This window comes from Mustela nigripes, chromosome 9 (assembly GCF_022355385.1).
Source record: "Mustela nigripes isolate SB6536 chromosome 9, MUSNIG.SB6536, whole genome shotgun sequence".
Classification (NCBI taxonomy): domain Eukaryota; kingdom Metazoa; phylum Chordata; class Mammalia; order Carnivora; family Mustelidae; genus Mustela; species Mustela nigripes.
The window spans coordinates 24,066,469-24,138,557 of NC_081565.1; the positions used below are offsets into that span (position 1 = coordinate 24,066,469).

General features: G+C 42.9%; 1 long non-coding RNA gene across 1 annotated transcript; it reads right to left on the minus strand.

Moving 5' to 3' along the window:
- Nucleotides 1-7,113: 7,113 nt before the first annotated feature.
- On the minus strand, nt 7,114-35,870 carry LOC132025058 (uncharacterized). Its single transcript, XR_009406401.1, has 3 exons — nt 35,825-35,870; nt 35,675-35,742; nt 7,114-7,364 (listed from the first exon to the last, which is right to left on the minus strand). It is a non-coding gene; the product is annotated as an uncharacterized LOC132025058 (long non-coding RNA).
- Between the last annotated feature and the right edge of the window lie 36,219 nt (nt 35,871-72,089).

Below are 72,089 nucleotides of genomic sequence, written 5' to 3' on the forward strand. Positions count from 1 at the left end.
TACATGGTAGGTATTCATCCTTCCTGATGACTGAGTAATGTAAGAAACAGTGCAGAGGATCATAGGGGAAGGGAATGGGAAGTCATCAGAGAGGGAGACAAACCATGAATGACTCTTAACTTTAGGAAACAAACTGAGGATTGCTGGAGGGGGTGTAGGTGGGGTGATAGCGTAACTGGGCAACAGGCATTAAAGGAAGTTATATGATGTGAAGAGCACTGGGTGTTATATGCAACTGATGAATTATTGAACTCTCCATCTGAAACTAATGATGTACTATATGTTGGCTAATTGAATTTAACTAAAAACACAAATGAAAATAAAAAAAGAAAGGAAGGAAGAAGGAAAAGAAAAGGAAGAAAAAAAAACTAGTCATGCTCAAACATCTGAAGGAGCATTTGTAGACATTTTCCTTCCTTTCTGTAAGTGTAATCCTGTGAGCATTTAGGGATTTGTTTTCTGTATCTCCTCTTACCACATTTAAGGAATGAGAATCAACCCTAAGTACACGCTGGCAGAGGGAGCAAGATATGCCTGAGATCACATGGTGACTTCTGAAACAAAAGTAGTTCAGGGGCAGCCCTGGGGTAGGAGTGGAAGGAGTTCAAGGTCCAAGGTCCTGGCTCCCACTCTTGACTTGGCCAACAACCAACTCTGTGAGTAGCCCAAAGCTCGCGGCACGGCAGGTATTCACTGATGAGTGAATGAACTTGAAGATGTCACTTAACCTCTGTTGGCCTCAGTTTCTACATCTTAGCCTAAAGGAGTTGGGAGTGGGTGGTCTCTAACTTCATTTCAGTTTTTATTCAGGAACTTTTATGATCCTCCATCACCAATGTCAATCACTGTAGTGAAGCTTCCTGTTTACACTAATTTGGAAAGGAGACTAGAAATAACAGTTATGGAATACCTACTACGTATTAGGTACTTCTACTGCTTTTGGAGGCGCTTAAGTGTAATGAATCATATTGATCCTGTCCTCCTATGCCCATGGTTCTGTTAGACTTTCATTCATCTTTCTAATTTTTCCAGATCGACCTTCAAAGTGAGCACAAGGTTTAAGAACCACTCTTCGGGGTATGACAGAGAGGGAGGGAGCTGCTCTGTGATGGGAGAGGAACATCTCAGACTTTGGTCCAATCGTTATTTACACACAGACACGCATTTCTAAGGTCCTTGAAGCCAATCTAAGTAAACATGCCATTTCCTTGAGGTTGATTGACTGGCTTCTTCATGATCTCATTTATACTTCGTATAAAGAAAAACTTTAGCATGAATCTCTCACAAAATTCAAATAAGTGGAAGGTTTGGATGAATGAACTCTCACTACATATGCCAGGCCTATAAGGTAGAGACTAAGGATATTTGATAGGACAGACATTTTCTTGGGCAAGATCGTCTTTGGAGAGGGGTTGCTCCATGAAACACGACTCTGTCCAACGGCTGCCAGAATGAAATCCAGCGTGCTACGAGGCCACCGTTCTTCCTTTCCGTTGCTTGTGAGGCTGATTACCTTGGCTTGGACTTCTTCCGCAGGGAGACTGGTCAGATTCGATCATGTCAAGTGACATAAAGCACAAAGCTGCTTGCACCCTTTGGGTGCTGGGTTTTATGATCAAGGTCATGGTCCACAATTGCTTTCTGGATCACCCTGTGTATGAGTTTTCTAGGGCTACCATAACTGAATGCCACAGACAGGATGGTTTAAACAACAGAAATTGATTTTCTCACAGTTCTGGAGGCTGGAAGTCTAAGGTCAAAGTCTGGCAAGTTTGGATTCCCCTGGGGCCCCTCTCCTTGGCTTGAGGGTGGCTGCATTCTCTCTGTTCCCTGTATGGCTCCTCTGTGTGTACACATGCCTGGTGTCCTTCCCTCTTCCTATAGAGATGCTGTTCATATTGGATTAAGACCCTACCCTTACAGCCTCATTCAGCTTTAATTATCTCTTTGAAGACCCTACCTCGGGCACCTGGGTGGCTCAGTTGTTAAGTGGCTGCCTTCAGCTTGGGTCATGACTCCAGGGTCCTGCGATCGAGGCCCACATGGGGCTCCCTGCTTGGCAGGAAGCCTGCATCTCTCTCTCCCACTCCCCCTGCTTGTGTTCCCTCTCTCTCTCTGTGTCCCTCTCTAATAAATAAATAAAATCTTTTTAAAAAAATTAAAAACTAAAAAAAAATAAGGACTCTATCTCCAAATATAGTCACATTCTTAGATACTGGGGATTAGGACTTCAACTTATGAATTTGGAGTTGGGAGCACAGTTCAGTCCCTAACACCCTATGAGTATCTGAGCTGATCTAATAACACATCAATTCTCTCATGTCTCCCTCAGCAGAGGAAAGTTTCAGGCAGATTATATGTGGTTTAGACCCCTTAGGTCACTGAGAATAAGAGAGATTCCTGTCTCCTGTGAGAGGAAACACAGGAAAAAAAAAAAAAAAAAGCCATTCCCCTGTCTTTATACCATACCATGTCATATGGGTGATATCCAGAGACCCTCCTGAAACAGTGGCTTAGCTTAGGAAAAGAAAGCAGCCTGGTTACCATGTTTAGAGACAGCTCTGGAATTCTGGAGGGTGCACGACAACCTGTAAGACAGAACTAACATAAAGGGAGATGATCCAGGGTCAACAGGGAGGGGTGTTGGTAATAATTCACACCCATCCTGCTGTATTCACAAGCACATGCCTTTGTCACCAGCTGGAATCTCCTTTCATTACTCTGCGGTGCGTGTGTGTTTAAGCATAAATCCATTATACATGCACCAGAGAGGTGGTCGGAGTCATCCCAGGTCTGCTGCTGTCAGACACAGCCCTGGCAAGGAGACCCACTGGAGGTCGATGGTCTGTACGCAGAAAGCCACAGTGGGGCGGGGGGGGGGTGGTGAGAAAAGGTTTATGAAACCCGTATCCCCAAAGGTGAAGCTTGAGTGACTTTGTTCGGCTGTGATGCCTACCTTTGATCCAAGGCAGGAGATCTGATGGATCCGGGAGCCTCCCTGCCCTGGGTGGAGCAGAAGCTCTGGTTTCATGCAGGCTGGTACCAGAGTGGGCTGCAGAGCTAGAGGACCAGAGGCCTATGTGATGCTGATGGAAAGGTTGCTGGATAGGCATATGGCTGGCCAGTGTGACTAATTGTTAATTGCCTAAAATGTTTTAGGCAATTTATTTGGCTTCCTGTAGGTCTCTATTTACTCCTCCACAAAATAGAATAAAAGATCTCAAGGGTACCTGGTAACTGCAGAATGCCCATTGTTCAGGCAGTAATTCTCATAAAGCACCTGCAAATTGTGGAACAAATGGATTCATCTGCAAGTTGTTCAGGACCCCAGAATCCCATGAACATTACTAGACGGGAGTTTGTGTTTAAAGTACGCTGATGTTGAGAAATCCCTCCCCAAATTAATTCTTTGGTTATGGCATCATATTCAATGGAATGATAGGGAAGTAAAGCATTCCTTTTCTTAAAAAGCTGATTTTTTAATAGGGTAGATTATTGGCACTTAGTTTCTCACTAGAGTGCTTACTCATACAATGACATTTGGAAATTGTTTATGTAGTGGACATTCTCTGGGTCTGGAAAGACTAGTAAGTCAGGAGACAACACACATGTGCATGTAAGCTACTTACTTCCGTACCCTTTGTGCTGGTCTGGAATATATGAAAAGGACAAAACCTCTGTCACCTTTAGGGAAAGATCGGCTCAGCTTCCTTCTTCTTCTTCTTTTTTTTAAAGTAGGCTCTATGCCCAGCATGGAACTCAAACTGGGGCTTGAACTCATGACTGTGAGATCATGACCTGAGCTGAGAAGAGGAGTCAGACTTAACCAGCTGAGCCACCCAGCATCCCGAGCTTCCTTCTTTTTATCATCACTAAAAACTGATGATTTCATTTGGGTACTTAAAACAAAGATCATGAAAACGTTTTTTTTTTTTTTTTAATTCTACCTATAACACTAATAAAAACAAGTTAATAGTACAGTTATTGTTCATGAAAATGTCATATGCTTCTGAATTTGTCACTAACAAAATGACAGTATTAAAAATTACTATGCATTAATTGAATCAAGGTGCTTGCTTTTTTATCAACATAAGTGTTCTAAATATTTCCTCTGTCCAAAAAATCAGTTCGTCGATGGGTGAGAATGCCTTTTAAAATAAATTTCCCTCAAGGGGGTGCAGGGCTGGCTCAGTCAATAGAGTGTGTGCCTCTAGAGTTGTGAGTTCAAGCCCTACTGTGGAGGTAGAGTTTACAAAAAAAAAAAAAAAATTCTCCCAGAGATATCTCTACCATGAGTTTCAAGCCCACATTTTTCAAATAAGTGCTTTTCTATCATGTCAGTGCAGATCAAGCTCACCTCTGCAGTTTCCTCTTGCTCACTGTGTTGGCCACTCAGTCACTCAGGCTCATTTCCCAGATGCCCCTAACACTTCCCTTTCCTTTTGCCAAATTATTTTTTTTTTCAAGATTTATTTATTTATTTTAGAGAGAGAGGGAAATGGAGAGTGCTTGTGAGTTAAGGGAGGGGCAGAAGGAGAGAATCCCCAAGCTGACTGCCCACTGAGCCTGACCTTGGGCTTATTCTCACGGTGCATGAGATGGTGAACTGAGCCAAAACCGAGAGTTGGGTGCGTAACTGACTGAGCCGGCCAGGGGCCCCTCCTTTTTCCAAATCAAATTGGCTCTGCTCAAATGTACCTTCTCTTTGCTGTTTGCACTGTAACTGCCCTGCCCTGGGCTCTCCCTAACATTGTTTAGTTGAATCACCTGTCATTTACAGCTCGAACTTCCTAAAGAATGAGTCTGGTCACTTCACTGTGCTCATCACCTTCAACAACTCTCCAGTCATGTGGAATAAAACCCATAGCCCTCAGTTTGTGAACTAAGGGCCTCTGTGATCTGATTCTCTCTAGATTGCTGATTGTATTCTCCAGGACATTCCCCAGTGTCTTGCAAAACATGGTTCCATTGCCCTAGTCACTCTTCTCCACTTGGTACTGTGCCCATGCTCTCTTCTCTACCTAGAATGGTTTTTTTTGTTTTGTTTTGTTTTGTTTTGTTTACTTTGTCTATTGAGAAACTTCTGGTTCTTCAACTCCTTCTGAGCGTCCAATCTATAAGACAGAGACCACAGTAGTTGAATGTAGGGTATTTAACCTGGGGAACTAGTCGGGAATCGGTTGGAAGAGCTGAAAAGGCCAACAGAGGACAGTGAGGCAATTATGATTTGAACACCCAGAGGAAACCACTAGCACTGCTGTGGCCAGGACTGGAGGGACAGCAGAAGGAGGTGGTAGTCCTGCAGACCCCATCCAGTGGGAGCTAAGGCATGATGGAGATTCAGCCACAGCCAGAGATGCCACCTAAAGCATATATAGAGAGAAAAATACCTGGCTTCCTCCCTTCTCCAACATCCTGCCTGAGTCTCCCATTGACTGAATCTAGCTAGTTGGCAAAGGAGCTTAGGAAATGAGTTTTCAGGGATCAACCCTCCCATGATCAAGTGCAGAGCACAGAGAAGGGTTAGTAATGGGTCTCAGAGCAAAGAGGCAAATAAATACTAGGCGTCCCCTTCATGAAATCATTCCTTTTCTATTGGAATTACACTCAATCCTAATCTTTCTGTGCTGCTTGAACCTCTGATGCTCTCTAATATCTTAAAGATTTATTTATTTATTTGACAGACAGAAATCTCAAGTAGGCAGAGAGGCAGGCAGAGAGAGGAAGGGAAGCAGGCTCCCTGCTGAGCAGAAAGCCTGATGCAGGGCTGGATCCCAGGACCCTGGGATCATGACCTGAGCCGATGGCAGAAGCTTTAACCCCCTGAGCCACCCAGGTGCCCTGACAGTCTCTAATATTAACCTCCCCTATATGAGATTTACTTCTTTTGCGTGTGCTTATCTGTGTCAACAGATCAGAAATGAGTTGAAGGCAGGGAACTGTTCTGCTAATTTTTGCAGCTCCAGAACTCTGTACACTCTTTGGAATTTGGTAGAAACTCAGGACTATTCCAGACTGAATGAGATAGGACACAACAAGAAGGTTAACAGTAAGAAAGATCTGGGGAGAATTGATTAAGGAATATCCCCTGCTCTGAGGAGAGAGAGATGAGATGAAAGAACTCGTAAGAGCAAAAAACAAAACAAAACAAAAAAAAACCAAACAATAACAAAAACAAACCAAACTCGTAAGAGCAGAGTAGAAATGAATAGTAAAGGACAGGCAAGCCCTGGAAATCTCCTGGCTTGTGAGAATGTTCCGTGGTCTAGAATATCAGAGTCTCTTTACATTTCAGTTTTTGCCTGAGTGCAATCCCCTTTGCATAGCATTTGCACTGGAAGATTCTGTTGCAAGGCTGCAAGATGTCACACGTAATTATGCTCTCCAGCATTCTTTGTGACTTGTCTAAGGGAGGAAGTGCTTATTAACTCTTCCTAATTACCAAAGCGTGGTCTGTAGAGGAGAACTGAAGGCAGAGAAGGAAGCATGGGTCATTTCTATGAGCCTTCATAGGGATGATTCAAATTGGGCTTCTGATGCCTTTTGTAAGTTAAGGATAAGCTTCCAAAATCTGTATTGAGAACATTGGTCTAGCTCTCCCTTCCTCGAGTCAGCATTCCCTCTGCTTTACATAGACGTTTCCTGTTCTGTGGAAATGAAAGAATCAGGGAATAATTGATTCGTGTTTCTAAAAAAAGAATCACTTTTTCTGATGATAAAATGAACACATTTACTACATCATATTTGGGGAACACAGAAAAGTACATAGAAGAACATAGAAAAATTCCACCATCAGTGATCATCACTGTAAAGAACTTGGAATATATACTTCCAGTCTAATTTTCTATTCTCTTTCAAAACGGCATCATAGTCTATATGTGATAGGATAAACTGCCTTTTTTAATTTTAAATTATAATATATACATTTTCCAATTTCAATAGATATGAATCAATACTTTTAAAAAAGGCTGCATTGTGTTCTTTAACTTAGTTATTTAATCCCTGGTTACTGGATACTTTGATTGTCAATGTTTTTGATACGGTATGTGACATGTTGTATTAGTTTCTTGTTGCTGCTGTAACAAATCATCACAAAGGAGAACTCAGGACAACACAAATGTATTTTTCTGACGGCTCCAGAAGCCTTAAGCTCAAAATCAGTTTCACTGGGCTAATGTCAAGGTGTCAGTGGGACTGGTTCCTTTTGGAGGATCTAGAGAAGAATCTGCTTGCCTTTTCCAGTTTCGAGAAACTGTGCATGTCCCTTGGCTTGTGGCCTCTTCCTCCATCCTCTGCGGGCATCAGTCCATTCACCATCTTCACACCACATCGCCTTCCCTTCATCCTTGACTCCTCTTGCTTTCCTATGATAAGGGCCGTGGTGATTATAGCAGACCCAGTTGGAGGATTCAGAATAATCTCCCCACCTCCAGATCCTTAACGTCATCACATATGCAAAGTCCTCCCCCGACTTTTTAAAATCTAAGATAACATTCACTGGTTCCAGGGATAAGGCATCTTTGGGGGCCCTCTAAGCAGCAATGGAGGAACTTTGCAGACAGCAGCCAGCTCTGTCACTTTACAGTGAGTCCTTTAGAGGGACAACTGAAATTATTGTAACCTCAGAAATATGTATGAGATCAGATGGAATAGTAGACAGGAAAAACTGAGCACTGGGATGCTGGGGTCACCCTCGATCTAGTACTGGCTTACTGTCTGTATTGGGGATCATCTGGGCTTTTTTTCTGCCATCACATCATCAGTGCCTTCATCTGTAAGGTGAGGGAATTGGAGATGCCTTTCAAACTGCGTTTTCCATGATTCTTTGAATGAAAGCACTGCAAATTATATAAATTAAAAACAACAAAGGTGTGTTAATAAAAAGATTGATGGAAGCGATGTATGTACACTATCCTCGGGCTAGACATACCCTTTTCATAAAGCATGTAAGCATGTTTTAATAATTATAAGTGTTGGAAGAAAGCATCACTTTAGCCTTAATTCATTAACCATTTATTAAACATGCACTGTGTACGAGATGTTTTATATACGTCATCAATAAAAAACCTCAAAAATTAAGGATACTCTGCTTACTTTCCAGACAGTTTAAGTAATCTGTTCAAGGCTCCACAGTCAGTTACAGAATGGTCATATCCTTTCGGATCCCAGCACAGGCTCTTTCTCTTAGATCCTGCTTCTTGTGCAACTGGCACAGTGTATAGAATTAATTGCAACAGTCGCATTAAAACGTTCTAGAATTCTATTTCTAGAATAACTGGTAACATCATTAGGTTTGGGCTTTTTTTTTTCTTAAAGATTTTATTTATCCATTTGACAGACAGAGATCACAAGCAGGCAGAGAGGCACGCAGAGAGAGGAGGAGGAAGCAGGCTCCCCGCTGAGCAGAGAGCCAGATATGGGGCTTGATCCCAGGACCCTGGGACCACGACCCCAGCCGAAAGCAGAGGCTTTAACCCACTGAGCCACTCAAGCACCCCAGGGTTTGAACATTTTTGATTCAGTGAAGTGGTGAGTTCTCTGTGAACCTGCCCAGCACGGGGGAAGAGCACACTCTTTCTCTCAAAAGCCACTTCTCCTGCGTGAGACTGTGCAGAGGGACTGGGGGAAATTTCTTCATCCTCTTTGGCTCCTTTTACTGGTGCTCGTGGTCAGAGTGTGCACGTGCTGCTGTTACGTGGCCAGCCATTCGCCAAGTTCCCTTGCATTATGGAAACCAGATGGAAGCTGGAGTCGAAGTTCTCAGCCACAGAAGTGAGGCTGGGCTGCTCTCTGGATGGAATCTCCAAGAATTTAGGAAGCATAATCCTCTCTCCTCTCCCTCCCCCTGCCCCACTTCTCCTTCCAAAAACCAAGAGTCAATTTCAGAGATATAGCCTTTCTCTGTGTGTTGCCCAGATACTTTTTTTTTCTAATTTATAATTGCAAGTTTGTTTGTAGCAAAAGCTCTGTTTGGTTGTCATAAATTGTAACCAAGAGGAATAATATCCACAAAATAGTCAGTCCTAGCATATGCTTTGAATAGCCTAGATTGATAATGTGAGGTCTTGCGCAACATCGCTAACCTCTACTGGCATTTTTGGAGAATTAAACAAATGCAAGGTACAACAAACAAACAAATAAAAACAAAAACAAAACAAAAGCTGGGACAGTAGGGAGGGGAGATTTCAAAAATGTTGGTCACCGGCAAAACTCAGCAAGATTGATTCTGAGCCTTACTTGGGAGTTTCCAGGGAATCAGCCTTTCAAGAGGAGGAGAGGTCTTAAAGCTTACCCCGTTACTTGCGTTAACTGTATTGGAAGGGCCTAGAAAAGCCCAGTTGTCGTTCTGTTGTGAAATATGGTTGTTGTAAAAATTCCCACTTGCTAGTTATTAATTTTTATAGTAGCAGAAGGAGTAGAGATAATTATAAAAGTAGAGGAATTGGTGGAATGTAAGATATGAAGGGTTGAGAATTTCACAGTTAAATAGGCACACTCTAGTTACATGCTTTCGGGAAAAGTCCAGTGCTGTGGTAAGAATATAGACTATGAGTCAGAAAGACCCTGCACTCTCTTATTGGCTGTGTGGCCTTGGGTAAAGTTTTTAATAACCTCTCTGAGTTTCCATTTTGAGATCAGGAACACAGAATGAGTTTAAAAGGTGAGGTAGCCCAGGGCCAGGAATGCGGTATGTGCTTAGGGAGTGGTAGCTTCTGTGTTTATTCCTCTTTCCCTAAACTCCCCACCTGTGTATGGAGGTCTACCCTTGAGGTAAGCTTGCAGCAGATGACTATAGGGGAATCGATCTGTGGACCTAAATCCTGCTTTCCCCCTAAAGGCCCTGCCTCTTCCAGAAGGTCATGGTCTTCTCTGAAGGAGTCTTAATATGGCGGAAGTTAGATTCAGAAAGGCTTGAGCTCAGTCTCTGAGCTGTCCATCCTGAGCCAAGTCACTTAAAGGAAAGCCAGGCGCACTGTAGATGCTAAATAAATCTTAGCTGAATCAATGAAGGAGAAAATGAATGGCACTTTTCTACCCCCTTTCTACCTGAAATTAATCTATCTTCCTTCCTTCCTTCCTTCTTTCTTTCTTTTCTTTTCCTTCCTTCTTCCTTTCCTTTCTTCTTTCTTTCTTTCTCTCATTGTTCAGGGCTCTATTTGCATTACTTCCACTGGAGAATTCCCCCCAAACAGGGACAGACCCGTCTCACAGCACTGGTCCCAGACTGTCCCTGTCCACCTCACTGACACATACATGAGGTTCTCAATGGCAGGGCTGTGACTTTGTGTTCTCTGACTGTAGCATGGCTTCAGGAAATCAATTGTCAAAGAAATAAATTAAATGAAAACGAAATGGGTAATGACAAAAAAAAGTAAATGAAAAACAATTCCTAAAGAGAGCATACCAACATCTCTCCTTCTCCCCTCCCTTCCGGGCTTCCTTCTGTGGTTCCCGTACTCCAGTCCTTTCAGAGAATTAGCTGTGTGTGCTTACTTCCTGCTCACCGTGCAGTCACAGTCACTTACTGCTAATTCTTGTGCTTGTCTTGTCAGGGTGACCCAGAATATTTCCTGAGTAGAAGCAGAAAGCCATTGCCAAGGTGTGTCTCAGAGCTTTGTAGTTTCCAACGCAGATTGACTGATTAGGCCAACATGATTTGGGCTGAGCATATTCAAGACATTGGCCCATGAAGGAATAGTCCCTCCACGGATTCAGAGCGTGATACACTCCAACCCCGATAGTTCTTTCCTCATAATTTCCCAATTTCTTTTCGAGGAAGTAGCTATCTTTTGGTCAACTCAGGAGCCTGTCCCTTCTCTCTTTCTTCCTCCACACGTTAGATCGGTTATCAGACACCACTATTCCTAGTTTGTTAACCGATAGGGATTTGCAGTCCTGTACTTAGGAACTATTTGATTGAGGGTGAGTCTTTTGTATTCTCTGAGTTTCTTCATGACTAAAATGGGAGAGTGGCCGAGACAGTCTTCTGCCCACAGGTGTTGTCAGAGTAAGACGTGATCAAGGAGGGTAAGGAGCTTGGGCACCTGTAAGACACTGATGCTGCTAGTCGTCACTGCCTCCATGATCTGACCCCCGAGAGGGACCAACCATCCGAATTCGCCCCGGACTACCCTGCTTGAGCACTGCAAGTGCCACATTCTGGGAAAACACTCAGCTCTGCGAAACCCACAACATTCTCCCTCATATCCCTCTTTCTGCCACCTGGTTCAGTTCCTTCCTACTGTGCCTGTGAGTCTTTCTAAGACCTCCCAACCCCACCCACCTGTCACCATGGGCCTGATTTGTCTGCATCGCTGTGTAGATGGAGAGAGTGACTTCTGTGCAGTAATGCCAAGGTCCTGCCGTAAGGGGGAGAAACGGAAGGAGGGGGACAGCACAGGCATGACCAAAGCTGCCACTTGAGCCGGAAGAATGGGGGGTGTTGTCCCCAGCAGCTGATGGGGAGTCCCAGAGGTGTGCAACGAGGCTGCCAAGTTCCTGTCTGGACTTCTGGCATGTGGCTGGCTGAAGCCCTCTGACCTCACACTCACGCTTTGCTTCACGTGATCCCCAACCTTGTGGGACATCATAGGAAATGAAGGCTTTGAGGTCATTCTGGTCTGGATTCCTGGCAGAGAACGTAGTTGGCAGAGCCCATGGAAAGAGAAAACACGCTGCCCCGGCTGGGAAAGTCAGTCTCCCCTCCGCAAAGGACCGTGGCGCCGAAGGCTGATGGGCAACCTCTGTGCAGGGACACTCTGCTAAGTGGGTGGGGTGAGTAAGAAGGCCCCAGTGAGTTGCCTGCTGGATGTGACATGGTGCTGCCAGCCCAGGGCAACGACAGCTTTGCCCCATAAATAGTTGCTACAGGTGTGTGCCTGACATTACCTGTGCCCATGCCCCCAGGCCTGACCTGGCGTAGAGGGCAAAAGCAGAAGGCGGGCCTCTTTCTGCCAGTAGGACCCTGCGGCTGTCCTGGGTGGGAGGCCCAGTGTAGTGGGTGGGGAGCAGATGACTGGGCAGCTGAGAGCCGGTGTTGGGGAGCAGGAGGGAGAACCCAACCGGGCAAGCAGGGAGGCAGTGGGAGAGGAGAGCGTCCATTGATCTGGGGGCTCTCAGTTCCCAGAATGTGCATGATTGTCCTATCAGGCTTCACTTAGGAACTCAAATTCAGGGATAAAATTATTAAAAGATGAATTTTTCATGAAAATGATAACAAAATATCATTTACAATAATCATTTCACAAGATGGTGACCACTGGGGCCTTTCTAAGCAGCAGACCTCCTGTGACTGCAACCTTAAAGCCAGCTGGTTCCAGGTCTAGTTCACCTACCCTGGTGCTTAGAGCAAATCACATCTCCTTTCTGCCCTCAGTCTCCTCACCTGTGCAATGGGCTACCCACACCCACCTCTCATGGCTGCCAGGAGAGGTAAGTGGGATTTTACTATGCTATACAGGGCAGAAGCTCCCCATACACTGGTTTCCTTTCTTTTCTCATTGGCGTACAGTTTAATAAGAATTTCTAGCTGCCTTTGGTCACATTAATCTCACTGAAAGGGCATTTCTTCTTGGGACAAAAACAAGGTCTCACGCAGCTTCAGGATCCTCAGAGCCAAGCACAACAGCACCCAGTAATGACACAGAAATTGGGTTAATGAACAAGCAACTTCTTTTCATGCTTTTTTAATATAAATCTCTTCCTTCTTTGCATCTTTTCCTTTAAAAAAAAATCTTACTTTATTTGTAATTTATTATTTTATCTTGTCCTGTTATCCTTGAGTTGTAAAAGGAAGTTTAGGAAGCCCTAGCTGAGGGTACTCTATATAGAGTATAAGTTAAAACAGTGTTTACATTTGAGAATAGAGGAAGCCTTCCAAAATAAGAAAGCAATAGAAAATTGTAAAGGAAATAACTACTTTATTTGACTTTAAAATATAGGAAACTAGGGGCACCTGGGTGGCTCGGCCTTCGGCTCAGGTCGTGTTCCCAGGGTCCTGGGATCGAGCCTCGCATCGGGCTCTCTGCTCAGTGAGGAGCCTGCTTCCCTTCCTCTCTCTGCCTGCCTCTCTGCCTACTTGTGATCTCTATCTCTCCAATAAATAAATAAAATCTTTAAAAATATATATATAGAAAACTTGACTACATAATTTATTTGTTACATGTAATAATATATGAAAAGAAAGAAAGAAGACCAGACGGAGGTTTACCAAAACTACCACAGTATTCATCTCTAGAAATGGGAATTGGAGTTTATTTGCCTTTTTTAATAATTACTATATTTTCTAAATTTTGTGTAGCTAACATGCATAATAACTTTATAGTACATCATTTCCATTATTTTGCTAATACAGAAAGCATCCTCTCAGGCCTAGGATACATGACATTTCTTCCATATGACAATAACACATTATCTTCCAATCTCTGCTAACTTTATGTATGCCACAACCCTATGAGGTGAATATTCTAATAATCCTCCATTTTCAGGTGAAAATGCTAATGTTAAATGATAGTGAAAACCTGACCAGGGTCACATAGCTAGAGATGACAAACCTGGGATTTCAATTTTTCACCACCTTACCTACTACGTTCTCTTCCAAACTCCTTTAGTGCCTTGTACCTCCTTTAGTATACTCTCCTCCACCGTTCATTTCTCTGGGTTCTTATCTATCCCTCCTTTTATTTTATTTAATTTTTTAAAATATTTCATTTATTTATTTGACAGACAGAGATCACAAGTAGGCAGAGAGGCAGGCGGCGGGTGGGGGTTGGGGAGCAGGCCCCCTGCTGAGCAAAGAGCCAGATCTGAGGCTGGATGCAGGGCTCGATCCCAGGACCCTGGGATCATAACCCGAGCCGAAGGCAGAGGCTTTAACTCACTGAGCCACCCAGATACCCCTCTACTCCTCCTTTTAGAATGAAAGTGTTGTGTGTTTAGACAGCTGTGCTTGGGCTCAGAGGCAGGACTCCATAGGAACCCCATGCTGGTGTAAATGAACGCTTGGAAGTGAACATAGGTAGACTCCCCCAGTATGCCAAGGAAGAGAGTGGCCAACACCAGCCCTGCTCTTCATTGCAGCCTCCTCCTGGGAAGACTTGGATTTTCTACCTGCACGTCTAACTGTGGGTGCCTGCTTCTCAAAGCAAAAAACAGTTGTATATTTAAAAAAAAAAAATTTTTTTTTTTTAATACCAAAGTGGCAGATACTGAACTAGAGGCCATGTGCCCAAAACTCAATGTTGTTCTCTTCTGTTTTGACCCAGTCTGTTCCAGGATGAATTAACAAGTGCTTTTAATTCTTTTAATTTCCAGAAGTACTGTGACAGATCTTAGGTGTTATTGGACCACAACGCAAGAGACTTTTAAAAAATAAATAATAATTTAGGAGTTTGGGTTGATGGCCTTGAAAAGCCCTTATAGCTTTCGGGAGGTGTTTGTGGAGGCAGAACAAGGGCTTGTCTGAATCTAGAAATTACAGGAGTAAGATTCCAGTACATTCTAACGCAGACAATTCTTTTTGTGGCCTTCTGCCTACCGGGAGTAAGCTGTTCTCATTGGATGCACCACAGTCTTGGCATCTCTGGCCTAAAAACTGAACCTAGTACAAAACAGTGTTCCATCAAATATGATTTAGGAATTTTAGTGCATTGCATTTTTTAGGATAAAATGGTTTCTTTCCTCTCTCCCCTCCTTATTTATTTCTCTTTTAAAAGTTTAGAACTGACACCCAGTGATTCTTTGTAGCCTCCCCAAAAATGTGAGAATTCTAGCCGATTACATTAAAGATAGCTATAGACTTTTAAAGCCTTATTGCAGAGAGAAGCAACACCGAGTACGAAAATAATGTTTGTCCCTCTTGAGAGAAAATTCGAGATTGCACGTGTTGAGTTTCAGAATATCTCTCTGCAGTCGCGCGGAATGACAGCCACCTACTGCCTGTGGCATACAGTTGGGCACGCGGCCTCAGCTGATCAGACCTGGGAGGGATGCCTGACCCAGCCAGACTCTCTGCCCTGAAACTGTGACTAAGAGATTCATTTCAGTCTGGGATATCTGTTTGCATTTGGATAATGAAATATTAGGAGCTTGAGTGAAGCAGAGAAAGGCAGTCAGTGGGAAGGGAAGAAGAAAGGAGACACAAGGAGTGAGAGCCTGAGAGAGGTTGTGTCCCAGGTCTTCCCAGCCCATCCCAGGGAGCTGCTTGCTTCCAAAAATGTGACTTTGAATTTAACACAATATTTCCCTCTGCCTACAAATTCTCCGTCTTTTTCATGCTGCTTCAGATTGGTTTCCGTCACTTGCAAACCAAAGAACCTTGTGTATATGTCTGTCACCATTTTTACCACTTCGTCTTAAACTGGTCCCTGGGTCACTTTACCCCCTTAAACTGAGACTTTCCAAATTCACAGACCCGTTTCTTCCTGTCCTCCACACTTAGCATATGTCTGGCTCAGAAAGAAGTTCAGGGACTTCTTCAGTGAATGGATGAAGGAATAAAGATGGTACCCTGTCAGCTTCATTCACTGAGGAGAGCTTCATATTACAACAGTATACATAGTATACGTAGGTGCCAGTAATTTTTAGAAGGTAGATTATGTATATAATACTATATATTATGTAATATATTTATATAATTTATATATTATATAACTTATATAACATATGTGATTTATTATATAGACAACTTTTATCACATATTATGTTACAGTTAATATATTACATATTATATATTATATTTTACATATGCACACACATATATGTATACATCTATATGTGTATGTATGTATGTGTATGTATGTGTATATATATTATATAGCCAACTTTTATTACATATTATGCTATAAATAATATATTACATATTATATATTTTACATATGCACACACACATATATATGTATACATTTATATGATATATTCCCAGGGATCCTAGGAAACCACTGTGGCAAATAAAAAGAAGAAATCATTTTTCAAATGCAAAGTAGATTTTAGAGAGATAAACTCAGTAAATTGAGATGCATATCTAGAGGGACTGATTCTTAAAAGATCATCAAATAGAGAAATCGGCCTGGGGCTAGACGAAAGAGGGATGACCTTAGGCCTACACTGAGAAGCCTTATTTCCCAGAACTAGCTCCAAGAGGACCCCTGCGTCCTCAGCATTTGTTGTGTGACATTGTGAAGTCCTCCAACACCCAAGGGGGTGCTCTCCTCGCAGGGAGAACTCCTTCTGGCTGTTGGTGTGGTTCCCTTGGGAGATGGAGGGTAGTCAGGAGCTGATTACCATGCCCAGGCACACTCCTGTGAGTCTGCCAAACTTAATAGCTAAAGAGGCCTTGACATGTTTCCATTTCTGATTCTGCCCTTATAAAATGTGTTGCTAATTAAAATAACTGCCAGCTCAGACTCCTGCAAGGAAACCCATCCACGTGCTCAGAGTCAAGTTGTTTTCCATGTTTCTAGCTCTGGTTAAATAAATAAAAACTACAAAACCAGCAACAGAACCCAGCTATCTGGGACAGCTTAAGGGGGGCCTGGCCTGTATGTAAGCAATCAGTCAATGCGTTAATTCAAACCCCCCCTCCTCTAGAGAAGAAAAGGGTTAAGTAGCAGATTATGCTCCTTCTACACAGTGCTATAGGCATGTTTGATTTGGCAAGTAGAAAAAGAAGCACAAAAACACATGTCCTGACAAAGTCAAGAATTATCAAATCCAACTCAATACACTTAACCAAATTGAATTTGGATTGTGCGTCTTTCTTCTTCCTTTGAGCCACAGTTTGCACAATCGCTTAAGAATTCATTTCTACTCATTTCACTCCTTGCTGTATCTCCTTCATTGGCTTTCCATTCTATCTTGCCTAAAGTTTAAACTCCTTTATATGACTAGAAGACCTTTTGTGAGTCACACCTCACTTACCTCCCTCACTTCTGGTCTTACTGCTCACTCTTTAGCCACACCAAGCTCCTTGCAGTCCACTGAAAGGGCCACATTCTCTCCTTTCTGTGCCCTTGCGTATGCTGTTCCATGAGCCAAGAATGCACCCCCCCCCCATCCCCGCCAATCCCTATTCCTCTGGCCAACTCCTAAACAGTTCTGTAACCTAGGTCAGGAGTCAGCTTATTTAGGAAGTCTCTTCTATTATCTCCACACCCCCTCCACCAAACCTGGAGAGTTATTGCCTTTGGGTTTTCCTGGTTCTGTCCTTCTCTACGGCACCTTCCACCTTGTAGTTGACATGAATGAAGAAGGAATGCTCTTCTCCATAGCCATATTTAGAGCCCAAATCTCAGGGCACTCAAGACCCTAATGTTGCAGAATCCTGATTGATAAAAGAGGGTTTGCGAAGCTGAAACTGCATGAATGACTAAGGACCAAAACCCACTAACCTGTCTTAGAAATGATGTGTGACTAGAACTAGGAAATGATAAATTCACTCACTCATTCACTCACTCACTGGCCCGCTCATTCATTCTTTCAATTATTTTTTTTATTAAGCACTTACTTTGTGCTAGATCTACCTGGAATGCTGGGTTTATACATGGTTCCTTATAGCTGGAACTTAACAGCTTAGTTAGAGATATAGACAGACATACAATTGCATAAACAGTAATTTAATCACAAACTTGATTAGACCTACCAATTAAAAGCAAGACATTAAGTGAGGACTCTAATAGGGAGATCGAGCCCGATCTGAGAATCCAAGAAAGCACCCTTGAGAAAGTGCTATTCAAGGTGAAAATAGTTAGGAGATCTATGCTATAAAGCAGAGTAGGAGGAAGAGGATTCCAGACGGAAGGAACAGCATATGGAAAGGCTCAGAAGCAGGAGAGTGGGGGACACATTCAAGGAGGAAGGGAAGACAAATTAGAGTTAGAGCTGTGTAACAGAAAGGCACAGAGGAAGAGATGAGCCTGGAGAAGGTGATGGACTGCAGATTATGCAGAGCCTTGTCAAATAAGACAGCAAACTGGGATCTTATCCTAAGTGTAAGCAACTGAGAGTATTTAAGCCTAATTTTAAATCTGACTCGCAGTCTTTAAATTATTTTGGCAGCAGTGTGGAGAATGGATGGGAAAGGTGTAAGAGTGGAAGAGAGTAGACCAGTCGGGAGGCCATTACAGTATTTTCTGGTGAGATGGTGGCTTGCCCCAATACAGCTGGGGTAATGATGCGCAAGAGCACATGGAATCACGTGATCCTGGGGAACTAGCATCAGTGGCCCTCGGGACTGGTCAGCTGTCAGGGCTGAGGCTGAATGCGTTACCAGCACTGGACACAAATAGCCTCATTCAATGGACAAACGGCTGTGAACTGCCTGTTACATGCCAGGTAAGCTCACTGAGTATGGTGCCTTACAACGGGTCTCTGACCGCCTTCTCTCCAACTTCGTAACACGAATCTGTTTGTAAGAAAGCATTAAAAAGTTTGCTTTATTTTTCATGCCTAATTGACTGTAATACAAGCTTAAGAAAGTCTCCCACTAAGCTTTTGTCAGCTCCTATGTTGAGCTGGTCACAACCCATAGCCCTATTCCCACCCACTGCCATTGAAGACAGTTCTCTTTCCATGAGCGTTTCTTATCCTGGAGCTTCTGTGCCCCATCATATACTTCTGGTTGGCCTCTTAGGGTATTCTGAGACTCCGCCCACAAGCCCCTCCCCCTCGTTGAGCTGCAGGGGCAGGCAACCCATTAAATTCCACCTCCTCTCTTACTAACTGCATGATGTTGGGCATGTTACCAAACTCCCTAACTTTAGAGTTCTCATCTCTAAATAGGGTCAATTTAATTGATCTTGGTACCACTAATGTCTTCTATGGTAAATCAGGTAAAATGTGCTTCCTACCGTGATCTAATACGAAGGAAAGCAACTCACCCATGACGTATTCTTGCCACATACTTTTAACTAGAATATAGCTAAACCTGCAGATACAACTTCCGGCTTACTGGAAATACAAAGAATAGACAGCATGAGGAAATAGCACAGTAAGAAAACAAGTCCAGAAGGTGGACATTCCACATAACGACTGGCCTGGCACCTTCAACGGGCTCGGGGAATGGGGAGTGTTCTAGATTTTTAAAAGACTTAAGAGGAGGGACGTTATAACTAAGTGCAATGCATGGTCCTTGATTGGTACTAGCTTGAAGGTAGGACTGGGAAAGTTTGGAAGGCAGTTGGGAAAATTTGCATATGAAAACTGTAGTAGATGACGTTAGGGAGTTACTGTGGTCTTTTTCAGCTGTTAATTTTATTAAGTATTATTATTTGAAGGAAATTGCTCTTACCATTTAGAAATGCACAACAAAGTGTTTAAGACAGAGATATCCTGATATCTGTGTTTTAGTTGGGAAACCATGTGTGTGTATGCACGTATGCATGTGTATACACATATGAACTAAAATGTGGTGATACGTTTTTGCCATTTAAATCAAAGTGATGGGCCACCTGGGTGGCTCAGTAGGTTAAGCATCGTCTGCCTTTTGCTCAGGTCATGGTCCCAGGGTCCTGAGATTGAGCCCTGCTTCAGGCTCCCTGCTCACTGGGGACCCTGCTTCTCCCTCTGCCCCTCCCCCTGTTCATGCTTTCTTTCTGTCTCTGTTAAATAAATAAATAAAATATTTAAAAAAAGATAAAAATAAAATCCAGGTACTATACATAGAGGTGTTTATTATCCTTTTTTCTCTCTACTTTTCTGTATTTAATAATAAAAAGTAAACTAGACAGAAATCTTATGTATATCACAATGCTATGTGGGTGAGGGATAACATGTCACCAAAGACCTAATTTGTATTAAACATCATTAAATAAATGAGTATTCTCTTTCAAAACCATTTTCTTCCAGTCAGTGCATTAGAACCTCACTGGAATCTGGAATCTCCCTGCATTCAGCAGCCGTACATCAGCAGAGCTGGTTCCAGGAATCACCGGAACCCCTTAGAGGGTAATAGGGATGTGAGCTGGCAGACTGGCACCATGCTTGGTGGGATAAACTTTGAAAATTTCTGGCCTCTTCACTACCACCCACAGAAATACTATAATCCTTTTCCCACTTGAAAATCAGAGCTCAAATAACATAGTCATGTTTGCGAGTGCAGATTTGTTAAAAAATGGAAAAGATCTTTGCCAAGCTGGCCACATGGTCCTTACATACAAGGTGGGATCCCGTCCTCAACATCGTTCTAAAACTCACATCTAGAAGAAGTTTTACTGGACTCCCAGTCACAAGCCTGTTTCTCTGACTTCCTCTCTTTCTCCCAGCTCTGCCCTAGACACAAAAGAGGAGTGACATGTGTCCAACACGTCAGGGAGTGGGGAAAGCAGCGTTTGGGAACACAGTCAAGAGGCATCAGCTTGCTGTGGAACGTGGATGCACAGTACACAGACATATCCCACTTCGACTCTGCTGCTCTGACAAGTATAGATGTCACTTCCTTTCACCCTCAAAAGTGTCCTGCTTCAATAATACAGTCTCTTCCTCTCCTGAGTTCTGTGAACCGGCCCTTGATTCATTCCCAGTCCCGGTCCTGCCACCCCTCCCCCACAACCGTCTCCCCACTGCAGGAATCTAACCGCATTGGGCTACTCGAAGGTGTACCCATGAACTATGCTCTCTCTCCCCACTACAGTTGTGCATTTGCTGACCATTTGCAGAGGATGCTCTCAAATCCTTCTCCATCTTTCCCTCCCAGGCTAATTCCTTCCCTTATCAGAGGCTTCAGTTCAAGGTCATCTGCTCCAGGAAACTTCTTGGTGGACTCCATAGAGAGGAATTGCATCTTTCTCCTCTGTGTTTTCCCCAGGGCCAGAACAAAGGTGCAAATGAGGTGCCTTGGGCACAAAATTTAAGCAAGCGTTCATTCTCTGTGGTGGTACAAATGCTGACTCTGCAAATCCCATGACCTTGACAGTGAGCGATTCCTTCAGGGTGGCCTCACCCTGTCCTGGCCCTGCTTTCGACATCTCCTATATCCTGTCATCGTGATCACACTGTAGAATGTATTCATTGCTCTATCTTCCTGGTCGGAATGGGAGTGCCTTTTGCTGAGGGGCGGTGTCTTACTCATTCCTATGATCTCAGTCCCTAGCACTGGACCCCGCACACTGAAAGTGTTTCTTTTCTTTTCTTTTCTTTTAATTTTATTTATTTGACAGAGAGAGATCACAAGTATGCAGAGAGGCAGGCAGAGAGAGAGGAGGAAGCAGAGAGCCCCGCTGAGCAGAAAGCCCGATGCGGGGCTCGATCCCAGAGATCACAACCTGAGCTGAAGGCAGAGGCTTTAACCCATGAGCCACCCAGGTGCCCTTGAAAGTGTTTCTAAATGATGACTGAAATAGAATGATAGATAAGTCAGATGTTGGAAATGCACATAGAATTAGAGATTATCAAACTATGAGCGACCAAGCAGCATCTGCTAGGGAGCTAGAAGAAGATTCAGAGATGGAAATGCAGGATAGAGTATAAAATTTGTCATTTGAAATATTTGTTGCAACCAGATATTGGCAAGCTGCTTAATAATATTATCTGCCTTCTAGGGAAGCCTGAAGCAAGTTTCCTTGGCACAAGGTCTAAAACATGAGCAAAACTTTGAGTAGGGTACAGTTAGATGGTCCACTAAATCCATGTTTCCTCCGTATTGGGAATCTCCCCTAATCCCCTCCGTCCTTGGCACTATTTACATGATGTGTCCCCAGGGTCAGTTCAGAAGAATGGCATGGGTTGGACTTTAGGAAGCCTCTTTCACAAGCCCATCACTGGGCTACGCCCCCCACAAAGACTGTAGCATTTGATCGCCACAGCAATCAGTGAAACAAGAGTTCATGTCCCTGGTCTGTGGGAGGGAAAAGCCAGCCAGAGCTGTTGGGTTAACTTGCCTGAAGCCACACAACAAGAAAATGGATGAAAAAAATACCTCCAATGTTCAGGGCAATTAAAACTTCATCGTGCTTATTGTAGCCCTATTTCCTACCCCACAGAAAAGTGGTCACCGACTAAAAATATAAATAGATTAATGAAGTGCTTATATTTTTTCATGTAAATGTTTGAGCGCCTACCACGTACTTTACTGTGGGTGTGAAGTCCTAGCAAGAAGACTTTGTGAGGTTGGAATGAGGGGAAGAGAGGGAAAACAGATACTGAATGATCCACAGATAGATTTAGAAGAGCAAACATATTCTCCTATAAAATATTCTTCAGGAGAGTAGGTACCAAATTCAAAGTGCCATGATTACAAAATGCCAAACGCTGCAAGACCAAAGAACTCCAGACAACAAACTATCCCCTTGGACTTTCCCAAAGACAAACACCAACTGGGTATCATGCATGTAACTACCCACAACGTAGATCTCTGGGTGTGGGTTAAGGCAGAGAAAGAGATGTTTGTGCAGTAAGTTCTAGGAGAAGTGCCTGGCAATTGTTTTTTAGTGTGTGGGTTTTTTTTGTTTTGTTTTGTTTTGTTTTGTTTTTTTGGTTGGGGAAGGAGCACACTTTGAGGGAAAAGGAGCTAAAGTCTCAACTTCATTTTCATAGTGTAAACAGAGCCTGAGCCTTCATCTAGCAGACCCATTGAGGCATGACTTCAAGCCCCCCATCTGGCCTGTTTGATTTATGTGTTTCCTGGACACACTACTGTTGTGTAGGAGCCTGTGAAAACTTCAAAAAGGTCATTAAGGCTGAAACGTTTCTCAGTTCATTTTCAAATTACTCAGTCATCATTTCTGAACGCCAGTGACAGGAGAGCTCAAGTGATTTCAGTCAAGTTTTCCCAACTGAAGCTCCACTTTCTATGACAGAGTTACAAATACTTTTTTAGTTCCATTTTGCATACATTCTAGAGAACTTCTTGGCAGGATCTGTCAGATGTGTTTTCATATTTTTTGGATTTCATCTTTGTAGCATGGCCTCATGAAAAAAACATCACATTCCAAGTGTGACTGGGAAGCTTCATTCACCACAGAGTTTGCCAATAACATGTGGGGAGTCTACTGTCCCTCCACAATTCATCATGTCCAAACAAAATGTGTTCCCTTCAATTCAATGAGTGGATTCATTTCTATAAGATGCAAGTTGATGCTATTTGCTAGATACCCAAAGGCCAATTTAAGAAACTAAACTATGGTGGAATTAAATATCTAATAGTTTTTTAACTCAATATGTATCATTAGAATCTTAGCAGGAAACTAATGGCACACTCAGAAAGGCTTGGCTGAATATAAATTTTGTGAAGAGAGTATTTACGAGGTATGGGCACCATTAAGGGAATCCACAAGGAAAGGTGAGGCACACAGGAGTTATCAACGTTAGGAAGCTCTTACTGCCCCAGGTAGAAGGGGCAACAGGTAGGACTTGGACTCTGGATCCCTAGAAGGGGGGTGGCCCCACAGGCCCCATGGCTCTAGGAATGCAGCACGGCTCAGTAAAGCAAGACTGGGTGGAAATAGAAGAATGAAGGTCCCTACTGCTCTCTTCTTGGACCCTTCAGTCTCCGGCTAGTGCTGCTCATTTGCCAAACCCAACCAGATGCCACAGGGTAAGGAGATTGGGAATACTCATCCTTGAGGTCAGCCTGCTGGGGATCCATGACGGGCAGAGAAGAGCAGAGACTTGTCTTGGGATAGCCTCTAACAACCCATTTCAGATTTTACTCTGAGAGATGGGGTGGCATAACTTAATGAACAGAGGTTTTGGTGTAAGAAAGATCTAGACTCAAAATTCCACCCACTAATGGTCATATCTTGGGGTCTTTTCTGGAGAAGACCTGTTGGACAGCTCCAGGAGAGTTCTAACTTACTCCCTCTGCATTGCAGTTCTTTCACCCAGCAAAATGGAAATAATAGCTACCGACTTCCCCACCTGATTGAGTTATTGTGAATATTCAACAGGTTGCCCAAGGAAAAGAGCTTGACATAATGTTTGACACATGGAATGTGTTTGGTATTTGTTGGTTTCCTCCAATTAGCCCTGCATTAGTTAGCCCTTATATGGTGAGATACCTGCCCTGTGGAGGTGGGGGAACCAGTCTGACCACTTTGGCTGGAAGTCCCTTGTTGACTCATAGCTGGAATGGTGGGTGGGACTGTGTTGTTCCTAAAAATTTGTTCACTGGGGTCCCCTTGTCAGCAAAGAAGCATCTGTTCCCCCGGTGTCACTTTTTGAAGAAAACTTGTTGGGACAGGTTCAGGAAAACTCCAATTTTCTCTCTCTCCAGGGACACTGGTTCTCAGGGAGCTGGGCCCTGCTCTGCTCTATGAGTCTTTGCCTTTTCTTAGCAAGTTTCATTCCACATCCAGAGGCTGATGCTCAAAAAGCTTGTCCTTCCCCGCTGGTGTGCATTAGTTGGTGACAAGGCATTGGCTGCTTTTGCAAGATCTCAGTCAACTCTATTCCTGTTGGCAGGGCCATTTCCTTCCTACTTGATGTCATTAAGGAGAGTTTTGTTTTTTGCTTTTTTAAAAATTCAGTTAGCCAACATATAGTACCTAATTAGTGTTTGGTGTAGTGTTCAAGGTTTTTGTTTGCTGTTGTTGTTTGCTAGTTTGGGAGCAGGTGGGGATATTTGGTTCATTGTGAATTTTCACTGGACCCTTGGAAAGCTTCTTGGTGATTGAAAAATACAAGGCCACAGTAGTGTTTCATTTACTATTATTGGCTCAAACTAGGATTTATGCACTGTGCACGATTCCTAATTCTCATAATCCCCATGGAAGGGAGTGTCTGTCTCCTTTTCAGTCGAGGAAACTGAGACTCAGATAGTAGGATGCCATGTCCAGCTTCTAAGAGGTAGAGCTAGAGACCACGGCTCTGTCCGAATCAAAGCACTGTTTATCTTTCAGAGGGTTACAAAGAATCAATGGCAATTGTTTCATCCAGCTGTGGCCATTTAAAATTAAAAATCGCAAGGCTATGAGTTCCCTCATGATGAGGCATAAGTCTTATTCATCTCTTTCTTCTTGCTGCTGACCACTATCCTTGCCATAAACAGGGTGCCAGATTAATGTTTGTTGAATGAAAAAATGATTGGCTGAATGAATCTTTGATACAAAGATATTTTTGTCTCTGTGTAGCATTTTCTAATGCATATTTATATTTCATTTGACAGTGTTTGCAAATTGCATAATATTCCCCTTCAGTATAACTTGCAGTGTGGAAATGCTTCCATATGCTGGATATTTCCCCTCATTTGACTGAGGGAAAAAAAAGTCTAAGAAAAACATCACGTAGTGGCTAAACATCCATATAAACATGGGTTTTACAACACAGTGTTCATGAATGGTATATTTTGGAAGGGTGATTTTACAAAAAGATTGAAGTAGACGTTCAATTTGGATTGATAAGGATTATAAAATGTTCTTGTGCTGCTAAACATATCTTTATATTAATTCACTATGTTGTAGGAGGTATAGAGCAGGGGAGAGGTGCGTGGGTCCTGGGGCAACTGACTGTTTTCAAATCCAGGCTCCACTCATTAATCACTGTATGACTTGGGCAGCTTAATAAATCTATCTGTGTCTTAAATCTACCTATGTCTCCTTTGCAAAATGGGGATAAGGATACAGTTTCCTTCATGAGATGGTTGAGAAGGTTAAATGAGTTAATACAGGGGGTATTTTTAAATCTGTGCCTGATAAATGGCAAGGGCTTAGTAAGTATTATTAATAGCCCCAATGCCATGGAGTATAGTTCAGAAAAGTCCCATCTTTTTCATCTCCATCCCCATTATTCCTGCCCTTTTTTCAGGAGGTCATCAAGTTTTGTCTGACTGACTTTACTCTCCACTTCACTCTTCACATGGTCAGTGAAGTCAATCTTTGAAGACTCACATTAAACCAGGCCCCTTTCCTTCTTCGAGTGATGCCATTATTCCTAATCAACTTCAGGACTAAGTACAACCCCCGAGCCTTACATTCAAGGTCCTTCGTAAATTCACTCCTTTTTCCTATTCTGGCCTCATCTCCCGTCACTCCCACACACACACTATACTACAAATGGCAACCAAGGCCCAAAGTGGAAAAGTGACACCGGCTTGTTGGGTGAGTGATACTTGCGTAAGAAGAGTGAGCGGCTAATTTTGCTGATGGCTCATGAAAGGCTTCAGGGAAAAGATATTTTAAGTTGTAGCTTGAAGACTAAGTTGACATTGGCCAAGCAAGGGAGGGCAGAATGTCATTAGGAGGACCACCTGGATTGAGGGAAGGACTTGGGTACTAGAATAGAACAGAAAAACAAGGTGTATTCACATAATGAAACTTGTCTAATGCTGAGAGGAATGAACTAGGCGATGCTTCAGTGTGGAGTCAAGAGGGAGAGGAGCATGAAAAAGAGTCCTTCAGTCTGGCACGAATGCCTGGATGGAATGGTGCGTTGCTAATGGAGATGAGAAATAGACAGGAGAAGAAATGTGTGTGTGTGTGTGTGTGTGTGTGTTTTCAACTGGAAATAATAGATATCTGTTTTGTACACATGTATACAAAAGCCACCTGAGAATATTTAACACTAAGCTCCTGATCTTGTCCCCAGTCCCACCTCCAGGCCTGTTTCCTGGCAAATTTCCCCTTAGCAAACGGCAACTCTGTTATTTAGAGTCCTCCATGGTTCCTCTCTCTTAAATCCTATTTCTGATCCTTTAACAAATGCAGTTTGCTTTTTCTTTAAAATGTATCCAACCTTTGATCATTTCTTCCCACCTTCCTGGCTACCATTCTTAGCGAAGCCATGGTCATCTTCTACGGGATTACTGAAGTAGTCCCCTAAATCGCCGCCATTCTTTCCACCTTGACGTCTTTCAGACTGTTCCCAACACAGCTGCCAGAGTGGTCTTCTTAAGAGCAACTCAGGTCATGACTCCATTGTTCAAAGCTTCCATAGTCTTCCCATCTTGCTCAGAGCAAAATCTCAAAGGATTTACAGTGGCAATTTGCAAGACCCAAGCCTCACAGCCCTTGGTCCTATTTCTGCTTAGACTCCCCCTTTCTACTCTAGCCCTCTCTGGCATCTCTCTGCCATACTGGACTTATTAGTGTTCCTCAGACATGTCCGTCCTACTTCTGCCTGTGAGAATTTCTGGTGAGTGTTCCCCTGCCTGAATGGCCTTTCCTCAGATGCCCAGCTAATCATCTCCCTCACTCCCTGAGGTCTTCACTCTAATATCATCTGCTCAGTGATGCCTCCTCCAATTGCCTTACTCATACTGGTGGTTCCCTCTTACCTCTAATTTCCCAGTGCATTCCCAACTTTTCTACATTTTTTTCGTTAGCCCATAATCCCCATCTATCTTTATTTTACAATTAGATTTTATTATTTGTCTTCCCTCACCCTCTTTCATCCTAATACACATATCATGTGGGCAGTGATTCCTGTTTTGTTGCGCTTTTCTGTTCCCTATACCTGAAGCAGTGCCTGACTACAAGTTGCTCAATGGTTATTTGCTGAATGAGAAAAAGACTCCAAGTGGGGACATAGCAGTTGCTGCAAGGATCTGGGACTCAGGAGGGCAGATGTGGGGTAACGATAGATTTGGAAATCCTTAGCAATGAATCACAGATGTGTGGGAGTAGCTAAGACAGACCAAGGAAAAGATGTTTTGTGAGATTTGGAAAAAAAAACCCAACATAAAACTTGGGGAAAATGTAATAATGAAAGATTATGTAGATGAGGTGGCAGAGTTGAGAGCAATGGCTCTGGGGTTATGACTTAAGTTAAAATCTTTGCTCTGCCATTTACCAACTTTATGACCATGGAGAAGTGACTGGATGATTCATGGTCTCCATATTCTCAAGGGTAATTGAAAAAAAGATCTCCATGTCAGAGGGCTGTTAAGAGAATGAACCAGTAAAATGCACAGATCAGTTAGCAGCCTGTAACAAAGAGTATAGATGATGGTGGTAACTGATGTTAGCATCACTATTATCATTAAAATCCAGGAAGGAGGGGCTCCTGGGTGGCTCAGTCGGTTAAGTGTCTGTCTTCAGCTCGTGTCATGGTTCCAGGGTCCTGCATCAAGCCCTGCATTAGACTCCCTGCTCAGTGAGGAGCCTGCTTCTCCCTCTCCCTCTGCCCCTTCCCACCCCCTGCTTGTGCTCTTTCTCTCTCAAATAAATAAATAAAATCTTTTTAAAAAAATCCAAGAAGGAATCTTGAAAAATAGAAAAAGTAGGGGAGTTATGGAAGAAAAGTGGGGAAAGGTCTTCAAGAAAGAGAAATAACTCTATAGACGTTGCTCTGTGGTCAGGACTAACTATCCTAAGGAGTATGTAAGGCCTCAGGGGAGAGCAATTTGAGAACATAGTTTCAATTGCATCAAAAAGTCATAATCCCATATTTTAAAATGAGCGATTGTTTTATGGAAAATAACAATAATTGTCCTAGAAAAAAAAATCAAATAAAAACAAAATAAAACAACACTGGGCCCTCAATTGTATCCAGCTGAGAAATGTAGGAACATGGTGACCCAAAATTTCCTTCTCTCTGGTCTTTGGGAGATTTACTTGCTCACCAGTCAGAACTAGTTTGCTGGTTTTATGAGGTTAAGCTATTGTGCAATACTATTCAGCTGGCTCTGTGGGTGTTTATTTACAGATGGCTGCCATCTTGATTTATTGTCTGTCAAATTATAATTATTAACGATGGAGTTAATTGTCATTTCAACCACCTGGTAATTACCCACTGTGCTTTCATGTGGTGACAAATCTGTCCTTAAGATCAAAATTGGTAGGTTCGTAAGACATTTCACTTCCAAGTTCATCTCCATTCATGGGCTGTTCAAAATAAATGATTAGGGAAAATTATTGATTCTTTTTGATATAATTTGTGGGCCTTCAGGTAAAAGAATTGCCAATTGTTATAAACTTTTTTGAGTAGTAGGGCTGGTATAACAAGAATCCAGTGATGTGAGTTATAATAATTGAAATTAAAATAACAAGGCATGCTCTTTCAAAGACTGATGTAATAAAAAATTTAACAATGCACTCAGTATATTCTATGGTGCATCACCTAGAATGATGGTTTATAACCCTCATTATTTGTTTGCCCCATTGTTTACTAAAGCCACTTTGTCCTTATGGCCTTCTGAACTTTTAGGATAGAATTTAGCACAGTGAGGTTACCTTAGTCTTATAAGGCCTCAATCACTTTGATTCCGAGCTATGAATGGGATTGTCTGCTTGGTCACTCTTGAAGGAGACACCTGGTAGAACCAATGGGATTAAAGAGGAGGGCATCTAGACATGTCATAGGAGCTACACCCCTTCTCCCATTTTTGGTGTCTGGAACCTTTATTTGTGTACTTTCCCTTTTTCAGTTTTTCCCAGTGGTTGCATTTTCACAAAGGCACACATAATTTGCTACATTAGTCAGCAGAGGATCAGGTGGAAGCTTTCCCACCAAAGCAGAGACTTGGAATGTCACAGTGGCCTCAACATCTCTTTCCTCTCCGGAAACCCATCAAGCAAGCATTCTGTGTCCAGCTTCCTCTAGCTTTTAGACTAGGGACATAGCAGGAAGAAGGCTATGTTCCTGGCTTCTCAGGATTTCCTTGGGGAGTCACCTCCTAATTGACAGTTGCCATATTACAGTCCTTGTTAGCCACAAGGTCTCACCTTGGCACTTGTTCTGCAGTGAGACTCAGCCAAGGCTGATTTCTGCTAATACACCTTCCAAGTCAGAGAGCTGGGCATCCAATGAATCCAGAGAAAACTTACGGGCAATATCTGCTTTCTTTCACTCAAAAGACTGAATCAGTTTGTTAAGAAAGGAAAATTCAGGGGCTAGCAATTGATGTCTAGGACCTCCCTCTGGTTTGTTACCAGGCTTGGGCATTTCTTGATCCCGCCTAAGAAATGCTGACCTGCTGGATAGGATTTCTACTTCCTGAGCAATTATCTGTGGTCAAGTGCCCTGACTTAGTTTCCCATGCTCTCCCTTTTTCCTTTCTACTCTATAAGACCCTGGCAAAGACCTCTTCTTCCCTATAAGATCCTTTTTCTTCCCCCCTTACCTATAAGATCTTAACTCTAATGCCTTCCGCTTACCCTTTGTATTGATGCCTGAGAGAGTCCTCAGATTCCTTTTGGTGCCTCTTCTTAGAGTCTGAAATTGTTCACCATGACATTCAGTGGTCTTTATCATTTGTCCTTTACCCATACCTCCATTCTAATGTCCCCTCTGTTGGATGACAGTTTAAGGCCTTTGTATTGAAAAGTCCAACTGGCTTCCATGTCCTTTCTTTTTCCAGGTCATTCATCTGAAGCATTCCTAATTATTCTTCAAAACTTACAGTCAGGGACGCCTGGATGGCTCAGTTGGTTAAGCAGCTGCCTTCGGCTCAGGTCATGATCCTAGCATCCTGGGATCGAGTCCCGCATCGGGCTCCTTGCTCAGCGGGGAGCCTGCTTCTCCCTCTGCCTCTGCCTGCCATTCTGTCTGCTTGTGCTTGCTCTCTCCCCCCCTCTCTCTTTGATAAATAAATAAAATCTTTAAAACAAAACAAAACAAAACTTACAGTCAGCAATCACCTCCTGAGTGGAATCCTCTATGATCACCCCTACTCCCTTCACAATTCTTTCTCTCTTTGCATTATTTTTGTAATTTACAATGCTTTCTACTATTGCTATGTCACATCATTTTAATTTTTTTCCCCTTACCTGTCCATTTCCCTTCTGGGATCCTCAAAAGCAGGATCTAAGATGGAAATAGGTCTGTCATCATACACCAGGAACTAAGTTATAGTTGAATAGATTTTTGTTCAATGATTTGTACATCTCCCATTCCCTAGCACAGTGCTGAGTATTCAGTAGATACTAAACACATAGTTGCTGATGGATCCTTATTAAACATAACTAAAATCTTGGCTATTATTCTTGGTACCAATGTTAGTATAGTAGATAACTGTCTTTATGGAAAAATAAGAATTAGCTCCATGGAGAAGAAGCTGACCCTTTATCCAAGACATACAGGACAGCTGCTGATTGGAATAAAAGTTAATCATATCCAAATGGAAAGAAAAGAACTCTTTGGTTTTGGTTAAGGGAAAATATTTTTTACTAAATAATAAAGAAATGGAATATGAATTTCTGTTTTTATGGCCCGTGTATATTTTCCTTTTGTATGAGAGATTTATGTAGAACTCAAAGGTTGTCCTTTCTTTCCTTCTCTTCCTTCTTTTGCCTTGCCTTACAAAAGATAGGCAATCTTGGGCAAACACATGGGGCTGCCAGATTCTATAGAGAAAAAGTGGAAAGTCTGTTATTGTGTCAGTGCAATTCTTCTGATGACAGTTAAGCCCATTTCATCCTCAACCCAAGATGGTAACTGAGGCACACGTTTCTGTGAAATTCTTCTCTTACTTAGCGTCAAGCTCATCATGGGCTTTATTGGCCCATGAATGTCTGCGGAATTTTTTCTTAGTTGCAATTGAACAAGAACTGTATTTTCTAAAATCAAAAAAAGCTCTGTATGAATTTTGAACTGTTCCCATTCTGCTTTGTTCTATTCTGAGATTATGGGGAACTTATGGAGGCCAAGTAGACACCTAGGTTTTAGAGTGATTTGAACATTGTATTAATAGAATGCAAGACTCCTCGAGGTCCTGTCATTCTCTAGGAACTATTAATTACTATCATGATGGCATATCCATATATATAATCTTCATATCAGAAAAGTGCTGTCCACTTCACAGTCTCATGAGGTAAGTTACAGTCTATACAGGGAACAGTTCAGTGAGAAGAGTTTCCATGACAGGTGAAGGGACAGAGCCGTGCTGGTCGGCTTTAGATTGTCCCTGGGTCTTCCCAATATTGAACCATGTTTCTGGGCACAGAGCCTCTTTTTTTTATTCTCCTTGCCACTGTAACAACACAGACGTTAAAAGAAGAAGAAATGAACAGAATAGCACATTTAAATTTCTCAGTAGGAAACCAACTGTATCTATCCCATTTTCTTTCCTCAAGTACCAGGTCCTAAAGCTTGAGGAAACAGTATTACTGCACCTGACAGCAACACTTTAGTTTTCATTATGGCCAAATGATGATGGGAAGAAGACTGATCTAGAGTCTATGGACCTTGGGTCCAGTCCTCATCTGGCACCGACTGGTCATATCACCTTGGACAACTCACTTATTTTCTTTAACCTCAGTTTCCCTCTTGATATGATGAGGTGGTTGCTTCTCCCAGGTCTGGATTCTCTGAGAAATTGGAAGCTTCCGGAGAACGGTGAATCACTCCGTGAACCTCTTTAAGTCCTGTGCACACATACCCAGTGGCGTGTCTGCCAATAAGTCTCCTCTTATCACCACTGCTTATTTTCTGGGAACTTAGGAACTTACTTTCAGGGCTGTGCTTTTGTTTGAACCCATTGAATTAGTAATTCTACTGCCAGGAGCTTGTTGTAAAGAAATAAATTCCTTAAGAAAAAGGAAAAGGTACATGAACAAAAAAATGTCGTTCACCGCATAATTTCAAATTTGATGTAAGCTCCATGTCCAGCAGTAAGAGAAGGGATCAGGACAGTTGACAGGCTGTTTTCAAAATCCTGAGAACTACATAGATAAATGCTTCTGATAATGCAAAAAGCAAACTGTATTGGCCCTGTGGATTGCAAATATGTTTACAAGCAAGAGAAGGGAGAAGGTGAGAGGAGTGAGTGATTATGGTCCACCCTCAATGGGCTGAGTGCTACGCTAGGCACTTGGTTACACTAATCACCTAACTTATTCTTTTGAACCGCTATGAGGATAGGCACTATTATTACCAACTGACAGTTAGGAATCTAGGGCTCAGAGAATGATAGTCATCCCCTCAGCTGCTGCTTTTAGTGGCTTAGTACTCAAGATTCAAGCCCAGGTACACGTGATTTTCAGTATTCATGGTAGCCGTAAAGTGTCTGTGAAGGCTAGATTAGAGACTATGAGCCAGTGCTCCTAGGGAAGACGCAGGGTTAGATTCCTGTGAGTCTCTTCATCAGCCAATCAGTACAGAACCTCGTTTTATGTATGTTTCTGTTTAAGGACAGCTTACTTAATACCTATTTTTGGCTCATCAACATTGAACTCATGGTCTACTCTTGCCTGGCTCGCGCTTATCTACACGTAAGGCACGTCGCAGCCTTCCTTCATGGGGGATCATTAGACAGCATCTCAACACAATGCTTGGGACCATTTTAAGTGGTGCAGACATCAACAGAAAGCACAAAGGTATGAAAAACATGCCACCAAATAGACGCCCAACAAAAGAGAGCTGAAGCAAGAAGGCAGACCATCACTTTGCTCAACCTCTGCCGGGAACAGGTGCCTTGGGCAAATCGGACTTTTCACCACTCCACACCAGTCTGTGAATAACCATGAAATTGTCATAAATATTGATTGGAGGGGTTACAGGCAAATTCTGGGGAGCAGGCAAATTTACAAATACAGAATCTGCAAATAGCAAGGATTGACTGTATATTCACTCGTTCGGCAAATGTTGACAGTGCCAGACGCTATTCCAGGAACTGCAGATTTAGAAGTGAGCCAGACAGAGCCACCCCTGCTCATAGATCTAGGATTTGGGAAAGGGATGAATGCAGATATATCTATCAGTCAGATGGTCCGGCAGACTAAACTTGGGGGTGGGGGTGTGAGGAGGGTTGCATGGAGGGTTTGCCATTCATCATACGGAAATGTCAGAGGGAAGCCTGGGATATAACACTGGAACAAACACTCAAAGGGATCAAGTCCCAAGGATGTGCGTGGGACAAGTGATCTGGAAAGTGGGGGCAAGCAGTATGCAGATGCTGAGCAGGAGGCTAGAGCGGTGATGGGAGAGGAGATCCAAGTGCACTGGCAAGTGATGTTGAACTCCTTAACTTCAAAACCTGGGCCCTTGGAAGGAAGGCAGCTTGGGGATGCAGAGTGCTTCCTGAGTTGCCATAATGTTGGCAAAAGAAAACACCCCTATGCATCTTCTCTTGTGAAAGGCTCAGGTAAGAGCCAAAGAGAAGATCTCTGCAGAGGGATGGGGCTTTGCCAAGCTCCCCCAGATCTCTGGGGCATCTGAGGCTTGGTGGCTGGGTTTAAGGAAATGACGGGAAGTTAGCTTGGACACGGGCGAGAGTCCCTGGGAGAGAGAATGTGGCCTAGGGCTGCAGTATCGAGGACGGATTGTAGTGCATCTGAGGAGAGCCACAACAAACAAACCATCCCCAGGACAACAGGAGGAGTGGAGGCGAGAGACAAGTCCACACAGTGAGGATTACTGGGTGGAAAAACACTCCTCCCCCAATGCCGAGCTCAGCTTGCGGTGTCCGTGAGAATGTCGGTGTTGTGGCCCGTACTGGAGCCAGCTGCCAAAGTCATCTGGAGTCAGAGGTCCTCAGAGTCAACCCTCACTGGTGACAGATAGGGAAACTGAGGCGCAGAAGGGACAGGCTTTGGCTCCCAATCAAACACTGAGGGAGCAGCCGAGCCAGGACTGGAATTTAGCCTTGTCACCAAACTGTCATTCTAGACAGTTATGACTAGAATTTAGGAGGGGAAGAAATGTGACAGAATTCCCAAGATTGCAGAAAAGCTGTTGACCGTACCAGCTGCTGCGTTTGTGGCCCTGCCAGGAGCAGCCGCCGCTGCTACAAGTCGGTTCAGGGGACTATGTTTCCCACCCCCTCAGCCTGGTCATTCAGCATCTGGCTCTAGGAGTGCCCCGTGGAAATTTCTGTGGCTCTGATGCAAATCGGTCCCCAGAGAAATGGTCTCAGTCAGCAAAGATGATCACTGTATAGATGGAAGAAAGTCAAGGGGAATTAAAATCCTGCTTCATATTCTTTAGATCTGACGGGCACAGTTCCTTCTCCTGTAGCTTTTATGTGGAGGCCAGTGGCCTGTAGGGGTCCCTGGCTACAAGATTCTGTCAATCCCCTGTAAACCACCGATTTCCAAAAGAGATCAAGTGTGATTGACCAGGAACAGCAGTATGCTGGTAGATCAGCCGTCTGGAGGGTGGGGGTGGGAAGCCCTGATGTGTTGTGTTTGCCGATGACTGTGGTGTAAATACTGTCATCCCGGCAGATTTCAGGCTCCCAGAGACTTAATAACCAGCTCGCCAAATTGCTGGAAATCTCTCCGTCAGCTCTCCTGAGACAGACAGCTCTAGCCCCCGACCTCTATGGCTCTCCAAAGGGAGGACCCCGAAGGTGGGGCCAAGGTCCATCCTGCTTGGTTCTGTGAGGTCAGACCTCATCTGAAGGCGTGTCTAGTTTCAGAGCCCGGGTTATAAGGGGAACATTGACAACACGAAAATAGTTCAGGGGGTTGAGGAAGGAAGAACTTGATTTAAAGCCAAAACAAAATCATATTGGGGGGAGGACTGCAGATGGGTTGAGAATACAGCAGAAAAACACAGGGTAGCCCAGTCCTTGTTTCCCAGTCTGTGTGGGGCTGTGAAGCATTTTTCCTGGGCAGGAAGGGAAGCTGGCTCAACATAAAAGCTTTCGGATAAAGCTGCCTAAGGAAAGACCAGGTTGCCAGGCACTGTAGGGAGCATTTTGGTCATGAGACTTGGGAAAAAGGTGGTGGGGGCAACCACTAGGTGGGGCTGTGGCGGTGGGACGCTGGGGCCCCTGCTAACCTCTGGGGTCTAACACTGCTGTGGAGTCGTCGTCTTTTTCTCTTCGTCGTCTTTTTCTCTCATTTACCCAGTTTAATCTTCTCACCTTTTTCTCTTTCTCTCTTCCCGAGGCTCACTTTCTCACCTGGTTCAGCTCCCTTCTGCTGCAATGACCTGAAAAGATAAGACCAAGCCTCTAAACTTTCTCCGGGCGGCTTGCTTCCCAGGAGCAAAACACAAGCCCACTTTTTCCCACCTTCCTTTGCCTTCTTTCCTCTCTTCCAATATTTTCAGCTCCGCCGTTCGTGACTGAAGAAGGGCAAATAAACAAATTGAAACTGAAACTGAGTGTTGGCCATGAAGTGAGGACATCTGGGAGGCTTGCTAGGAAATTAACATGCTTGTCGGGTTTCAGGTTACATATTTTGTGTTGCCTGGTAACTAGCCCTACAGTTTCCTTTCATGCTTTATTCTCCCCCATCCCTTGTTTATAGTGTAATTACCACTGTGACATCATAATCCCCCATTGAACAGCTGTCAGGGGGGCCCAACTGCTGAGTAAACAGGGCTTTACAATCTCTCCTCCCACAGGCTGGTTTACTAAATAGATCAATATTTGGTTTGTAGGCACAGGGATTAGGAGGTGGAAGTGTCTTTTGAAAAAGTCCTCTCTCTTCCCGGGGCCTCCAGTGCACCTGAGAATGCTGGAAAGAAAAGCCAGGTTCGTGGACAAAAAAAAAAAAAAAAAAAAAAAAAAAAAAAAAAAAAAAAAAAAAAAAAGAAAGAAAGAAAGAAAAAAGAATCATCCAAACCGCTTTTCACCTGCCTGTGATCACCCAAGGAGCAGCTTGTCTTTAAGAAGTGAGACCTATTTGAGAATTAGTAATGTCTTAGGCTCTTTATTTTTAATGCATTGTGAATTCCACTTTCTTCTCTCCCTGCCTCTGCTTAGCTCCTCTTTCTCTGTCCCCAATCCTGTTTGATTTAATCTTTCTAAATGGATATTATAGCCCCAGGGACTAAAAGAATGACACATGGATAAACAGGAACTAAGCTCCTGAAGATCTCCCTCTCCCCTCCACCATCCTCCCCACCTCACTCCAGGATTAGACGCAGCACAAAGAGAACCAACCACCTCTGAGAATTCTTTGTCAAACCCGAGACGGCTCTGCGAGAGTTTGGGAAAGGACAACTTAGATCTCGCCTCTCCTGCGCCCAGAGAGAGTGGCTGAAACACACATAGGAACAGAGATCTCGGAGCCTGAGTGCTGGGAGCCGTGAGGGTAACCCTGGTGCATACTATAATTTGTTATGCGACCTTGGGCAAGTCCCTGGTGGCTACAGCATTGGGAGTGGGGCACAGGGGTCTCCAAGGCCTCTCTCAGGGAGACAAAGTGGGGCCTCAGACTGAGACAGGCATAGAAGTTGTTCCTGACTGCAAAGCCCCCCTATACCACAGGTAACTCCTTGGAGTTGCATTTGCTTAACTGACCAATAAATAAAAATAAATAAATAAAATGGGGGAGAGACTTAGCCCATCATTGTGCAGATTAAATGGGATAGTGTATGGTACCGAAGTAGCTCTGGGCATGAGGCTCAGTGGGTGTCTTTTTTTAAAGCTAATATGTGCAGTTCCTGTGAAAACTAAAACTATGGTAAAGAAAAGCTTGGAGGTGAAAATTAAAAGGGAAAAGAAGTAGAATAGAAATAGCCAACACTCGCATGACCGACCCCAGCCTGCTAAGTGCCCTTCCCATTTATGCGCATCTCAGGTAGTCTTCCAGTGGCCCCAGAGAAGGAAAAGGCACCACATGTAATGATCTCCTCCAGCGGACCAGTTTTTCTCCTGGCTTTGTGTAAACATCCTCTCTCTTAATCTGCACAGAAGCAGCAGGTTCTTATTTCCCTTATTTCCCAGATAACTGGGGTTCAGAGAAGTGAAATGACCTATCCAAGGTCACTCAGCCGGTGAGCACTGAACCCACACAGGTCCGGCGGGTTCTAAACCTCTTGTGCTTGCTGCCACCACCCCCCATGCCACAGACGTGGCCAGATCACCGTGGAAAGGGAGGCCGCCAAACAATGAGGTGCTAAAAGTTAATGACCTGGGAGAAGGAAAAGAATATTTACACAACATCCAGTGCTTGCTTTACAGTCGTCAAGCAACACCACAGTGCATTGCTGATTCAATCGTTTTGCAGGGTAAGTACGGTCTGCCTCTGAAAAAGCAGAACACCGCAGCTGGCTGCTGTCTCTTGGACTTTGTGTTACTTACTTTCGACAGGTGATTGCAGAAGGCCTCTACGTCTAGCATGTCCCCTGAAGGCTGTATTCACCCAGACTGGAGGGGAAAGGAGGCTGTGGGCTATGTGGGGGAGAGGTCAACCTCAGACAGTCCACAAAAACTCAGTTCCTGATTTTTCTCTGCACGGGCGTCCTGGCGCTCCTCTGCTCTCTCTGGTTGGTGGCTTTCCCTTAAAAGACTTTACAGTTTCAGTTCAGTTTCGCAGAGATCTGTGTGTAGATCTGTAGAGTGATAACATTCCTCCCTGCTAAGTCTGTCCAAGATAACTAACCTGTTTCCAAGATCTAATTTTGTACGTGGGAATCTTGTCTTGTCCTGATTTCCAGACCCATAGGCAGGCTTGGCACGCGGTGGCCAAAGGAGGTCCCAGGTTTGTCCTGGTGCCCTGAGCACGGCTTCCTCCTTCTCACTGTTAAGCAAAAGCACCCGTTTTGCAACAGGAGGGTACTGTTTTTTGTGGGCAGAGATCAAGTGTCCCTGAGGGGGATGTGGCTTAAGACTTAAGGCCCCTTGCATATATCAAACCCTGTGTTGATTTGCTAATAAATAGGCGTTCCTGGAATGTTCAGTTGGTTAAGTGCCTTCTGTTCAGGTCATGATCCAGGGGGTCCTGGGACCCAATCCTGCATCAGACTCCCTGCTCAACGGGGAGTCTGTTTCTCCCTCTCCCTGTGCCCCTCCCCCAGCTGTGCTCACGCTCTCTCTCAAATAAATAAATAAAATATTTTTTAAAGAAACTTATTTACCAATAAGTAAAATAAATTTTATTGCCAATAAATAAATAAAATGGCTATTTTCAAGAACTTCTTTTTATCAACCTCTGTGCATGATATCCTGGGAGGGAAAAAGCTATAACCCTCTGGACACCCCCTAAACCAGTAGTAGATCTGATGAGGCGTGCATCAAATCCCTGGGAGGGTCTATTCGAGCACAGGTGATTGGGCTGCACACCCAGAGTTTCTGCGTTAGTGCTTCTGGAGGAGGACCCGAAGATCTGCATGTCTAACCAGTTCCCCGGTGCTGCTGCTGCTGCTGACTGGGAGATCACGCTTGGGGAACCCCTGGTCTAAACCACCCACTCTAGCCGCTGAAGTCCAGGGAGCTGCTGGTAGCTGATTTTTTTTTTTTTTTTTACCATTTTTCACATTCTTTCAGTTGGCCATTGTTCTGATCTTTCCTTCCATCAAAGAATTTGGGGGGCGGGCTTTCTCCTCAAGCAGGAATGCAAGTCAGGTTGCCCTAGCTGGCATCGCTCTCCATATCATCTTGTAGTGTACATCGTTTCGGCTTTTAGGTAAGTCCCCAGTCTGCCTTCCCTCCCACAGCCCTCATCTGTGGGCACGCTGGTAGTTCTCTGGGCTGGAAGACCTCCCTTGCCCTGGTGAATACTGAACTGCATGTCAAGATGGAACTCATGACGTGGCCCCTGCAGGGTCCTCCCTGAACAGTCTACCCAGTCGCAGCTATACTTTTTCTTTTTCTGGAAAGACCAGAGGAAGGGTTGGGGTGCCCTGCCGCTCGGCTCCAAGCCTTTCTGTTTGCAGCTGCAAAGGCTCATGTTACATCACTTTTTCCTTTATTGAAAAGCGTATTTTTAAGTGGTGGTTGGGGTGGGGGGGACACTTTTGTTTTACATAATGCATAGTTGATACCAATTAACTTGGCCTTGAAGCATTGCTACCAATAAGAGCCTGTGGCTATCCAAGGGGGAAGCAGTTCATGCTCGTTTGGGCTAAAGCACAATCCACTAAGCTTTCTGTTGTGTGACTGCCTCTCTGTTTTTTTGGCAGTGTATTCCACGAAGACAAATTGATTCAAGAAGTAAAAGCAGTGGAAGGCTGTGCACATCATGGTCTTTCAGAAACAACGAAAAATTGATTAAAGTACTAGAAGTTTCAGTAAAACAGGGACAGCGGAGACAGGCCTGCTATATGAATTATAACCGTTGCCATTGCTTAAACACTTCTTAGGTGTGTGATGAATATATCATGTGTTCTACTTATCTCGGGGGCCGTTCCCACAAAAACACTGATTTTAGAGAAGAGACTGAAGTTCAGAGAAGTTAAGTAACTACTCCCAGGTCACACAGCTAGTACATGGGATTCAGATCCACCTCATTCTGAAGCTCGTGATATTTTCCAACATTCTAATCACTTGGGTCCTCTGCACCTCTGTTTTCTCATCTCTAAAATGGGTAATGAGATAGCCCTTTATATAACTTGCGGGGATGGTGGGACAGTAACTGTTCAGAGCAATAAAAACACCTTCAGTTTATGTAGTACTTCGGTTTTTCTATCCTTCGTCCCGTCATGCCCATATTCCAGATGAGGAAGCTGAGGCTCAGAAAAATAAGGGCATTTGCCCAAGGTCACAGCTCGAAGAATGCAAGCCCCGGAAAATGGGTCCCAAAGTCAGTGCTTGGTTTAACTAACATCAGCTCTCTCTTTAATTAGCAAGATCATTGTAATAGACTCAAGGTTCCCCATGAAAAGGAAGGATTCATGGTATAATATTATAGAGGGGCTATTATCACAGTTGCCAAAATTGTTATTAGTTGCCAAAGGACAATTGTCACATGTCTGGTCCACGTTACCCTCAACAGATCAGCTTCCCTCTCCTGTTAGTCAAACCCTTCCCTCTTTTATCTCTCGGTCCTTGGGACCACAGCGCTCATAACCGGAATTGCTCGTGGGCTCCCATGGCTCTCAGAACACGGTCAGGTGCTTGGTGGCTATTCGGGAGCTCTTTTCTCCTGTGAGTGAATGGGAGGAAGTTGAGGTTTTCAGCAATTTAATTAACATCTTTGATATGTGAATGGCAGCTATGCTCATTAAAGTGGCGTCTCGTGTAAATTGGCATGAGAACAAGCCCTTGGGAAAGCTGGATTGTAATTAGGAATGTTCTTGACCCTCAGGGTGGGCCAAATGGGTAGGTGAAGGAGAGAGGAATAAAGTGTTTACTGAATAAGAAAAAAGTACTCAGGGGCACGCGGGGTGGCTCAGTCCGTTAAGCCTCTGACTCTTGGTTTTAGCTCAGATCAGGACCTCAGGGTCATGAGATCAAGCCTTGTGTGGGGCTCTGCGTTCAGCGGGGAATCTGCTTGAGATTTTCTCTCTCCTTTCTCTGCCTTTCCCCCTACTCTCTCTGTCTCTCTCTCAAATAAATAAATCTTAAAAAAAAAAAAAAAAAAAAGAAAGAAAGAAGGAAAGAAGTGCTCAGAGTTACAATAGGTCATAAATTACACATCAGACAGTGTGGAGAAAATTTCTCTATTGTTGGAAAATCTATTCTCATATAGTTAATCTTAGCCACCACAGTTATCTGTGAGGATCCCTTGGCTTAAAAAGTATGGAATTTAGAGAAAATCTAGGGATAAGAGGACAAAAATCATCACTGGTTCTAAAAAAGAGAACGTGAGGAAGAATTAAAGAAACCTGGTAAAGGGTGATAAGGATTGGCTTAGAAGGAGGCCCTCTGCTTGGTTATACTCTGAAGGAGAAATTCATGACAGGCCTTTCTTAATAGGTTCAGAACTCAAATGGGAGAGGTGTGATTACTGGTTCCCTAAGCACCCCCACCCACCACTACCACCACCAAAAAAGAAACACACAAACGAACAAACAAAACAAAAAAACCCCAACCCACTACAAGCAGAATTATTGTTTACTTTTGGAGAAACTTCCCTCATGATTATGAAATACAGGTACACAGAGATCATGCAGGAGAAGAAGAATCTTCTTTGAGACAAAAAATTTGAAGAATTAAAGGAATGTTGAAAGGATTTTTAAGTGCTGCACTGAAGGGTGTGTGGGTGGTTCAGTCAGTTGAGCGACTGCCTTTGGCTCAGGTCCTGATCCTGGAGTCCTGGAATCGAGTCCAGCGTGGGCTCCTTGCTCGGCAGGGAGTCTGCTTCTCCCTCTGACCCTCCCCTGTCTCGCGTTCCGAAAAAAGAAAAAAAGATCCTTCTTTTTAAATAAATAAATCAATAAATGCTACACTGAGGATAGACCCTCCCAAGGCCCCTTAAGATTCTGTTGTTTGACAGATAATTAAACTCAAAGAAAAGTCCCCTGCAGAAATTTGTGCATGTGCCTTGCTTCCAGGGAGGCTGGGAGGAGCAGGCTTTCCTCACGGGATCATAGAAATATCTGTAGTGTCTGTGCACTTCCGGGTTGAAGGGGCCCTCGGTGCTAAAGGAATATGGAGGAACTCTCACTGGCCCAAGAATTGCATCGGTTGTCGCCAACACCCAAGTGACAAAATTCCCCTGTAGTGAAATCCATCAGAGCGACAGATGGGTAATCAGCTTCTCCGTTCCCATGAGCTCGCTCCTCCCCAGAGCTGTAATCTAACCAGATTGGTTATCACACTCTGAGGATACGCAGCCATTTTGCATCCCACAGAAGGAAAGGAACTGGCGTGCCAGGGACTTACCTACATTATATTACTTAATCCTAGGAGCAGGTGGTCTATCCCTAGCTTACAGGAGGGAACACCAAAGCTTAGGATATGTGAGGTGCTCAAGACTAGAGAATCTTTAAGTGGTGACAATGGGTTCTACTCTAAATCTAACTGATTGTAAATTCCGTTTTCAAACACTCTGCTTCTGCTTTTCCTTTTCTCTTTACGTGGAGGGTCTTCATTCATTCATCCATTTAGTAAGTATTCGTAGAACGCTTGGATGTGCCTGGGAATTAACTCAGCTCTGGGAAAAGAGATGAACAAGAACGTGCTGCTATCTTCTAGAAGCATAACATCTAGGGAGAGACATGTATGGACAAGAAGAAATAGATGTGTTAAATTTTGTGGATGAAAAGCAGACAACACTTTGAAATCATCATGACCTGGAGATGGGGGTGGGGGTGGTAATAAGCAAATCCTTGAGACGGCGTTTGTGAGATTAGATCCATGCAGATGTTTACCGTGGTATCTGACAAATAGAAAATAGTAAACAACGTGCTAGCTTTTTAAAAAATTAATCCAGCGGATATTTATTAAGAGGACACTTTGGGTGCCTGCGTGGCTCAGTGGGTTAAGCCTCTGCCTTCAGCTCAGGTCATGATCCCCAGGGTTCTGGGATCGAGTCCCGCATCGGGCTCTCTGCTCAGCAGGGAGCCTGCTTCCTCCTCTCTCTCTCTCTGCCTGCCTCTCTGACTACTTGTGATTTCTCTCTGTCAAATGAATAAATAAAATCTTAAAAAAAAAAACCAAAAAAACCAATACTCCTAATCTCTGGTTGATAGTGGTTTTAGAGCCACTCATAGGTGGGATGTTGATCATCGGAAGCATAGGAAAATTGTCTTTAAAAAGAAAATTTTGAGTGGGGGAAATAGGCCACAAAAATTTCAGACAAGCCAGGGGAAAATCACCAAAGGATCAAGACCAGAAACCATGCTCATCCAGTCTTTAGTTTGGTTTCTTTTCCAGGTGCACTCAGTGAAACCTATGGCATTTTCACAGATATCCTGGCCTTGAGATTGGCTGAGGAAGCCCAGGACTGAGGGAAAAGCCAGAAACCAAAGGCCTCAGGGTCTCTGGTTCAGTTTCTCAAGGGCCTCAGCTCTAGCTGAGCTTCCTCCTCTTGTTTTGGAGCGTTCACGGAGTGTTCACAGCCGGGCTTCCCCGTGTGAACACAGACCATGGAGGTAGCTGTGGGACCCCTTGCAGAGCCAGAGAGCCTGATTTAGGGCTCCCGCAGATGGGGTGGGCATCGAAGGCTGCCACCCACCATGAGAACTTTGCATTGTTCCCCAGTCCTGGCTCTGCTCCCTAGCAATCCTGGGGCCGAGGACATTAAGAAGATCCTTGACTCCCTGCTGTTCCCGAGGAGACTGAGCCAAGAGGGAGGAGTGGGAGAGGCTGAGGCAGTCACTGGAGACTTATTAAAGCAAACATTCGTAGAGTAGGAATCAGGGGGGCTGGAGGGAAACCCCTATCACCTTCCCACCCTACTTCCTCCCCTAAGGAGCTGCTATGTAATGCTCATTTCCCCAAACTCATACTTGTGCTGACATCTGCCATTCTCCCACCTAGGTTTGCATGGATGTCTCTTCCTGATTCTGGAAGACTTCGAGTTGGGGACCTAGAAGTTTTCCCTAAGCTAGGCTCTTCTCCTGTTGCTATGACTGGGGCTCTGGAGGGAGGAAGCCAGAGCTCAGCAAGTGAGAGCGAGGGGTTTGGGGCCTGAGGGTGGATCCAGTCCTTCATTGGTCTGCATTGCTCACTGTGAACCTGCCCAGGTCCCTCAAGTGTTTGAGGGATGTCAGTCTTTTCCTCCGATTGGGGACGTCTCTCTTCTTTGCCCAGGAACATGACTCCTGCTGATTTGGGGACACCTGCATTCACCTCCAGTCTTCTCCTGTTCTCCCAGGGCTGGGAATTGCTCCCAACTTCATTAATACTCACATGAAGCACTGCCACATCCTTCACAACATGACAAATGAGAAAATTGAGGCCAGAAGCAGGAAATGGCTTGTTTTAAGTTCCAGACCTATTGCTCTCCTCCCTTCGATTTTGGAGGAGCGATTGTGTGGAGGAAGGTTACAAGCCCAAACCCTCCCATAGTCATTTTCCCATCAACGCTTTGAGGGACCTGCAACACAGTGGCTTCCTCTTATTTGCTCTTGGAAAAAACACCCAAGCCAGGTGGCTTCCCTGGCCCCAACATTGCCTTTCCTCAAGGGACCCCATATTCCGTCATTCTCCCTTCCCAGGGGAAGAAAACCTTGAGCAACCTCTGTGGAAATGAGCATTTGGAGGTCTAGAAACAGGTGTTGAAATGTGCCAACTACAAAGGCAGCTTTGGGAAGTGGATTTTGTTAGATTTACTTAATTCGGGATTTCCATTAGACTTTTTAGGATAATTCTAGCTGTATAATCTTGGTAACTATTTTAAATGTCTTCTGACTCATTTTCTTAAAATTAGACAAATACAGGGACACCTGGATGGCTCAGTTGGTTAAGTGTCTACCTTGGGCTCAGGTCATGATCCCAGGATCTAGCCCAGCATGGGGCTCTCTGCTCAGCAGGAAGTCTGCTTCTCCCTCTCCCCCCCCCACCCCAGGTTGTGCTCTCTCTTTCGCACTCTATCTCAAATAAATAAATAAATAAATAAATAAAATCTTCTAAAAAATTAGACAAATACACATCTCACACACACACACACACACACACACACACACCCCTCAGATACCATACATCTCTCATTCCACATGCTAGATGCAATTTTATTTTTTGGTGCGTGACCTTGTAATTGAAAAGTAAATTTTTTTTTGGAAGAGACAGTTACAGTTACAGATGGCAGGGAGCAGGAAACTCAAAGAGCAGTCCCTGGTATTAATCAGAGACCATTTGCATGACCACGTGGAAATCCTGCTGAAGTTTCAAAATAATAAAGGGAGAATGCTTATGAAATTGCCAAGAACAATTTTCTGCTTGAAGCCGTCACTATCAAAGAATTGGTTTGTCCCCGCAAGGACTCAGGATGGATCCCCTCTCCCCTGCGTCAACCTCCATCTAGGATTGATGGAATTTTAGGGCACCTGAGCTACAACTCCATGTGTACAAATTTATTTAAGTTCCTCATTGTTCAAATAGGGCAGTTAAGTACTCAAGAAGGAAAATGACCTGACCAGGGTTGCACAGGGAACTAGATATGGAATCTGACCAGGGCCCCATGGCTCCTGGATCTCAACCTAGATTGTTCCATTAGGGGCTGCTCCGATCGAACCTGAGTTTGGAGGTCGTTTTTCAAAAACATGCTTCCTAAGCCTGATGAATCTAAAGAGGGGAAAGCTAGGCAGTGGGAGAAGCTGGTGCAGGCAATGCTAGGGGTGCCTGGAGGCGAGGAGACTCCAGTCAATTGTGTTGGGGCCATGGCTGAAGGAACAGGGGACCTTCAGAAGAGCAGGTCTGCCCCTCGGAGGCAGAGCCCATGCTGTTTTTATTTCGGTAAATATGGTATTCTGATGAGGGCCAAAATAAAGAAACTAACGTTTAATGTGTCCCTATGATGCAACTGTTACCCCTGTCTCGTAAATGAGAAAACCGAGGCTCAGAAAAAATTGTGCCTTGCAGAACATCCCTTAGCTGGGCACCAATGGGGCTACAGGTCAAATAACACAGGCCTCGACTGCTCCGAAGCTTATGTGCCTTCCCTCTGACTCTGATGTGTTTGCCAAACCAGGGCAGTGGATGGAAACAATGAAGGTAGATTTCAGGTAGGTCAGCTCAAGAATGTAAAAACCATCCCAGATGTCTGGAAGTCAAGCTGGCTGCGTTGCATGAGGGCAAGTGCCCTGTTCCTGAAAATGTGAAAGAGGGCTGCGTATACCTGTGGTGGGGATGTTACAAAAGATCTAATCAAAGGAGGAGATGCACAACTAGTCAGTCAGGGAGCAAGTATTTTGTCTGCCATCTACAGGGCTTCCTTTTGGACTCGGCATAAGTCAGCTTCCCATATGGTTGGATTATCTGTTACTGTGGGGGTGGTGTGAGGGGTGTGGGTGTGGGTGTGTGTGTGAGTGAATGTGTCCGGGCGTGTTGTGCGTATATGTGGGGGGTGTGTTTGTGGGTGTGAGTGGGTGTGTGTGAGTGTGGTGGGACGTGTGTGTGGTGTTGGGGGAGTGTATGTGGGTGTGTGTGATATGTGCAGTAGAACTTTCTCCGACTTCCCTGCAGGTCTCCATGCCTGTGCCCTTGTTCCTCTACAGATCATTCCTGACACAGTGGCTGGGGGGAAATGGTATTTCCCAGTGCTCTTACCTCCCTCTCACTGTCTAGCCAAACTATCTAATTTACTCATTATGCTTGTTTTTTGTCCATGTCCCCATCCCACTCCCAGAACAGAACCTAAGCTCCATCAAGAAGGAGATTTTTGTTTGTTTCATTTACTGAAGTAACCAAATACTTAGAACTATTGCTTGGCACAGAATCCACTTTCCCTAAGTGTTTCTTGGGTAAGTGAATAGACGGTGTTCCTGTAATTTTTCACAAGTACATCTGCGGAAAGCATCTCCTTTTTTTTTTTGTTCCTGAATACTTGACCGATGCCATCTTGCACTGACATCTACTAAGGGTGTCTAAGAGAAACATATTTACAGGTGAGAATTTTGGACTCTGGACTATGGCAGTCCAACAGATTTCAAAAAAGGTAAAAAAAAAAAAAACAGAGATTTTTGAGGTTCAATTCTGGGGATTTGAGCTATTTCACATAAAGATGGGGCAGTGTTCTGAGGTATAAAGGGCGCTGGACTGGGAATGAGAATACTTGGATCTAAGCCTACAATTCCCTTTTCACATGTGTATGTCATCCATCCGTCCGTCCGCCCACCCACCTACTTTCTCACCTACCCAGCTACCCGTCCGTCCACCCATCCTCTCATGATCCCTCCAGCCGACCCTCCCTCCACACCCCCGTCCACCCATCCAACAAATATTTTTGTAAGAAATTGCTATGCCTCAGGCATTATTTTAAGAGGTAGGAACACAGCAGTGAATATGACAGTAAGGGCCCAGCTTTCATGGAACTTCTAATCTCACAACTGAGATAGGAAGGGAGTCTGGAAACATTAAATTTACATACTTTGAAGTCATGATAAGTACTCTGAAGAAAATAAAGCAGGGAAAGGAAATATATATTGTTGAGTTGCATGATTTCAAAAGCCCCTTCTTGCTCTGGCATTCGTGAACCCAATACAGTTAATTCCTCTGTCAGAAAAAGCACCCCACAATTAAGCCATCCAAATAACACCAAATAGAATTCAGGAAATATTATGCCTCAAAGCCCTTCAAGTACATTATAAAAAGTGCTATCACTTCACTAGGATGTGATAATTATGCTTTGGCATTTTTTATATTAGCTATGTTGAGTTTAAGCAGTAATCTTATGTAATTGTAGGCATGTAAGATAACTTAACTTTAAGAGCTTCTTGTTTTGACTCAGTAAATATTCACGGAGCACCTCCTACATGGTAGGCTCTGTGCTAGGTGCCCTTTAAGAGATGGAACATCTCCTGGGCCATATAAACAAATAGTGACAAAACGCCAAACCAAAGGTTTTTTTTTTTTTTTTTTTTTTAATTTAATTTTAATTTCAGGGAAAGTTGCAAAGAGGACTTGATTTTTAAGATTTGTCTTAGGGAATGGAAAGCCTTGCGTGTCCTCACCATTCAACTCTATTTGAATTAAGTTAAGATGATGCAATGGGAACATTAATCACTCCATGAAGTTTTCTGATATGGGAATAGATTGTCCTGGTTCTCAAAGAACAGCATGGTCATTTCAGCAGCAACAAGCCACAACATGAGAAAGAAACTTCAGCAGGTCTGAAAATGTATGAAAAATGGGTGCAACTTCAGTGGCTTCATACACTTTTTAAATTTTTATTTATTTTTATTTTTCTAGTTTTATTTATTTATTTGAGACAGAGAGAGAATGAGAGAGCGAGAGCTTGAGAGGGGAGAGGCCACAGGAAGAAGCAGACACCCTGCTGAGCAGGGAGCCTGACGTGGGACTCGATCCTGGGAGTCCAGGATCAGACCTGAGCCAAAGGCAGTTGCTTAACCAACTGAGCCACCCAGGTGCCCTCATAAACATTTTTAAAAAGAAGAAATGAAATAGAATCCGCTTCTAGGAAAAGCTGGCAAAGTTCACGAACATTTAACAAATGCCCCAAATGTCTTTCACCTCAGAGAAAATTAAGAGACTTCTGTAAGAGAGGGCCTGCTGGAGTCCTAGCTCCATCTGGTATGGTGACTCCTCCACTGGTCGTTCCAGCAAAAGTGTTGGAGGACATAGAGCAGCCCAGCAGGTCTGTCACTGCTGGAGAGAGGAATGTGGTCAACGAGCCCTGAATGGACACAATTTCCTTTGAACTGAGTGCCCCAGCTCAAACTCAGAGTAAATAAGATTGTGCCCGTAGTTTACACTAGCGTAGAGAGGAGGGTCGAATAGTCCTCCCAATGGCCTGTGAAGTAAGAGCATCTCTTCCTCCATTTATTTGCAGGGAGCTGAGAAAAGGGCAAGTGAATTAACTTGTCCCATTTGTAGAGTCAGAAGGCAGTAGAACCGAGGTCCTAAATTGGGTCTTCTGAGGATCAAAAGAAGAGTTGGGAATTTTGGAAATTACTAAAAAATGAGAAATTTTAGACAAGTCAAATTAGACAAGACAAATTTTTGAGCAACAAGATGGCAGAATAGATAGGCAGGGAACCACTCCTCATAGAGGTAACCTAGAGACTTAGAGCAAGTCATTTTGTAAAAGTGTGACTGAGCTCATGGTAAAGTAAGAAGAACACTTAGAGGAGAGAGATACAAGAAAGTGGGATGCCAGATGTGTCAATAAGTGCAGGTTGTAGATCTTAGGTCCTTTGTTTTCATAGGTCAGGAAAGCAGACCAGAGAAGATAAAGTCTAGGGCTTGAGCATGGTGAGAATAGATGATAGAGATTATGGTAAAGAACTAGAAATCCACCCAGATGTGCTAAATGTGTGGTATAAGAAAAACCTGCTCCACAGAGGCGAGAGCACCATACTTGACCTTTTTTGGCCTTGACTCTAGGTGGAGTGGCTGGGCAGAGAGTTGGAGGAATGAGAGCATGGGTTTCCCTTGAAAATATCTAAATATTGATACGTGCCTATACTCATATGTCTAGAATTGACTCTACCTCTGTGGCCCAAAAGCCCCAAAGTATTAACTTAATTTAATGTGGCCCCTGGTTAGTAGTATCCAATATATGCCTAATTGGGGTTCTGGAATGAGATCATAGAGAGACTTCGCCAAATTTGAAGCGATAATGCCCGAGAGTTTTCCAACATTGGTGAAAACAACAACAACAACAACAAATGCTCAGTGTCAGATTCAATAATTTCAAGCAAGATCAATAAAAAGATACCTGCTCCTGAAATTTCAGAGTACCAAAGATGTAGAAAATATCTTAAAAGCAATTACAAAGAAAAGATCATCAACCAAGAATTGACAGATTGGTAGCTGACTTCTCAGCAACTTCTTCCTGCTGTTGATCTATCTCAATGACTTCTGAAAGTGTGGTGACTTCTTTCCTTGTTTGCTGTTCTCTTGGTATGGGGATCCTAAAGTGACCGGGTGGTAAGTAGCCAGAGCTTAATGTTCAATGGGATTTCCATTGTGTTCCCAAACGGAACTATTTACCCTAGAGGAGCAGGATCTCTAGATCTGTAGAGCCTGAGACTGCAGGGATAGGACATATAAATCCTCCAACGGCATCTTAGAGGATCATGGTAATTGAGTCTGGTTTAGATTCCATCTATCTATTGGCTCCTAGATCCATGTCTTCTATATATGGAGGAGATATCACCATATAAAGATCACTGATTTAGGGTGCAAATCCTCCTCCTGGAGGACACTGACTCATCTTAGCAGGATATCTTCTCCAAGATGGCACCCTAGCAGAATCTTCAAGAGTCTATCCTACCATTCTGTCAGGCTGGTGGGTTTTGAGTGGCATGGATTATGAAAAGAATAGGGGATTCTCAAGGCTAAACGCCTACTTGCACCTCCATTTCTTGAAAATGGGACCTTTGATTTGGGACAGTATCCCATGTTGGTGGATCAAATATTCTGTGATTTCTTAGATAATTGTGCCGGCTAAGACTCTGCAGGCAGGAAAGGCAAACCCATTTCTAGAAAATGGATGGACCTCCATCAGTATGAATCACTACTCTTCCCACAGTGAAAGGAGTGGACTTGTAATCACATACAAAGCAAGGTAGTCAACTTACCTCCAAGTGATTGACCAGTTTTCTTGAAGGGCAGTACCACATTAAGGGCTGTCGTTGGCTTCTGTTTCTAGATATTGGCAACAGTGGTAGCAAGATGTTTTTTTTTTTTTAATTTTTTGAATTTTTTTAATTAACATATAATGTATTATTAGCCCCAGGGGTACAGGTCTGTGAATTGTCGGGTTTACACACTTCACAGCGCTCACCATATCACATACTTTCCCCAATGTCCATAACCCAACCACCCTCTCCCTAGCCCCCTGCCCCCCTTGGGCAACCCTCAGTTTGTTTTGTTTTGAGATTAAGAGTCTCTCTTGGTTTGTCTCCCTCCTGATCCCATCTTGTTTCACTTATTCCTTTCCTAACCCCCCAAACCCCCACATTGCCTCTCAGCTTCCTCATATCAGGGAGATCATATGATAATTGTCTTTCTCTGATGGTAGCAAGATCATTCTTGATGAGACCATGCTGTTGGGCTCTGTCAGAGACTCCATCCCTGCCTCTATGGCACTCCTTCCCTTTTCAGCCCTTCCTTTGTGTGAGGGGAAATCTGCTGGGGCTTCTTTGCAGCCATCCATTGAGTAATCCATATTCGGACCTCATTTTGGAGTGTGCCTTTTAGGACCATTTCTGGTGTCAACTGTCTTAGACAGTTTGGTTTCTCAAAAAATAGAGTCTGAGATAAGAGTTGATTAGGAAATGCTCTCAGGAGTTACACTTGTAATCACACAGTGAGGCGGGCAGGATTGGGAAAGGGGAGGGCTGCTCCTCAGTGTGGTTGCCAGTGATGCATCAGCCGGTCCTGGGGAAGCTCTGGAGCTAGAATGGCTCTTCAGAGTTATTCCAAACTGAGGCAAGGGGCGGGGCGTTTGTAGCCTTGCATTGCAGTGGACCAATGAGAGAGGAGGTAACCAAACCAGAAGCAGTTTCCGGAAGCAGAGAGCAATTCCCAGTGAGGGATGTAGCAACCTCCCCATCTTCTAGGGAATGACACTTTGACTCCAAAGAGCACTATGGCACCACAGCAATTCCCTGTGCCTACCCATCCCAACAGATGGGGCGAAGAGGCAACATTCACTCCACAAATGCCATTTTTAAGAACTCACAGGTCAGTTGATTATCTGTTCATTTCAGTTATGCTTCCCAGGACGTGTAGCCACTACACAAGTTCGACTGTCTACTGGTATGTGTATCTGGTCCTTTAAGGAGCAGACATTTTCTGTTGTCCCTCACAGCTCTGTTTGGAATTTAGAATGCATCCCCATACCAGTCGGATTTGTGTTAATGCAGTACTGAAACGAATTTGCAGCAGGAATGTTTAATGCTTAGCAAGCCACAGGATCCATGTGCCATTTATTTGTAACATTTGTTAGTAGTATATTTAGCACCCTAATTTTGCAAATAGGGAAGTTTTTTTTTAATATGTGTCAGGGTTGGGGGTAACTGTGATGTTTAAGAATACAAGAACTGTGGATTTTTTTTTTTCTCTTAAATACAGGAATAGACAAAGCCAAAAGAGATTTACTCTGAAGCTGTTAAAATGTAAGCTACAAGGCTACTCATTTGCTCACACCTCTTTTCATGGTCATATGATTTATAATATTTGCAAATAAAGATTTTCTATTTTTTTGTGATTTTATTCCTCATTCCAAATAAATCCCCCTTTTCTAATGTATGTTGTACTCAAAATTCAGTATTATTTTTCTTAAAAAGTGCTCCTCCAAGTATATAAAAATAACAATGGAATCTACCCCTAGACAAAATGAGCTGAGATTTGCTCCTTGCCTAGTTGTAAGTATTTGAGAGACAGGCAAGTTGGTGCTTATTGGCCTGAGACTGCCTCGGCTGAGTTTTTGAATATTAAAATGTTTCCAGGCTCTGGCTGACTATGCTTATATAATGGCTTATCCTTTGAATCAAAAGTGTGTTACTAACAACTTACATATGAGCAGTATAAATACCTACGTCATTGCAGTTGGAGTCTCTGAATAACGGACGTGTTAGGTATTACAGATGAGGAAACCAAGAATTAGAGCACTTCGATAACTGGCCAGATGTGAGGGGGTGGGAGATAGCCAGCTGTAACTCAAAATTAGCCTCTGACTCTTCCCCCAGGGCTTGCTGCCCTTGATGTATTTTTATTTCAGGGCTTAGTACTAGAACCGAATTATGTAGAATCAGTCTGAGCAAGAAAGGTTCGGATGGCAGAGACGAAGTGGGTGTAGGGAGGAAGATGGAGGGAGATTTAGGAGGTGGAGTTTGTAGACTCTGATGGTGAGTTAGATATGGGGGGTGAATAAAACTTCAAAGATGACTGCAAGTTACTGGCTTGGACAACTAGGTGAAGAGTAGTGTCATTGGTGGAAAAGAAAGCCCAGAGGGTGTGGTAGGTAGACTACTGTTCTGCCTCTCCCCCATGATGCCCATGTCCTTATCCGCCAAACCTGTGAGTTTCACCTTACATGGCAAAGGGAACTCTGAAGATGTGATTAAATTAAAGACCTTGAGACAGGGAGATTATCCTGGTTTCTCTAGGTAGGCCCAGAGTGATCACAAGTTTCTTTGTAAGAAGGACACAGGAACATCAGAGTGAGAAAAGGCTATGTGGAGGTGTGGACAGGTGTGGAGGTCAGAGAGAGGGAGATAGAGATACAATGATGATGTACTGTTGGCCTTGAAGTTGGAGGAAGGTGCCATGAACAAGGAATGCAAGTTATATCCAGAAGCTGATGGGGCAAGGAAACATTTTTTCCTAGGCATGTAGTTGGCCAATGGCTGAAGCCAAGGGAAATGAGATATCAACAGAGTCTTCTCCTTTGATCTCTGGTGTCCCCCAACCCTATGGAGTGGGCAGAGGAAGAAAAATTTGGAAAAAGCCAAAGGAATAATTCAAGGGGAAAGGAAAAACTTGGAAAAACGGCATTCCCAAAACCCATAATTAAAGTAGTTTCTAGAAAGAACTGGCGGTCAGCAGTGCCAAGCAAAAGCAATTCTGAAATGTGCCCGTGTGCTTGGCAGTCTTTGCATGTGGAGACCCCCTGTGAGTGCAGCACCAGATGCATGGTGGGAATAAGAAAATCACTCATATTGAGGAGTGAACGAGATGTCAGTAAGTAGAGATGAGGAGTGTAGACTATTCTTTCATGAATGTTCACTGTGAATCCATGGGGACCATGGTGTCCATAAATCAAAGAGGTTGCAGTTTTCTAGGACAGGCTTGAGCCTGAGCCGCAGGAGGTGACATTTGCAAAGGCAGAGGGCTCAGGGGAATCTGTCAGGAGTCCCAGGGAAGAAGAAAGCTCATGTTCGGTTGCTCTCATTTATTGCAGCTTTGTCACGTTATGTCATCAACACTTCTGTCCTCAGAGTTGGTCACACTAAAGCAATTCAACTTTTCAGGTTCAACTTTAATTCAGAATTCTCCTATTTGCCTGTGTACCCTGTCTCCATCTGTAAATCTTTCGGGATAGATTTCCAGTTCTTAGCTGGGCATCTCCACTTAGATGTCCCAGGGAAACGCAAGACATCATGGCTCACTATTTACCTATATCATCTCTTTGAATCCCTGTTCTCTGCTTACAGAAAATGGGGATAATATGGAACCTGGAGGGTTTTTTTTTTTTTTTTTAATGAGGGTTAAATAACAATAATTATATTTTAAAAATTCGTTACCTTATAGCATCCAGCAAATAATAGGGTCCCTTCTATACCTCTGACCATCAGTGTCCTTATCTACCAATGAGGATACGAATGCTCATCTTGTAGTGTTGTTATAAGGATTAAAACAGATCACATATGTTTATTAAAAAAAAAAAAAGAGGGCGCCTGGGTGGCTCAGTGGGTTAAGCCGCTGCCTTCGGCTCAGGTCATGATCTCAGGGTCCTGGGATCGAGTCCCACATCGGGCTCTCTGCTCAGCAGGGAGCCTGCTTCCCTTCCTCTCTCTCTGCCTGCCTCTCCATCTACTTGTGATTTCTCTCTGTCAAATAAATAAATAAAATCTTAAAAAAAAAAAAAAAGGATAAAAAGTCGTGTTTGGAAAAGTAGATTTTTTTTCAAATTTGCATTTAAATGAAAATATTTGCTGATATTTTTAAAACTTTAAATGTAATTTTATATATATCTGACCTATCAGATGATATAAAATTATTGGAGAAAATATGACATATTTTTTTGATCTTGGTTGAAGGTATTAATAAAGAGCAACTGTTTGTATTAAAAAAAAAACAGATTACATATGAGAAGTATCTATCACAAAGACTAGCAAAATGATAGCGATTAGTGATACCTCTTCATTTATTCAGTATTATATAATGAAACCATTTTATTTACCTAAAGGCAAGAAAGTTCCACCTTTGTCTTCTAGAAAGAAGGCCTTCTAAGTACCATGCATCAGGCCTGGCCTGAGTGACATGGGACTGGGCAATCCTATAACACCTCTCTGTTCTTTCTGTCTTCTCAGCAATCCATTCTAGCTCTTGGAACCCTGGTTTTGGTCATGTTCCCTGCTGTTCTGAGCTTTTTTTCATCTCCATTCTTACAGCCTGGAAACAGTAATTCACATTCCAAAGGGCAGTTCATCTCTCTCTTCACAGTTTTCCCCTGTTTCCTTCTTAACGCAAAGAACATAATAAGCATGGAACTTGTCTAATTCTCCTCAGAACACTAGACAAGGGTTTAAGGCTGGGATCATTCTCTCTGGATGAGAAAGAGAGAGGAAGAGGGGGAGAGAATGTGTTCATGTTTGCTGACCCAGCTGAGCAGCACAGCGTGCTAGCTTTTTGGTTCCGACGGGCCGCTGTCAGGTCAGGATTTAGTGATCCCAGCCCAGAACAACAGTGATCCTTGGTCTGTGGTTTCTGAACCCCTACGGACTGACTTGAAAATCCTTTTCAAACTTCAAAATGACTGCCCAGAATTGTGCGCTTTCCCATAATTAGGAGGGGAATTTATCAGTTCAGGAGTTCTGAGTTTTCTGTATGATGATGTTGGTAAGAAGATGGTGAATTTTTAAGTATTAGGGTTTTATTTCCTTGGTAGATGAAATCATTCAAAGCATTATCACACAGGGGGACAAAAGGAGATAATACCCGGGTTTGAGGACCCATTGATGGGGGGTGGGGACTGGAGGGGGTCACATCACACACCGGGCAGCCGCAGGGTCTTGCATATGGTAGATAATCAATAAATGTTAATTAATTAAATAGATGGGCTGTTTCTCTTGGTTCCCTATCTATCTCTAAGGGACTCAGTTTCTTTCTAAGTGCCCAGACTTCAGCACACTCTTTAGGTAACTGCTCTGGGTAACACCAGAAATGGCATATCCTGATAATGCACAGGGGTCACATATGAGACACCATGCAGGATAGGAGTCAACTGGGGGCTTTGATAACATGTTCACAGTTTCTGGGAATTAGGGTATAGATATCTGAGGGGTGGGGGTGAGGAGGGGAGGGAGTATTTTTCTACCTGGTATACCTGGGTAGCTAATATTTCGGCAGTCCAGACAAGTGCTGGGCTGTGAGCTCATGGAAAGCAAAGACTCAACTCCATTTATATTCACTTTTCTTCCCTGCATATGGTTGTTGTTTGGTCAGTGTTGATTCTTGAACTAGTGCAAATACAGGATGTCCTAGTAACAACGATCTCAGCCATCCAGTCCAAGGCACTCATTCTACAGATGAGAAGATGGAGGCCCGGAGAGAGGAAAGTTTGTAACCGTTTGTAACCAGGCTCTCCAGCTATCCCCCACTGTACAGTACCTTTGTTTTCTAAGACCACTGGAACTATAGCAACATTCCTATGCAGTGAGGAAACAGTTGGTCATATTTAGAAAAGGATTGTTTGAAAGTGGCTTGTCCTTGAAGGATCAAAGGAGGACATGGGGCAATAGTGAGGTGCCCTGAATAAATTTGGAAAGAAGAGAAGCTCCCAGAAAGCTGAACTTTAAATAAACACACAGTGCATTAGAGTAGAGCAGGGGTTGGCAAGCGTTTTCTGAGAAGGGGCCAGATAGTAAATATTTTAGACTTTGCAAGCCAGATGGTCTCTGTTGCAACTACTCAACGCTGCCATTGCAGTACAAAAGCAGCCTTCGACAAAACACAAATGAATGGGCATGGCTGGGTCCCAATGATCGTTCACTTATGAACACTGAAATTTGAATTTCATTTAATTTTAACATGTCATGAAATATTGTTCTTCTTTTGGTTTCTTGGACCATTTTAAAAAAGAAAAAACCATTCTTACATCACAGACCGTACAGAACAAACAAACAAAGTGATAATCTGCTGACTCCTAGAATAGAGGGGTGTTTATCAGAAAGAAGTAAAATGTATCTCAGTCCATAAGACCTGGTAGTGATCTAGTTGAAGAGATCCCTGCCATCGAAAAGTGAATGTGCCAGACTGAAGGGAATCTGGGTAGCCAAAGAAACCATGGAAGAAAAGACAAAGAAGACTCATGAGGCATTTGGGGACAGTGCTCATTCCTAAGTGACTCGGGAAAACAGGGATCATGGCCAGTGGAGATCACATATTGGGACTCAGTTTCCTAAAGGTCATCTTATAATGGGAAAGGATATGTTCAGCTCTGTTAGTTGAAGGTCCATTCTTTGATTAAAAATATATATATATATACATGCATATGGGGCACCTGGGTGGTGCAGTCGGTTGATTTTGGCTCAGGTCATGATCTTAGGGTTGTGAGATCGAGCCCTGCATCAGGCTCCCTGCTCAGCAGGGAGTCTGCTTGAGATGGTCTCTCTCCCTCTCTTCAGCCCCTCCTCCCCCTCATGCACTCTCTCTCTCAAATAAATAAATAAATATATTTTAAAAACATATATATATGTGTATACATATTGTATGCATACATGCATGTGTATGTGCATGTACATCTGTGTGTGTGTGTGTATCACTACGTGGTTGATCATTAACCACCTTCGAACTCTGTGACCTTGGTTAAATTTCTTTACTTTTCTGAGCTTTTCTTCATCTGTAAAATGGGGGAGACAATGGTACCCATTTTATTTTGAGAAGTAAATGAGATAATGCATGTGAAACACCTAGCCTAGAGCAAATGCTTACTATAGAAAGTACTATATAACTCTCACCGGATTTGATATTTATATACAGACCTATATGCACATAGATGATACATGTATCTTATTATATGTCTGTCCACATAGACTGGGGAAATATACCACACTAAAACATCTTCTATATATGCTGTTTTGAAATTTGCATTTTCCCCCTAGCATGTCATGGCCAGCAGGTAACTGTATGGAACAGGGGTTATGAAGATCTCGGCTCCTGCCATTTGACTGCTTGGGCTTGAATCCTGGTTCCATTATTGTAAGAACCTGGTTAAGTTACTTGGGTTCTCTAGGTCATAGCACCATCTCTCATGCAATGATTTTAAGAAGAGTGCCTCCCATGCACAGAGGGGCTAGGATGATTAAATGAGAAAATACATGCAAAATCCACCTGATTCCAAAGAACTATTAGTATAAAGCTCTGCATATAGTAAATAACCAAATGTTATTCAAAACAAATGAAAGTCTAGTATATAAGAAAGTATTATCAGGATTTGGAATATTTATTCAGCTTTCTCATAAAATTCTTAGCGTGGCAGCAAGAGAGGACATATGGGGAAAACCTGAGGGGAAGAGCTATTAAAATTTCTTCCTGAAGCAAAGACAATAGAGCATCTACAAAAAGAGACTGTTGCTTAACAGTCAGGATGAAGCTTTGCATTTTGTGTGCGTGTGTGCAGTATCGTTTAAATAAAGCAGTTTTCAGAAGTAGCACCTCTTCAATGACATTACTAAGCATAAGCCTGAATCATCTCCAGATATCTGTGATAATTAGGCAGTAGGTATATATTTTAGAAGTCAACTCAAGACCTATTTTAGCCATAAATGATTCACTTTTAAAAAGATCTCTCTGATAGATAGAACTCTCTTCAAGACAAGGTCTTTAGCTTTCTATGTGATATATGGAATCACCCTCAAAGTATGAGATTTGGTGGGTTGATTAATTGAAGCTTTCATTTGTGCTGGAATTTAATTTGTAATTTAAGCTGTAGGAGTTAATTTCAGAAAATGTGAATTGAAACAAGAAGGAAATGTATCAATGTCACTGAAAGGGTTTGTCAAAAAGTGAAAATTTCAATCACTGATCATTCTTGATGTGTGTGTCTGCAACATCGGGGAGTTATTATGACCAGATTTGGGGTGAAATCATTTAACTAGGTAATGCTGCAGAGATGCCAAATGAGATGACAGCTCCCTTAAATTAGTTGCTCAATTAATGTAACAACTGGTTATACCCGTTACTGAGGGTTTGCCAGGTCCCAGCAGCCTCCAGTTGCTGTCTTCTGTAATTTAAGTTCGTGCAAGCCAAGGAGGGTAGCAAAGCCATCATTTTCTAAACAAGGACTTTGAAACACAAAGTCTCATTCAGAGATCACACAGACTGGAATGGACTGGATGCTTTCCGCTCCTGACTTCATGAATAATCTTCCTTCGTTCTTATTTTCGGGAAAGATTTTCCCTTCTTTTTTCCCCTTTTCTTCCTACCCTTTTCCTTCTCTCCCTCTCCTCTCTTCCTCCTCCTCTCTCCCTGTCTTTCTTCCTTCTTCTCTCAGCAAGTGAACCATGCTATTATGGGTACAATGCAAGGACTTAGTCTTTTAATATTTGCTGATGTGCGCCTTCTTCTGTTGGAGGTATGTGTTCTTTCTCAGGGAAGATACCAACCCCATAATAAAGCTGATGAGTAAATTAATCTCTATGAAAAGTATTTTTGGATTACTTACTCATTTTCTTCGAAGAGAAATGATGAGAGAGAATTACATGTAAACTTCTTTGAGTGCTGTATTTCTGATGTCAAAGATGGTTTTCAAATTGTAATGCTCATTAGCACCTGCCATATATGATAGTTATTTATTGAACAAGAATGAATTCCTTAATGTCAAAACCAGCGTCAACCCCTTTTATCAGTTCTAACATTAAGTTGAAATGAAAGAGACTTTCAAAATATGTTGGCTTTATTGATAATTCACTGGGTTCCAATGCCAATGAATACACTATTTTTCACTTTCTCTGTGGGCACGCAGCCTTCTGTGCCTTGCTAAGATGGAAGAGAGCACTGATACCATGAGAGGAAAAAAAAAAAAAAAAAAAACCCGCCTCTTCCATGAGAAGGAAGGATGAACATTTGGGGGTGGGGATTGTTGAAGAGGAAAAGGCTTATTCACATGAAATACGACAAAATTCCATACATGTTGAAGCAGTACAAAGCACTGTCTTGAAGTTGGGAAGCTGAGATTCTATCAACCCTATTGCTGTCTAGTTAGAGGACTATATAGACTGGCGTTCAGTGTGATGGTGTTAGACGTACGTCCTACCAACACCTTGATTTCCAATTTCCAGTCTCCGGGATTGTGAGAGAATAAATATTTGTTGTCTTAAGCCACTCAGCTTGGGATACTTTGTTATGGCAGCCCCAGGAAACTAGGATAGTTTGAAGCATTTTACAAGAGAAAGCTCAGATACAGTAACGCTGAAAATCATTCAGACTCAGATATTGTGAAGAAATGAGACACTGCTGTTGGCTAAGCGGAAGAAGCACAAATATGTTATTTCTTTAAGTTAGAATTCTGAACTCTCCTAGAACAATGGGCCCCCTTTCTTAAGCCGATCGCGAAAGAGTCATCCTATAGGTACAGGTACAACATAATTCTTTCTTTTTTATCATTTTCTGTACCACTTAAAGTTTTTGCCACCAGGAGAAAAAAAAAGACTTAACAAAAAGAGGTGAACAGATTTAAAAGAGATGTTCCTTGTTGCTGTGCAGGATTGCAAGAAAGAGGGATGACACAGTTTGTAGCCCAGACGGTTTTTAAATGAAAAAACATAAATCACGAAGCATCTGCCATTGTTTTCAAACTTAAGATGAAATCTGCAGCGAAATTTCAAGACATGCAAACAGCTCGGTTAAAATAAAATCTCTTCTTTGACTAAGGTCAGAGGCTATTAGCCAGCCCTTTGGGTTTCCTTTCTCCTCTAGGGGAGCTTTCAACTTCCAGCGCTCCTCAGCGTGTGAAAACCAGAGGACCAAAGTTCCAATGTGATTTCTCATCAACTGTTTGTGGTTTGGCACTGGGAGCCCTTGCAGTTGGGCCTGTGGTCCGTGGAGTCCTCCATGGTCTGGATTCCTCCTGCTCCGGCCCATTCCCTCGTCCCACTTCTGCCAGTGTCACTCGCCGGTTTGGGCATGCGTGTTGGATGGGACAGAGGCCAGCCGAAAGGTCCTGTGGTCCTCCCCTATACCTTCTTACTTGACAAAGAAAAGAAGCAGACTGTATCCTGGGCCTTGGCAGTCTGAGTTTCCAGTCAAGGGAAAGTTATCCTTACCATTTCAGTTCCTCAGATCTATTTGATAAGAGAAATTAATGCTTCTTTACTAAGTCTTATAGCTGAATAAATGATGGGCAGACCAGACTTTCTCTTAAAGGCATAACCTTTCTTTTTCTTCTTAAGCCTAGCGAATTCAGTCCACGCAGGGCAGGAGCACCAGCCCTGTCACCAGTAGGACTCCCACACATTAAAAGTGAATCGGGGGGCGCCTGGGTGGCTCAGCCGGTTAAGCATCTGCCTTGGACTCGGGTCTTGATCCCAGGGTCCTGGGATCAAATCCCGCATCGGGCTCCCAGCTCAGCAGAGATGCTGCTTCCCCTTCTCCCTCTGCCTGCTGCTCTCCCTCTTTGTGTTCTTCTCTCTTTCTCTCTCTCTAAAAAATAAATAAATAAAATCTTAAAAAAAAAAAAAAAAAGAGAGTGGATCAAGATAATCTTTCTTCTCCTAGCCTGTATCCAGTCTCAGACTTTCTAGCAGGAAGTTCCAGCAGTCTAATTAACAACTGCTTGGTATTATGCCAGTTGGTAACAGTTATCTATTCTCGCTTTAAATTTTATCAATATTTAAAGCTACTTGTCTCACTTTTCAATGTGCTTATTCTAGTGATTTTTTTTCCTTCTGTGCATGGTACATAAGGCCCTTCATGAGCAAGCACCCAATGACTGTGGGGGTTTTTTTTCTCTGTTTTTGCTCACAACTTGCATTTTGGATTTTCCCTTTCAGGACTTTTAGGACTGTGTACAGAAAAACCAGATTTGGTAGGACCTGACTTAAACACCAGCATGCTAAATTTTGCTCAGTTCTTTGAACCAATGATTATCGAGGCACTATTACACAGACAGCGTTCCTGACTCCACAAGCTTTATATTTTAAACTAAGGAAATTTTGCTCAGTTCTTTGAACCAATGATTATCGAGGCACTATTACACAGACAGCGTTCCTGACTCCACAAGCTTTATATTTTAAACTAAGGAAAGGTATTTTAGGGAACCATCTCTCCTGCTCTCAGGAAGGCCGTTTGGGCTTCAGAATGCTTTGACAAACATTTTTGGAAAGAGCGGCAGTCTCGGACACAGACCCTGTGTGTAGATCTCTTCCAAGCAGCCGAGCTCGTTGGCCGTGTCTGTGATCAAGACCAACTGCTCCGAAGCTTTGAAGAAAGGCATGAGCCTGCGTATGCTGTGTACAGTGAAGGAATGCCGCTGAAATCCAACTTAATCCATTAACTCATAAAGCAGATCCAGTGTTTGTTTAGTGCTTGGCAATACATTTTCTCCAATTTCAAAATTCATTGGAAATCCCACCCACATCTGAACATATTTTTTCCTTCTAAAATTCTTCAAAGGAATCTCTGCAGAAGAGGAACACCAGACAGCTTGTGTAATAAGCTGAAATTCCTATTGACATCTGACAACTCAGGACACTGGAAAGAACATGGTTTTTGATGTCAGAAAGGCCTTCCAGTCCCTTCTATGGGAGCCTTGGCAAGTGAGGTGACATCTCTGGGCCCTGTTTCTTCATCTCTTGAGTGAGGATAATGGTATCTACCTACCAAGACCATTATAAGGATTAAAGGGATAATGCCTATTAAAGTCTTGGCACATACTAGGCACTTCATAAAAATTGGCTATTGTTACCATTCTTATGATCAGTCGTAATTCTGTTAAGGGATCTAAGCTAAGCTTACACTTATCACTCATTTATTCTGTCAATGAGTGTTTATTGCTTGGCATCTGCTGTCCACAGGACCTGTGTTGAATGCTCTAGGGTGTGGGTAGGAGTGAGATAAACACATGAATTTTGCCTTCAGTGGTCTTATATTCTAGTTGGAAAAGGATAGTATATAAATAATTAGAAGAGGAAGTGCCAAAGAGAGGCAGACTAAGTAATACAAGGCTTAGATGGAGAGAAGAGTCCAGTTTTATTAGGAATGGAAGTGGAAGATGAAATACAGAAAGGTTTCCTAGAGAAACCACAACTCTGTTTTTCCTCCCTGCTAGGTAACTGGGTCCTTGCAGGTCAATTAGCTCAGACCAAAACTAGCCCCTCCCTTACTCTGAAATCTCTGACGTTCTTTGCCACGATTTCCAGTGGCTGTTAGTGGCCGCTACTTCTAGTGGTCCCTCATTTTGGCTCATCATACATGAAGGAGACATTATAGATCAACTCCTTCATCCCCCTGAAGGAGCCCATGAATAAAAAAGAAGTCTATTTTAAAAGGCAACTCTTTGCTTTTCTTCAAGGTACGAAGCAACTGTATACCTATCTCTTACGAGCCCTTAGACATCTTTATTTTGGTTTCACCTTGTAATCCCTGGGGGGGGGGGCAATGAAGTTCCAGGTTTTCCACACAATTAATTATTTGATCTTTGTTCAGTTTCATGACAATTATTTTGCTCTCCTTAAACAGCTTTTATGTCATCATTTGTTTTTTAAAGAGTACACTGAAGTTGTTTTTATAATACTTGGCTAAATTTGAGATTATTGGAGGTATGGCTTTACAGAATTCAAGATTTGTCCTTCCATGTTATAGGCAATGAATACAATGTAACTAGAATTATTCCCCTATTTTTGCTTAGAAACTCCCTGCGAAATGTAGAACCCAGCTCAAAGAATGACTTTCTTGATGGATATAGCATATCCATATGGCATATAGGAGCCGCCTAGGTAGCTCAGTCAGTTAAAGCCTCTGACTCTTGATTTCAGTTCAGGTCATGATTTCAGGGTCCTGGGATCCAGCCCTTCCTGAACTCCTGCTCAGCAGGAAGACTACTTGTCTCTCTCTCCCTCTGCCTCTCCTTCTACTTATGAGCACACCAGGCTCTCTCACTCCCTCTTTCAAATAAATAAATAAATCTTGAAAAAATAATAAAAGGCCTTTAGTAGGGATTCCTGGGTGGCTCAGTTGGTTAAGCATCCAACTCATGACTTTAGCTCAGGTCTTGATTTTGGGGTTGTGAGTTCAAGTCCCCCACTGGGCTCCACACTGTCACGGAGCCTACTTAAAAAAAGACATTGAATAACTTTTATCCATTGTTCCTTGTTAAAAGTCTAAGAGGAACAGAATTAAGATGCTGTTTCCTTCATATGATAAACATGCATATACATACTTATTCACACACACGAACATAAATTCAAACACAATGCCATTTCCTTTAAATGAGACACAAGCCAAACACGTCTGTTATCACCACTGGTACGTTATGCTGTTTTAGAAAAATAAGCCATGCAAGTAGTTAAGAAAATAAAGCAAGAGAAATTCAGAAAAAAGATTTCTTATTTCGTAAGAACCCAAGAAACCAACTAGATATAAAAATAAGAACCAATAATGTGGCTGATTAAAAAACGAACTTAGCAAAACTCATTTGTAACAAGAAGAAGCAGATAAGAAATACAATGGTGAACATTCTGGTACAAAATACAGCTTAAGACATAAAGATATTCAGGAATAAATAGAAAAACTAAAGATTCAGAGCTTACATGAAAAACTATAAAAATCCATCCAATATCATAAAAAGGGGAGAATAAATGAGAAGTTACCCTTGGTTCTTGTGTGAATACTCTAGTAATGCCATTTTTCAATGAGCAAACTTATATATTTAACAGACTCTTGATAAAAACAATTTTTATTAAATTATTTTTAAGGTTTATCTAAAATAAACATTAGCATAATACAAATTTTCTGAAAAGAAATAGCACTGGTGGGGAGGGGTTGGAGCACTGAGCTGCTAGGGATTCAAATACAGTAATGGGAGATGGCCAGTAAGCATTTGAATAAATGCCGTACTGCACTCATAATCAGAGAAATGCAAGTTAAAATAAGAATGGGAGTTTCACCTTTGTTGGCTTTTTTTGGGACAAATGTTAAAAATTATAAAGCTTCCTAGTGTTTGTAACTCTAGGGATCACGCATTCATATACTGTGAAGGTAAGTGAGTATAATTTTCTCAAGCGGAATTTGAGGATGCACTTCAGGTTTTTATTTTATTTTATTTTATTTTATTTTATTTTATTTATTTGACACAGAGAGAGATCACAAGTAGACAGAGAGGCAGGCGGGGTCGGGGTGGGGGGGAAGCAGGCTCCCCGCTGAGCAGAGAGCCAGATGCGGGGCTTGATCCCAGAACCCTGAGATCATGACCTGAGCAGAAGGCAGAGGCTTAACCCACTGAGCCACCCAGGTGCATGCTCTCAGGGTTTTGCCCCCAATTATGCAGGTATGAATGATGTGTGATCCATCAGTTGTTTTGTCTGGCAATTCTTCCAATGTACATGATTCAAAGAGTGACTCAAGATATATGAACAAGGATTTCCACTGCAACTTTTTTTTTTTGTAAACAAAAAGAATATAAATAAATATAAAGGAGAAAAGGACTAAAATTTCATTTATCAAGAATTGACTTGATCACACATGATTGTCTACTTAATGGAAGAGCAAGAGTCTTGAATAGTTAAGTGAAAAAAGCAAGGTACGGAAATATATATCATTAAAAAGAACACACACACACGCACACACGTACACATAAAACAATATAGATAGTGAGTGAGTGAGAGAGAGGGTAAGCGAGCATTTGGTAGGCTATACACCAAAATGTTCATAATTTTAATCTCCAAGTAGAATGGTTATGAATAGCATTCGTTTCTTTTTTTGGTACTGCTTTTACTGTCTGGATATTTAAAAATCAGCAGTCAAGTTTTGGGGGTCTTTGACTCTTGCAGTAACTGCTGTCACCCAGCCCCCTTTCCTGTGAGCCCTGAGAAGGTATCTCTGCTACCGCAGGACAACAGCCGACTTCCTCCCGGCTCTCATTGGTAGAGGGCCACTAACTCTGGCCTTCTCTGCTGATGTGAGGCCACAAGGGCTTGCACTCCCACTGCAAGGACTGGAATCCTCTTTGAGAATGCTGATTTCTGAGTTACACCTGGAATTCCCAAAGTTGCCCTTGGCAATGGAGACGCATTCCCTGGAGTCTTCTAGGCGATTCCTTTCCTTTGTGAGCACCCAGCAAGACCACACTTTTCAGGCTCCCTCACAGTCAGATTTGGCCATAGAGGCTGATCTCAAACCAGAGGGTGTGAATGGAAGGGGGGGGTGTCACTTTCAGACCTGATTCATTGAACATCTCATGGGTGATCATCTCTCTGCTCTTCCCTTCCTCTGGCTAGATGCTAATGCCCGAGAGGATGGTGAAAACTCTGCCAAAGGTGAAAGAGCCTAGATCTTCAAATGACTTGTGACCAAGGTCATTCTTCCAGACCAGACTGCCAACCTTGGACTATTTCTGAGTAAGTACGTGCGCACGCGGGCACACGCCCATGCAGACACCCAAAACATAATCAAAAGCAAGCAAACAACAAGAAACACATCTATGCTTGAGCCATTATACTTTTTGGAGTCTGTTTGTTATTGCAGATAATGGACCCTCACTGATCCCCAAACCCCATCATTTTCTGTGTGGGGCTAGGCCAGTGCTTTCTCCAGCACTTTCCATTTTATACTCTGGTCAGCCCAGCTGACATTCACGTATCAGAGTCCGTCATGGGAAGAGCTCCTTCAGCTGGTGTCCCAGCCTCGCAACATAGGGCTTGGACATGTGTTCAAGGGGCCCAGCAGGAACATTCTGAGATACCTTCACCCCTTGTTCTTGTGCAATTCCTTTAGATACATATATTCTGAACCTTCTCTCTCTTGGCTAATCCATTCATGACAACTGACTCCTAGAGAAAACTCCTCGTGCCCTTTTGTCCTTACCGATTGGCTGTACTGGGATAGCTTGAAGCTGAACTAGGATTCCTGTCACACCTGCAGGAAACTGTCCCATTTCATAAGATATTTGTAAGTTTGTCAAATCCGAAAGAGGTGAATCCTGAGCCTCATGCCCCATGGCATCAACAAGGAACTGCAGTGTAGCATCAGAGAGACCTGGGTTCGAGTGTTGATCTAGCTCATGAGCTCTGTGGACCTCTCTGATTCTCGATTTCCTCAGCAGCGAAATAGAAAAGAAAGTAATTTCTAAATGATCAGTGCATTCTAAAATATAATGAGGTGATCTTTGTAAATCACTTGGTACTGATGTCCTGAAAACTAGCAGATAAAGATGGAGAATGAGGACAGGATAGAAAAAGTTGGGAAAAGAATTTGCTGGGTTGAACTTCTACGGGACTGAAAGAGAGGGATCAAAGGAGAGAAATTTGAATACTCAAAGGGTAAACACTGATCCTGACCAAATTAAATTGCAGTCAATGGCATTTTATTATTACCTGTGACTCACAGTTATTAAACACAGCTTTAAACTTAGCAAGGGTGTTCGTATCAACTTGGTCTGCCGTATCAGATGCTCCTTCTCTCTCCTCCTCCAAATTTCCATTGTTCGCCTTTGCCGTATTTTATGTGACTATAGATACTTTCAGCGGGTTATTATGCTCCATTGAGATATTAGCACCTTCTAGAGTACTTTATGATTTCATCTCCTGAGTATGTATTCCCATGGAAACAGCATATAGTATAACACAACTGAGAAGGGGCCCCGTATGCCTTTCCTGTGTATATCTTCGAGAACGACATTAACTAGGGGAATGAGGCTGGGAGTATGGGGTTTATTGTGGATTTTCACAGCAATTCCCTTTGCATCTCCTGAAGAGTTCTGTTTTTAATAAACTTTACTAGAAATGTAATATTACCAAAAAGTATAATCAAGTACATTGTATATGTATGAATCATAATAAGTGAGGATTAGATAATGTTTTTGCTTACATAAATAGGCTGTTTCACAGTTGATATTTATTTTTTAGTGGAAAAATTTGTTTGGGTGAAGCAAAGGACTCTGGGTGAGAGGCTTTAAGAATGGGATTGACTTATATTCAAGTAAAAGTTATGAATACACATGAAGTTGACCACAGCATTCCGTCTATCAGCCTACAGTTAACTTTAGCCTGCGCTGCGCTCAAGCATGGGCTCTGGGGATAGCAGTGTATCTTCATGTCTTGTATCTCCAAGCTGTCCTTAAATTTAGGGACTTGGGTACTTCCTGTTGCTTCGTCTTGGTTTTCTCTTTTGTAAAGCACAGCTGCGGAAAAGTGGTGAGCCTAGCACTTCAGACACACAAAGACAGATAATTTTGAATGCCCCCCCCCCCCAAGCAATGAAATGATCTTCAGTAATAACCATGAAACGCATGAATAATAATAGTGGCAAGAAAAGAAATATAGTAAAATTTTTCTATGAACATATATGTATATATATGATATATAAAATCATGACAATAAAATACATTACGAAAAAGGGGAAAACATTAAAGGATTAATATTTTTACATTAATTTACATTAATTTTTTTTAAAGGAAAAAAACTGGGGCTCTTGGGTGGCTCAGTTGGTTTAGCATCTTCCTTCAGCTCAGGTGGTAATCCCAGGGTCCTGGGATGGAGCCCCCCATTAGGCTTCCTGCTCGATGGGGAGTCTGCTTCTCCCTTTCCCTCTGCTGCTCTTCCCACTCATACCTTCTCTCTTTCTCACCCTCTTTCTCTTTGTCAAATAAATAAAGTCTTTAAAAAAAAAAAAAGGGAAAATGCTATCATCTACATTTACATAACAATATAGTTTCTGGTTTTGTACCTTGTGCAGATATGTCAATGACTTTGTCAAATTTGGTTTTCGTTGTCTATTTATGTTCAATAGATGATATAGCCAGACTTACCAACCTATGTCCTCTCATTGTTGATCAAGAATTCTTTGTTTTTATTAATTTTAATTTCAAGTTGTCTTTCATAAGAACCAGTAGATATACAAATAGTTAAGAAAATACTGTACATAGAGTAAGCTTGGCAGATGCATAAAAACCCTATTTCACAATACATTCCAGAAATTGTTACGCAGATTATGTGTTTTTGGAATCAATACTACCAGTTTTAAAATCTCTATGAAACTAAAAAAGAAAATCCCACTGAAATAACTTCACCAGAAAGTTTATCAAACACATCTTATGTTTTATAAAATCTGCAGAAATCAGAGCTAATGGCTCCATGATAATTAATATTGACATTAGTCAATCAATTGCAGCAGAACAAGTATCCGGTTCCTTGAGGAAATGATTGAGGCAGTCAGACATCCTTTTGTCCTTTTGATTTCTCCTACCACTGTAAAACATCTTTTATTGTTTCCTCTCCATTCTTCTTTGAACTTTGACTCTTTTTCTTGTGCAAAATATAAATTCCTTACCTCTTGCTTTGTAGTTAACGACCTTTTCCTCAGTTGCTTTGTGCTGAGCTTCAAGGACAAATTTTAAAGCTTGGTGTTTTATGGTACATTGATTCTAGCTGTTGGTAAGTAGTGTTTTGGATGTCTAATTAACCTCATCTAAAAATTCACACCCAGAAAATTTCACACTCAGAACAATATTGCATTTATGAGCTAAAATTTGCACTTACTAGCCAATAACATAACATCTTGTACTTTCACTCGGTTTGAAGTTTTAAATGCAAAATAATTCTCCAGCTGGTCACCCAGAATGCCAGATTTGTGATAACTTCCGTTTTATTCCTTTGACTATTTTAATCACTATGTTGTTGATATTCATTCGGAATCACCCATTTAAACACAAGGATAGGTAATACCACAAGTGCCAAGGATGTGAATTGGAATGGTTCTAAATTTTGCTTTTAAGATTTTATTTATTTATTTATTTGAGAGAGAGACCGAGAGACAGAGAGAGACAGAGATAGCAACAGAGATCGTGAACAGGAAGGAGAGGGAGAAGCAGACTTCTCATGGAGCAGGGAGAAAAAAGTGGGACTTGATCCCAGGACCCTGGGATCCTGACCTGAGCTAAAGGCAGATGATTAACTGATGGAGCCACCCAGGTGCCCTGGAATGGTTCCAGAATGTCACAAACACAATCTTAGCCTGAATGCCTATAGCCAGGTCTCTGCCTGTTGGGTGCTGCCAACATAGCTGGGAATTTTCAGAATGAACTTCTGTGTGGCATATGTTTATTAAAGGAGAAGCAACAAAAAAAGTGCTAATTTAAAGCTTACATATAGATCATTAAGACTTAATAGTCACAACAATTGTTTCGTGTTTAGACTAACAAAAGATTTTTCTCAAGGCCTGTTTTGTCACAGATGCTGTTTAGACTCTCTGGCTCATGGTGATAATAAGGAACCGACCCACTTTCCATCCATTTGTGGTATTGTTTCAAAACTCCTCACAGACAATGCACCCCTTACTGCCCGCACCTGGGGTGGACAGCTCATACCATCGGGTCCCCAGTGCCCCACTAGTCTGGGACATCCACTAGGATAAGGGGCAGCTTGTGTTAAGTTCTCAACAAATGCTCAATTTTTGAGTTAATCATGCCCATCCCAAACTTTACTCTGCAATTTGTTTGTCTACGTAGTTATATATGTGTTCATGCTTCACACATTTAATGAATAGCCATACAATGGCAGACCCTGACCGGACCTTGGGAATATAAGACAGAAAGTCTAGTAACAGTCTCTGCTTTTGAGGACTGTAGTAGTCCATTAATGAACAAATGAGCGTTCAAAGTTTTAGCCATCCCCGGAAATTTTTTTCTTTATGTAGCTTTAAAATAAGGGCAGTTACAAGTAACAATATTAAATGCTCAATCTTCAAGGCCATTTGCTTTTGGATTAGCATGCTCTGTAGAGGTGTGAGGACCCAGATGTGCTGGCCATCAAGGACTCTGGTTCCTTTGGTTCTTTGGCTCTACCGTCCTCGGTTTGTACGCAGTGGCTCCTCTTGTGGTCACAGCATGGGTGCTGCAGTATTGAGCATCGTGAAGTCCCCTGTGACTGCTCTGTATGTCTCATTGGCCAGAACTGGGTCGTCTCCTCAGCTCTGAGTAAATCACTGGTGAAAGGACCTGGGATTGTCGTGATTGCTTCACACGAGTTATGACCGATTGCCTGGACCTGTGCACTTGGCTACGTGAATCAAATTGGAGTTTTGTTCACCAAGAAGAAGTAGGGTCTGACCACTGAATTAGGTAGTCAACAGTCTATATGTACCTGAGCCAGGTGAACTGTGGGGGCACACTTTATCCAATTTGCCTCAGTTACTTCTTCTTCTTCTTCTTTTTTTAATTTATTTGACAGAGATCACAAGTAGGCAGAGAGGCAGGCAGAAAGAAAGGAAGGAAAGCAGGCTCCCTGCTGAGCAGAGAGCCTGATGCAGGGCTCGATCCCAGGACCCTGGGATCATGACCTGAGCTGAAAGCAGAGGCTTTAACCCACCGAGCCACCCACGCACCCTGCCTTGGTTGCTTCTTTGAAAATAGTAGTTATACCTGACCCAACTTAGCCTGTACAGATGCTTAACTGCAAGACTCAAATTCTGCGTAAGAGAAGTTCTAAATTCTATCTGTTCTTTATGACTTGAGAGAAGATTCCCTTCAATCCCTAGTCTCCTTTAATTTGGAGGCATTTAGGATTAGATGAACTTCCAAGTTCCTTCTTGTTCAGACACTGCGTGAAATAGTTCACTGGTGCCTGGAATGTATCACTGATAGCAGCCTCTGCTTTCCTGTGACCTTGTCACTATTCAGACCAAATTCTCTTATGGCCCTGCTGCATGTCTCTATCAAGAGAGGCATCCAAGCCATTTGTCTCAGCCATTTAATGACTAATTGTGAACCTCCTGCTCCATGGGTATGCCAGTTAGAGAAGCAATATTGCTTGCCTCTGGATTATTTCAATCTAGCTACTGTCAAAATAGCATAAACATGTGACAAATCTTCCCAACTATGTGAAGAATCAGGGCACTGGATGCAATTTAGACAGCATAAGTCACTGCAGAAGTTCAAGTACTTCCCCTAAGGCACTCCAGTCATATATATGCAATCTAGTCACATAGAACCCTTTGAGGAATGGACAAGACAAAGATCCCCCATGGATCTCTGCCTGTTTTCTCAAGAATAAAGTTTGCTACAGATCACATTTAAAGGACATGTCAAGATACATCCTCTTAGATGTCTAAGGATACTTCAAGGTACTTGAGAGATGAGTTTCCCTCAGGAGATATG